General features: G+C 39.3%; 4 protein-coding genes across 4 annotated transcripts; 2 read left to right on the top strand and 2 right to left on the bottom strand.

Annotated features, from left to right (window-relative positions):
* Positions 1–37,065: 37,065 nt before the first annotated feature.
* Positions 37,066–38,335, bottom strand: LOC115970583. The gene is made up of 2 exons (XM_031090191.1): positions 38,136–38,335; positions 37,066–37,504 (listed from the first exon to the last, which is right to left on the bottom strand). Exons 1-2 carry the CDS (start codon positions 38,333–38,335, stop codon positions 37,066–37,068), a joined length of 639 nt encoding a protein of 212 aa, XP_030946051.1.
* Positions 38,336–40,575: 2,240 nt separating this feature from the next.
* LOC115970582 (protein NIM1-INTERACTING 1-like) lies at positions 40,576–40,920 on the top strand. Its single transcript, XM_031090190.1, has one exon. It carries the CDS (start codon positions 40,576–40,578, stop codon positions 40,918–40,920), a length of 345 nt encoding a protein of 114 aa, XP_030946050.1.
* A 13,940-nt stretch (positions 40,921–54,860) lies between these two features.
* LOC115970581 lies at positions 54,861–55,265 on the top strand. The gene has a single exon (XM_031090189.1). It carries the CDS (start codon positions 54,861–54,863, stop codon positions 55,263–55,265), a length of 405 nt encoding a protein of 134 aa, XP_030946049.1.
* Positions 55,266–65,080: 9,815 nt separating this feature from the next.
* On the bottom strand, positions 65,081–70,916 carry LOC115971956 (ABC transporter B family member 11-like). The gene is made up of 12 exons (XM_031092081.1): positions 70,653–70,916; positions 70,334–70,388; positions 70,050–70,225; positions 69,706–69,927; positions 69,341–69,579; positions 68,601–69,126; positions 68,226–68,499; positions 67,062–67,897; positions 66,442–66,708; positions 66,046–66,309; positions 65,636–65,929; positions 65,081–65,437 (listed from the first exon to the last, which is right to left on the bottom strand). The coding sequence occupies exons 1-12, from the start codon at positions 70,878–70,880 to the stop codon at positions 65,081–65,083; spliced, it is 3,738 nt and encodes a 1,245-aa protein (XP_030947941.1). The 5' UTR covers positions 70,881–70,916.
* Positions 70,917–72,089: the final 1,173 nt, after the last annotated feature.

The raw sequence follows: 72,089 nt of genomic DNA, 5'->3' as shown, positions 1-72,089 counted from the left end.
GGATGTTTAGGTGAGAGGGCGGTGCTGCATTTATGATCTTGGAACTTGATTCCATCTGGACCGATAATGCTCGGCAGCACCGTCTCCCGTGCATACCACATTTTCCCGGGAATGACTCATGTACATGACCGGGAACGTTTGACCGAGCCCACCTTGGAACTTAATACCCTACACCTGTTTGTTATTTATGAATCCCCGGGAATGGCGTAGGACGACTGGACCTTTCGGCTGGGCCTGTGGCCAAAGCCAGTACGAGACAAGGCCCAGGGCCTGTATGGGCCTGGGATCACCGCACTGTACAATTGGGGCAGGGCCCGGGGTCTGTTTGGGCCTAAGGTCTCGGTGCCGTACAATAGCCCCCCCTTGATTCATACTCGGTCATCGAGAAGAATCAAGGAGCAGCATGGGACCTTTTGACCTCGGGAGTCTTTTAGCCTGGGACTTCTGACCGTCATTTCTCATTTAATATTCATCTCAAAAGACGCGCCGTTTCGCGGCGCCAGGCGCAGTCGTCATTATTGCTTGACGGTTCGAGGACCGAAGCGACGTGCGGATTGGTTATGCTTGGCGTTCGTTGGACTGCTCGTAGACCGCGCCCATTTAATGCTTGATTCAGACGCTTCTTCTTCCTCCATTCACTTTTCTTTCCTCTATAAATAACCTCCCTCTGAACAGCATCCCATTTTTCCTCTGCCAATCTTTAGAGCTCTTTTTCTCTGTTCGTGTTTTGCTTGAACCACGCCAGTGCTATGGCGGCTTAATGTAATAGTACCCCCGAGAACCATTTACGCGGCGCTTAGTGTATTTTGAGAGCGCTTTTTGACTTAGTATTTGAAAAAGGGTCGGGTTAGGCTTTGGCTGAACCGGGAATCGAGCCGAGGGTCAGGTTTTCGTACTTAGAGAATTATTTGTAGGTTTCCACCTGCTCGGCGATAGTGATCGAGCCGAGGATCAGGTTTCTATCCTTAGATTATTATTTGTAGGTTTCCGCCTGCTCGGCGATAGTGATCGAACCGAGGGTCAGGCTTCTGTCCTTAGAGACTTATCTGTAGGTTTCCACCTGCTCGGCGATAGTGATCGAGCCGAGGATCAGGTTTCTGTCCTTAGATTATTATTTGTAGGTTTCCGCCTGCTCGGCGATAGTGATCGAACCGAGTCAGGCTTCTGTCCTTTGAGATTTATCTGTAGGTTTCCACCTGCTCAGCGATAGTGACCGAGCCGAGGATCAGGTTTCTGTCCTTAGATTATTATTTGTAGGTTTCCGCCTGCTCGGCGATAGTGATCGAACCGAGGGTCAGGCTTCTGTCCTTAGAGACTTATCTGTAGGTTTCCACCTGCTCGGCGATAGTGATCGAGCCGAGGATCAGGTTTCTGTCCTTAGATTATTATTTGTAGGTTTCCGCCTGCTCGGCGATAGTGATCGAACCGAGAGTCAGGCTTCTGTCCTTTGAGATTTATCTGTAGGTTTCCACCTGCTCAGCGATAGTGACCGAGCCGAGGATCAGGTTTCTGTCCTTAGATTATTATTTGTAGGTTTCCGCCTGCTCGGCGATAGTGATCGAACCGAGGGTCAGGCTTCTGTCCTTAGAGACTTATCTGTAGGTTTCCACCTGCTCGGCGATAGTGATCGAGCCGAGGATCAGGTTTCTGTCCTTAGATTATTATTTGTAGGTTTCCGCCTGCTCGGCGATAGTGATCGAACCGAGAGTCAGGCTTCTGTCCTTTGAGATTTATCTGTAGGTTTCCACCTGCTCAGCGATAGTGACCGAGCCGAGGATCAGGTTTCTGTCCTTAGATTATTATTTGTAGGTTTCCGCCTGCTCGGCGATAGTGATCGAACCGAGGGTCAGGCTTCTGTCCTTAGAGACTTATCTGTAGGTTTCCACCTGCTCGGCGATAGTGATCGAGCCGAGGTCAGGTTTCTGTCCTTAGATTATTATTTGTAGGTTTCCGCCTGCTCGGCGATAGTGATCGAACCGAGAGTCAGAGATTTATCTTAGGTTTCCACCTGCTCAGCGATAGTGACCGAGCCGAGGATCAGGTTTCTGTCCTTAGATTATTTGTAGGTTTCCGCCTGCTCGGCGATAGTGATCGAACCGAGGGTCAGGCTTCTGTCCTTAGAGACTTATCTGTAGGTTTCCACCTGCTCGGCGATAGTGATCGAGCCGAGGATCAGGTTTCTGTCCTTAGATTATTATTTGTAGGTTTCCGCCTGCTCGGCGATAGTGATCGAACCGAGAGTCAGGCTTCTGTCCTTTGAGATTTATCTGTAGGTTTCCACCTGCTCAGCGATAGTGACCGAGCCGAGGATCAGGTTTCTGTCCTTAGATTATTATTTGTAGGTTTCCGCCTGCTCGGCGATAGTGATCGAACCGAGGGTCAGGCTTCTGTCCTTAGAGACTTATCTGTAGGTTTCCACCTGCTCGGCGATAGTGATCGAGCCGAGGATCAGGTTTCTGTCCTTAGATTATTATTTGTAGGTTTCCGCCTGCTCGGCGATAGTGATCGAACCGAGAGTCAGGCTTCTGTCCTTTGAGATTTGATGGTGATTCTTCCGGCGTACGGCTAAGGAATGAAAAATAGCTTATACAAAAGGATTCATCATGCTCTTAATTTCAATGGGATACAAATAATGGCTTACACCGATGATTATGCGTAGAACTTCTTCAAGTTGTTGGCGTTCCATGGTCGAGGGAGTGGCCTCTCGTCAAGGTCTTCCAAGTAGTAGGCCCCTGCACCCGCAATAGCTGTGACTCTGTATGGTCCTTCCCAACTCTGAGCGAGCTTCCCTGCAGTCAAGTCCCGCATGTTTCCCACTACCCTTCTTAATACTAGTTCCCCGGCAATGAACTCCCTGCTCTTTACATTTCGGTTGTACCTTTGGGCCAGCTTCTGTTGATACTCGGCAAGACGTATGGTTGCAGCCTCCCTGCATTCTTCTAGCCAATCCAAACGCTCCATCATCAGGTCGGCGTTCTGTACGGGGTCAAACCCGGCGACCCGTGCACTGCATAAGCTCACCTCGGTTGGTATGACTGCTTCCGAGCCGTATGTCAGGGAGAACGGGGTTTCACCCGTGGATCTCCTAGGGGTCGTGCGGTACGCCCATAATACACTGGGTAGCTCTTCCGCCCATCTTCCCTTTGCTCCGTCCAACCTTCTTTTGAGCCCGTTCAAGATAGTCTTGTTTACCGCTTCAGCTTGGCCGTTGCTTTGTGGGTATGCCGGGGTTGAATACTTGTTTTTGATGCCAAGCTTACTACAAAAGCTCCGGAAAGCATTGCTGTCGAACTGCAGCCCATTGTCTGATACCAGCGAATTCGGCACCCCAAACCGTGTAACTATGTTTTTCCATACAAATTTTTTCACGTCGGAATCCCGGATATTAGCCAAGGCCTCTGCTTCAGCCCACTTTGTGAAGTAATCTACAGCCACCAATACAAAACGGCGGTTCCCCGTTGCCCGGGGGAAAGGCCCAAGGATGTCAAGCCCCCATTGTGCAAATGGCCACGGGCTGCTGACAGGATTTAGCTGTCCTGCAGGTTGATGGATCATTGGGGCGTGCTTTTGACATTGTTCGCAACTTCGTACGTATTCGGCGGCATCCTTCTGCATCTGTGGCCACCAAAACCCCTGTGTCATTGCTCGGTGTGCCAAAGATCGTCCCCCGGCATGCCCGCCGCACACTCCCTCATGCAGCTCGGTCAGGAGCTCTTTGACCCTGTCTGGATGTAGGCATAAGAGGTAAGGGCCTGCAAAGGATCTTCGGTACAATTTTCGGTCTGAAGACAGCCAGTATCTGGGAGCCATTCGCCGAATCTTGTTGGCCTCGGCCTCATTCTCCGGAACTTTATCCTCGGCAAGGAAGTCTATGATCGGGCTCATCCAACTTGGACCAGCTACTGCCACCTGCGCAATCTCTACTCCGGCTTGGTTGGGAACATTCTTCACCTGGATGCTTGGCTCCTTTACAAGTTCTACCGTGATGAGCCTTGGCGTATCCTCGGTAGCCGATGAGGCTAACGTGGCAAGAGAGTCAGCGTGCTTGTTTTGTGACCGGGCTACCTGGGATATCTTTACCGTTCCAAACTGACTGATAATCTGCTTTGCCGCGCCGAGATAAGCTTTCATTCTGGGGTCCCGAGCTTCGAAGTCCCCAGTGATCTGATAAACCACCAGTCGAGAATCAGAGTAGATCTCTATGTCCTTTGCGCCCAGATGTAATACTGCCCTCAATCCGGCCAACATGGCTTCGTATTCGGCTTCGTTGTTCGAGGCTTTGAACCCCAGTCTGAGGGAGTGTTCCAGTCGTATACCCTCCGGGGTGACAATGACAATACCGGCCCCGGCCCCCATAGCATTCGATGCACCGTCCACAAATAACCTCCATGGGCGAATCTCCGTACTACAGATTATTTTGCCTTCATCCTTGGGTGTAAACTCTGCGATGAAGTCGGCCAGAACCTGTCCCTTCACCGAGCTTCTAGGCCGGTATCTTATGTCAAACGATCCCAACCGAGTCCCCCACTTGGCAATCCGCCCTGTGAAGTCTGATCTCTTCAATAGTGACTGCAATGGATACTCGGTGAGGACGAACACTGTGTGTGCCTGGAAGTAATGTGGCAACTTTCTCGTGGCGTGCACCAGAGCCAAAACTAACTTCTCGAGAGGCAGGTACCTTGTCTCGGCATCGACCAAGGTTTTGCTCACGTAATACACCGGCATCTGCACTCCCCGGTCCCTTAGCAACACAGCACTTACCGCATGGTCGGTGACAGCGAGATACATAAACAGATCCTCTCCGGGATCCGGGGCCGTCAACCTCGGCGCCTTTGCCAAATATTCCTTTAGCTCTCGAAAGGCTTCATCGCAGCTCTCGTCCCATAGAAACCCCTTCCACTTTTTCAGAAGCTGATAAAAAGGCCGGCAACGGTCGGCAGACTTGGAGATGAATCTGTTCAGGGCCGCTAGCATTCCAGTGAGCACTTGCACCTCTTTGGGATTGCTTGGTGGTTTGAGGCGGTTCACGGCTTCTATCTGGTCGGGGTTGGCTTCTATACCCCGAGTAGAGATCAGATACCCCAGGAACTTACCAGCCCCCACTCCGAAAGTGCACTTTTCGGCATTCAAGCGCAATTTATACCGACGTAGTATCTCAAACACTCCCCGGAGATATTCGGTGTGCTGCGACTCAATTCTGCTTTTCACCACCATATCATCGATATAAACTTCAACCGTGCATCCAATTTTTTCTCGGAACATTCTCGTCATCATTCTCTGATACGTAGCCCCGGCGTTCTTTAGTCCGAACGGCATGACCTCGTAGTGATAATTCGCATTCGGGGAGATAAATGCAGTCTTTTCTCGGTCTTCGGGCGCCAAGGCAATTTGGTGGTAGCCCTGGAAGGCATCCAGGAAGCTCATCCTCGGATGCCCGTACGTTGCATCTACTAGCTGGTCAATCTTGGGCATCGGGAATGGGTCCTTGGGACATGCCTTGTTCAAGTCTGTGAAATCCACACAAACTCTCCATTTCCCGTTCTTCTTCTTTACCACGACAGTGTTTGCCAACCACTTCGGGAAGAATATCTCCTTTATGGCTCCGGCATCCTTCAGCCGCTGTACCTCCAGGTTTACTGCCTCGACGTGTTCCCTCGACGCTCTTCTCGGTTTCTGCTTCTTTGGGGGGAATAACGGATCCACATTGAGTCTGTGGACAATGAACTCGGGATCTACGCCGGGCACTTCATACGGGCTCCACGCAAAAACGTCCACGTTTTGCAATAAGAACAGCAACATATCTACCCTTTCCCGGTCGTTCATGCTTGTACCTATCTGGAAATACTTGTCAGCATCTGGGAGAATCCTTACCTTCAGCACCTCCTCGGCCACGTCCGCCCCAGCTTCCCCCTGGGGTTTCTGTAATTGCTATGAATTTTCTTTCTCGTTCTCCTCAGTTCGACCGAGCTGTTCGTTCTCCCACCGGACCGCGGCGACGAGGCACTGCCTCGCCACCTGCTGATTCCCCCTTACCACGGCAACTCCATTCTCGGTAGGAAATTTCACTTTTACGTGAAGGGTGGACGGGACAGCCCCCATTGCGTGAATCCACGGCCTTCCCAGGATTGCGGTGTATGGTGCGAATGATCGGACCACTATAAATGTAACTATAACTGTCTTGCCTTCCATGTTCACTGGGAGAGAGATCTGCCCCTCGGGAATTACAACCCTCCCATCAAACGAGACCAACGGCGTGTCATACTTCGCCAAATCCTGGGTCTTTAACCCTAGCCCTTCAAAGAGATCCGGGTACATGACGTCGGCTCCGCTTCCTTGATCAATCATCACCCTCTTTACCAGGAATCCGCCTATCCGGGCTGTCACCACCAAAGCATCGTCGTGGGGTTGGACCGTCCCCTCGAAATCATCTTCTCCGAACGAGATGGTCGGCCGTCCACCTTTTTTCTTCTTTTTGGATGATTCTCCTTCCGCGCAGGCTACTGTCAGTATCCTTTTAGCCGCTGCTGCCCTTCTTGGTGCGGCATGGATGACTTCGATTACCCCCAGGGGTGGTGGAAGGGGATTCCTTTTCTGTTGGGATCCCTGCCCGGTTTCTCGGTTAACGGAATCTGTTACAAACTCTTTTAAGTACCCGGCCCTTGCTAGCTGTCCGAGATGATCTTTTAATACCCGGCACTGTTCAGTCGTGTGCCCCTTGTCTCTGTGATAGGTGCAGTATAAGTTTTGGTTCCTCCGAGATGGGTCGCCCCCCATTTTGTTCGGCCACCTGAAGAATGGCTCGTCTTTGATCCGTTCCAGGATCTTGTGAACTGGCTCTTTAAACACCACATTGACCCCGTCGATCTGCCCCTCTGGTCCCTGCATTCTGAAGTCTCGTTTCGGTTTTGCCGGCAAAACGTTTTGCCGAGATCTCCCCACTAACGGAGCTTTCCCCCTGCTTTGCAACCGGTCATCTTCCAGGCGTTTGTACTCCTCTATGCGTCTCATCAGTTGCCTCATGTCCTCGGGGGGTCTTCTCGTCAGTGACTCCCGTAATTCAGAATCCTCAGGGAGCCCCATTCTGAAGGTGCTTGCCGCAATTTTCTCATTTCCTCCACCAATCTCGTTATAGAGTTCCCAGTATCGGCTGGCATAACTCCGAAGGGTTTCCCCAACCCTCATCTTCATGGAAAGTAGTGCGTCAACCGGCTGTTGCACCCGGCTACATGTCACGAACCTGCTGCCGAATTCCTGAATCAGCTCGGCAAAGCTGTGTATGGAGCCCTTCCGCAAACCATTGAACCATCTTAGTGCCGTGGAACCGAGACTAGAGGGAAAAACCTTACACATTAATGCATCGTTGTGCGCATGCAAAGACATCATGTGGATGTAATGGCTAACATGCTCCACAGGGTCTGTCCTTCCCTCATACGAATTGAATGGTGGTCGTGTGAATCTGCTCGGCATAGGGGCCCGTTCAATTTCATCGGAAAACGGTGACCGGGCAGCCATCCGTAGAGCCCGGCTCATTGCGTCCATGGAGGCATTGTGGTGTAGACGTTCTTCCGGTGATTCTGATCCTTGGTGATCATAACCGTGCGACCGTGAGCGGTTCCGTCGATTGCGTGGTTCCCGTGATTGCCGGTGCGACTCTTGGGAGCGCGACCGGTCTCGGGACCGATGCGTATTAGACCGGCTGGAGGCCTCACCCTGGTTTCTCCTTTGCTGGGAGTTGCGATTCCTTTCATCTCGCCGAACCCTTGCTTCCAGCTCTAGGTCCATTACCAGTCTGCGTAACCGTTCCAGCTCTCGGTCCCTTTCGTCATGCCGCCGATGCGCCGAGACGTCCGAAACCGTCCAGTGTGTCTGAGCCGATCCTTCTCCTTGTCCGGACCCTTCCTCCCTTCTTGAGTGCTCCCTATCTTCCCGCCTTTTTTGCCTTCTCTCCCTCCATGTTGACCCCCGAGAAGATCCCATGGAGCCGCTTGGTGCACGCTCCTCAGACATCCTCGTCGTTTGAGTCCCAGTCGAACTACAGCTTTGTAGGAGGGCCCCACGGTGGGCGCCAATTGTGAGAACCAAGTACGAGGCCTATGGGCCTTGGATTATTATGGGCTCACAATCTATTTGTAGTGGGCTTGAAGATTTCCTACTATGGGTCGTTCTCGGCAGAGACTCAAAGCAACGCCCAGTTTGATGTTCACTCTTTCACTCTTTTCTCTCCCCAAAAAAAAATCCCATTCTTCTCCCATCTTTCTTCTATTTATAGCCAAGGTTAGTGGGAAGATCATGATTACAGCCACCGTTTGTGCCATTGAAGGTCCAATATCATTTGATTTAAGTGGATGTTTAGGTGAGAGGGCGGTGCTGCATTTATGATCTTGGAACTTGATTCCATCTGGACCGATAATGCTCGGCAGCACCGTCTCCCGTGCATACCACATTTTCCCGGGAATGACTCATGTACATGACCGGAAACGTTTGACCGAGCCCACCTTGGAACTTAATACCCTACACCTGTTTGTTATTTATGAATCCCCGGGAATGGCGTAGGACGACTGGACCTTTCGGCTGGGCCTGTGGCCAAAACCAGTACGGGACAAGGCCCAGGGCCTGTATGGGCCTGGGATCACCGCACTGTACAATTGGGGCAGGGCCCGGGGTCTGTATGGGCCTAAGGTCTTGGTGCCGTACAATAAACTTTAGAGATAAGCAGAAACTATAAGTTATTTTTTGAATGTGTATTTGAAAGTGGTGTAGTGATATAGAGAAAAAGTTTGTGTAGGAAAAATAAGATGAAAGTGAAGGGAAAGAAGGATAAATTTTAGGAGTTTTTTTAGTTTTTTATTTTTTAAATAGGGCTTTTTACTTTTATTCGAATAAAAAATAATAAAAAATGCTAAATTTTAGAGAATAAAAAAATGAACGACTAAATTTTAGGAGTTCTCCTTTTGAAATCAAAATAAATTTTGTTATTTGAAATTTATGACTTGTTTCTAAGAGAAGTTATCATTTATTAATGGAGGTATTTTTGAACCACATAAAAGTCCAGTTTAAAGAGGAGAATTCTCTTATAAATAAAATAGATGTAATTCAATGGTTGGATTTTCAAAATTTCAATTTAATAACAAATAATCGAGAGATGTAATATTGCTTAGAATTTTTTTTTTTTATATATATAATTTTATTTATAAAAGGATTTAATTGTTTTTACTATGGTATAAAACTTTAAAATGAAATTTAAATCATCTCAATTTACATATGTAAGCCTTTGCGTCATTCATATGTTATTCCATGCTTAACATATATTAATTTCATCAGTAGCATGGAATCAATTTTTCAAGGGCTATTGACATTTTAACAAATGTTTATAGCCTTCTTTTTCACAAAAAGCACGCGTACTTAAAGTTATAATCTAAGAACGCGTAATAAGGGTCCCAATTAATTTATATGGTCGAAAAAGAAATGGCGCGGAGGTGGAAAGAAAGCTTCCCTTAATTTCCATGCCTAGGAATTAGATTTGGGTATCTTTTTATCCTTGATTCCAGTTTCTGGTAGCTTTCCTCCAAGACTTTTAATTAAATGTAATTTATCTTTTGGCAATTACCTCATTGAAGTTGAAGGAGTATCATGACCATCACAAGAATATAATTATCTTCCTCGTTGTTGAATATCTTGATCTACTAGAGTTTAAATTGATGCGCGCGGCTTAGAAAATATATCACCAAAGTCTTAGCGAGAATTTATTCACTTTCATTAGAGACGTTTTTCATTTTCTCTCATCTCACAGGAGATATGGCTCTCTGTGTGGGACCTCTGGTAGAGTCTACACCTCCTATAAGAGAAAAAAGACTCCTCCAAGACTTTTAATTAAATGTAATTTATCTTTTGGCAATTACCTCATTGAAGTTGAAGGTGGAGTATCATGACCATCACAAGAATATAATTATCTTCCTCGTTGTTGAATATCTTGATCTACTAGAGTTTAAATTGATGTGCGCGACTTAGAAAATATATCACGAAAGTCTTAGCGAGAATTTATTCACTTTCATTAGAGACGTTTTTCATTTTCCCTCATCTCACCGGAGATGTGGATCTCTGTGTGGGACTCCTGGTAGAGTCTACACCTCCTATAAGAGAAAAAAGATTCCTCTAATAAGAGTGAATAATTTCTCTGAGTATTTTACGGGCCAACTCAAAATTAAACCCTGAGTGAATAATCTTCTATCTTTGTTCATTGAAAATAAAAATGATTTGCGGTTCTAAATTGGGCTTTCTTAGAGAAGCCGCGTGAAAAGCAACATCAGAAAAAGGATGATTATAATAATTGAAAGAAAGTTTTCTTTTATTTATTATATAGAGTAGTTCATAAGCGTAAAATTTGCGGCTATGTTTGTGGTGGGATATGATGAAAAACACTAAAAGTAGTTTTTTAATTTGAAATAAGATGCGAAGGTCGGAGGTATTTGACTTTTGACCTTCTTTATAACTATTATTTACAATTACACCATAAAAAGACACTCAAGATTTGTTAAGAACAGTAATTGCTGTGTATAGTAACTAACTAACTTAACTAACTGTAGTTAGATACCTTCTAAACCAAAGTCCTTATGCATCTTATTTAATTTACAAAAAGCGCTCATCTCTTATCCAGTGTAATATGTTTCGTCGGCATTAAGAAATCTTAGGTGAATTGATTTTGATTCGGTTGCCTCAAGCCTTATAGCACCAGCATTGCAAAAAGACATAAGCATCAGCTTAGGCAAAAAGGCATAAGTGCTAAATTTTATCTTGCCGATCTAAAATATAACTCACATCAGCTTATGCATTCGGTTGCCCTAAGCTCCTTATGGCACTTGCATCAGCTTGTGCACAAATGCATAGGGGCTAAATTTTGTCTAAACAATCTAAAAAAAATTGCCCACATGACCACATCAACCGTTGCATCAATTGTATAAAATAAATTTTAAAGCACTCGAATTTGTCCTTGATTAAGAGAAAAATTAAGTTCCACATTTTAGCTAACTAGTAAGTTTAAAATTCACACACATTAAGTCATGTAAAGTTGTGTAAAAATACATGATTGCTATAGTAATTGTGTAAAGAAAAAGAAATAATTAATAAATTCAATAAAAATTAATATTTTAATAAAATGTAGTGTAAAATAGACAATCTGATGTAGACTGTTTGGAAAAGTGAATATGTAAGTAAGATAGAAAAAATAGGTTCTTATACTAAAATTGACAGGGATTTTTCGCATGAGTTGTGCATTTTAGTTTTTTATTCTTTCTTTATATTTCTCAAAGATGAAGGAAGAAAATAAACGATAGTTATAATGCTTGAAGAGAGAGAGAGAATTAAAAAAATAATAGTTTTTAATTTTTTTTTTTTGGGGATAAAATAGAGTTTAGAATAAACAGAAATTATTTTAGATCGGAAATTATTGCACGGGCTTAACGTGAACACTGTTAGCATAAACGACTGCCACAACAACTATCTCTAGAAAATTTATTATGTTATTAAGGAACTGGTGGGCGATATTATTTGTACCTAGCTACCTTTGGGCAAATTTATCAGTTTCACTCTTTAATCCATTATTTTGTCACTAATATTCGACGACCTTCTCTTTCATCAGAAATGCATGCAGAGGAGATATTTTAGGGGGCGTACGTTGAAGAAATTTCTCATGGATGACAGACAAAGTAATGGAAATGAAGTCTTTGTATGAAGCAACCAACAACCCCACAATCACAAGAAACATTAATTGGTATCATGGACGTCGTAATAGAGACGGCATAAATATTTGTACACTAGGTAATAAATGATATATATATATAGAGGCAAGACATAACCATAACCTCAGTACTAGGACATCTGATCTAGTTCAATGTAATGTTAGATCATAAGCAAAACTCCAAAAAGAATTTTGGGCATTTCCTTTAATTTGTGAGCAGTGCAGAAAACATGGTAGCGTATGATTAGTTACTTGCCAGACACTCCTGTGTTGCAGATTAATTACGAGGAAGGACACACCAGACTTCCTCTAACCCAGTCTCATAAATTCTATAAACTCGCGTAAATTATTGAAAATGTTATATTTTATTTTCTTTTTTCTTTTTAAACTTTAAAAAGATAACAGGTTATTTTAGTGGCCAAGGGACGCGTCAAGATGAGTTGTAAACTCAAACGTCTTAGTTTCGCAATGTAAAAGTGACTCATGTATTTGGGATTTTTGGTGAGATTCAATATCATTAAATAAAATTAAAAAAAAAATCTTTGTACATTCCTACATTATTAAAATAAAATAAAATAAAAAATTCTTTTTTGTCCATATTTTCGCCAACTTTTGGTAAAAAAATAATTTAGACACAAAAAACTAACTTTTTGGAGTTAAGGGTAAAAAAAATGAAATTTATGCAAACTTTAGGGACTTCAATAATATTTTAGCGTACATGTTGTAAGCATTTATCAATCTTATACAACTTCATATCTTTCTATTGGATGAAGTTTTGGACAAATCGATCATTGAATTATATTTTCTTCTTATATCCTTCATGTTTGGAAAATTTTTAAATGGTTAGTGATCAATTGCTATCTCTTCCATAAAGTATTCAAATGTAAAGTTTTTGTCTTTTAAAATCATGCTTAAAAAAATTATGGATCAAATAGTAACTCATGGAACATTATAGAATATTCTGGAAATATAATAAATGTGTATTCACTCATCTCACATGAACAGCGTGGATCTCATCATAAAGATACTTACTGGAATCCACTATTATGTGAAAGAATAGAGTAAAAAAAAAAAAAACTCATATCCCCTAAAATCTTTTTATATAGACATTCCCCACAAATGGACCTCATCCACACCAACTAGAACTTCAACACTCAAAGAAACTCCTAAAAGATTTGCAGTAACAGCAAACTCATGCTAGAAATGATATATGTGGTTTCAAACAAATCTCACACTCGTTCTTTGGGATCACAAGATGAGTAGTTGTGTTGTACACAAGTTATTTTAGTTAGGCATAAGAGTGGAAGGGATCAATGTGTGGATCTCTATATCTATGGTATGGCACCCTTCCTTTTTGCCAAACATTCGCACAACATTTGATTTATTTAGGTGCACAAAGTAAGGTAAAAGACAAGTAGGAATTTCTCTTCTATCAAAACTCATACTAATACGTATTGAGAAATGATATGTCCACAATATTTTCACAAAATTTTTACAACAAATCCTAAGTGATTGGTTGTTATTATTGGGGTAAAAAAAGTAATCTTAGTGCTATGTTCAAATTTAAATCATTAACAACTAACCGCTTGTGATTTGTTGTGAAAATATTGTAAAAATATTGTGGACATAACACCTCTCATAAGTATTTGCGTAACTTCTCTCAAGCGTCTTGCAAAGTCTTTGTCTACTTTAATGTTTCATTCAAACAAATTTTAAATTTCTCAAGTGAAATTTCTGAACTCAAAATCTTGAATCAGCAGCTAGACAAAATTCTATCCTAAACCAAATACAAAAAATTATGTATACTATAGTTTTGTCACATTAAATTAGCCAATATCTAAAATCAAACACTTGTGAACTAGAAAATTGAAATGCATTCTAATCAAACCGTTTTTTTTTTTTTTTTAATCTCCCTCATTGAGTGCCTTTACAAACTTAAGGTTATGTTAGGTAACAATTTTTGTTTCCTATTTTCAAAAACTTGCTTTTGGTAATGTAAGGACACGATTTGTAACGACCCATAACAGTGTTGGATTCGTACGTAAAAAGACCCAAACAATATCATTTGTAAAACGTGGGTTTGAAAGGCTAGGCCTCAATCACCAGACGGTGGGTTTTTCGTGGTATTCATACTTGATTAAGTCATTTTCGCCCTAGGAGTCTTTCTCCTGGAGGCGGGTTGGGAGGCTCTGGTTTTTGGCCATTTTTCCCAGCCCCTTTCTTTGGCACACTAACTTTTACATTATATAGTCCTTCTTGATTGATCTTAGCCCTCCACTTGTTGGTCTGGCAGGTGTTTACTTCTGTACCCATCCCATCAGTTGTCCCCTCTTACCTTCTGTTAGTTGCGATGATCGAAGTTACACTGCCCAAGCGTCTTTTCTCATTAACATGATTAGGGCACTGGCGGGTGCATTTAATGCGGGGGGGACGTATTTTCCTTGAACCAATTTTGCATCGTACTTTCACGTGGGCCCCATTCCACTCACATCCCCTTCAGGGGGCTATTTGGGGATAGCCTTCATCGAGACGTTGCTTTCCCCATTGAAGTCCTGAAGTGCCGAGGATAGGGTCGTCCTCAGCTGTTCCCCTTGACACCTCGGCCTTCAATCATTCGTCCTCGGCACACGACCTCCTCGGCATGGGCCCTGAGCCTGGATAGAGCGTGGGCCGGATCGTAAGCTCCCCGACCCCACAATAGCCCCTCAAAATCCTGCTATCCGACTCCTCGGACGGATAGGAGGGTTTTGATGACATCAGATATCTACCAATATCTGTCAATCCTTATCACCTATCGATTCTCGAGACTTTTCATCTGCCTGAGACACGTTCCTAGAGCCCTTGGAAGGCGAAACGTGGCCTCATTAAATACGGGCGGCTTTGTGTTTCCCACGTTCTACGACGTGATGAAGATCGAACGGTGGTGATCCCTTGGTCTTTATGGGCGGGAAAATGTGTGCAGTTACCCTAGAAAGTATAAAAGATTTTTTGGAACGGATCTGTCTCTTCAGTTTTGCACTTGAGAGTTCTAGCGCGTATATTCTAGGTTCATCTGAACTTTCGCCCAAACTCAAGTTTATCTCCAGCACAAAAAGCCTGTCCGAAGCGTCTTTCCTCTTTTATGTAAGTTCCCTCCCTCCATTAACTCGTGCTTTTTCTTTTCTAAGTTTATTTTTCTTTGATTCCCTTTCTTTTCTCGTCGTGGGTTGGGTTTGCTTAGTAAATCATAGAGATGGCTAAATTGAGACTGAGGAAGTTAGTCGATACTAAAGAGGCGATGAATAAGTTCATCGTCGATTACAGGATTCCTCCCAACGTAAGTCTGAGGCATTGTAAGATGGGGGAGTGGCACTATAAGAGGGAAACGGGCGCAGTAGTAATTCCCGTCCTCGCCTTTGTAGAGGGGGGGTATGAGAATCCCTATGGGGCCGGTAACGAGGGGTTACCTCAGGCACTTTCGATTAGCCCTCACCTAGTGCGCCGACAACGTTTTTAGGATTCTAGGTTGCGTGGACGCTTTAAACGAGAAAATGGGGTTAAGGCTGACCCACCATGATGTGAACTGGTGCTATAATTCCAAAATTTGAAGGGGAAAACCTACTACATGAAGAAGAAGGACGAAATAGTTCGATTAATCCAGTGTCTCCCTGACTCCAACAAGGGATTAAACAAGGATTTCCTCATCGTCTCTGGTGAATGGCACGATGGTGATCCGTGCCCTGTAGTAGAAGGAGAACCAGGTGGGGTACTGGGAATGGAAGGGTGATGAACCTTTACACCATTCTAATCTGATGTTGTTCGGTAACTAACCATGCATACGTGTTTTTCTTTTTGTAGATCCACACGCCTACCAACGGCATTTTCACTAAGTCAACCGGGCGGACTTGGAGACTGTCTTACAAGCGGCAGTTTTCGTAAATGACGGGGATGGTCAAGTTCGAACAGCTCACAAAATACTAGGGTACCCTCCTGTTCAGAAGTCATTTGCGGACGCAAGGCACGTGATCAGCGCCAGCCGTCCTTGGCTTCCGAAAATTACCGTGGTCGAGACAGGATTTTTAATCTCCCAGGAACCATCTGTCCTTGAGAACATCCCATTGGTAGGCCCCTCCTCGTCTCATCAAGTAGCAGAGGACGAAGGCGAGTTAGACTGGCCCGAGGAAGGTTTTGGGGTATTTGACCTAGCCCACCAATCCGAGGATCCTTCTGGTGATATAGGTGACCCGTCCTTGTCTGAGGCGGAATTGTCGTCAGTAGGCACCTCTTCTCAGGCCGAGATGGGACTCAAGAGAAAGCCCCCGACCTCCCTACTCGAACTCCTCGAAGGTCAACCTGGAAAGGATACGTAGGGAACGCCACAACCCAAGGCTCCTTCCCCCCCACCTCAGCCCCAGATTGTCCAGACCAGGTCATCTTCCACCAAGTCACAGCCACAATCCACCCGCTCCAAACTTCTTGCTTCCTCCCAACCATCTCTACCTCCTCGGCCGGAAGACACTGATTCAAAGAGAAAGAGGAGCCCCAAGGGCAAGGAAACTATGGACAGGGGAAAATCCCAACCTTCTAAGGAGAAGGAGGAGGCTCCGCGCACAAAACAACTGAAGATTGGGCACCAAAGCAAGGGCAAAGAGACTGAAGTCCAATCCTCTCAAGGCAAGGGAAAGGGGATTAAGGCCCAGTCCTTGCCAAGCACCTGGCTTCCTGCCCCAATGCTTCACGGGGGTCCACTGCTGGAAACTGCATTCATGAGGGACCTTGGAGATGGCGAGGGTGGCTACGTGGCAGACGCATTAGGGAGAACCATGCTACTCCCTATTGACATGGATGGTCTGAGGAAAATGAGGATGCAGGAGATCTTCCTCAGACTAAGAGGTACTTGGGCATGGTAAGATTTCTTGAAACCTAAAACTTTATTAATTCTCGCGCCTAGTTTGTCACTAACTATGCATTTATCTCCCTTGCCAGGCTCTCCAGGCCATTTATAGGATGGAGGAAGAGGTGAATAATAAGAGTAAGGCGGCCGAGAATGAACGCACCAAGCGCATAACGGCCGCGAAGACTCTCCAAGCCTCTGAGGATGAACTCACCAAGGCCAAGGCTGACCTAACGGTTGCTATCCGTGAAAGGGATAGCGCCTCGGCAGGCCTAGCTAGCGCCCAAAAACAGGCCGAGGACCAAACAAAACGCCTACTTGAAGTCGAGGATCAGTTGTAAATAGCTAAAGATCTGATCGAGGGTTTAAGTAAAAAGCTGGCTGTGGCCGAGCATGACAAAGGTGTGGCGGAGTATGCCCGTGACGAAGCCATAAGGGCCAAGCGGGAGGCCGAGTTTGCCAGAAATGAGGCTGAGGTTGCCAAGGAAACGGCCGAGGATGATGGTTATAATGCGGGGGTAGCTAAAACCCAAGCCATCCTTAGAGCCCAGATTCTCGGAGTATGCAGGCTTTACTGCTCCCAGGTTTGGGAAGAGGCATTGAAGCGAGCTGGGGTGAATGCTTCATCCGATTTGTGGAAGGCGGAGAACGTATTCTACCTTACAAACATCCGCGAGGCCACTTCCTCCAGCGCCGTGGCTATGGGTGACCAACCCGAGGAAGGGGTCACTCAGTCGGAAGACTTACATGTCGGCGGCTCTTCTGGCAAGACGCTCAAAGAGGGAGAACGTCAGGATGTGATAGAAATATCTCAACATACGGATCCTGAGGCACCTAAAGAGGTTATTGAGCCCGTGGTTGGCACTCAGATGCCTAATGCTGAGGAGCCAGCCATACTTGCCCAGCCCCCACAGGCAATTCCACTTGCTGTGGTCCCCCAGAGTATCGATACTGACCCTGTTCAGCCTTCCCCAGAAGGGACTATCCTCCAGGGCGTCAAAGCTGATTCCGTTCCGCCTTCCCAGGACGTGGCCGAGGCAAAACTAAAGAAATAGAAACCCTGACTAGGCTCCGTATTTGTTTTTAGTTTAACGATTTAACTTGTTTCTTTTTTATTTTGAAAACTTTGTAATCTATTAGTAGTTTGAACCTGTTGAACATGTATATATGAAATTTTTTTCTTCCTTTTTCCTTTTGGTTACTTGTTAGTTGCCCTTGTCGATACTTACTATTGTTTATGAATTCTGACCTAATTTATCTTTACACGTATGAATATTTGTGCATGCGATATATTTAACATCATGTTTCAAAACTCTAGCTTACCTGCACCCGTAGAGCCTGGGATTCATTTCTAACCCTCATTCAACGAAGATATAGGCATCATTTTAGATGTCACGTGTAGTCGCTAAGTCCTGCTTAGTGCCCAGGTTTCTTTAAAGTAGTTGGTTTCCCCATAGGTTTGAGTCCGAGGACCAAGCAATACCTTGGTTCTGTCCAAAACTCGATTTTGCTAAGTAGTTGGTTTCCCCATAGGTTTAAGTCCGAGGACCATGCAACACCTTGGTTCTGTCCAAAACTTGATTTTGATAAGTAGTTGGTTTCCCCATAGGTTTGAGTCCGAGGACCATGCAACACCTTGGTTCTGTCTAAAACTTGATTTTGATAAGTAGTTGGTTTCCCCATAGGTTTGAGTCCGAGGACCATGCAATACCTTAGTTCTGTCCAAAACTCAGTTTTTGATAAGTAGTTGGTTTCCCCATAGGTTTGAGTCCGAGGACCATGCAATACCTTGGTTCTGTCCAAAACTCAGTTTTTGATAAGTAGTTGGTTTCCCCATAGATTTGAGTCCAAGGACCATGCAATACCTTGGTTCTGTCCAAAACTCAGTTTTTCTTCCAAGTAATTGGTTTCCCCATAGGTTTGAGTCCGAGGACCATGCAATACCTTGGTTCTGTCCAAAACTCAGTTTTTCTTCCAAGTAGTTGGTTTCCCCATAGGTTTGAGTCCGAGGACCATACAATACCTTGGTTCTGTCCAAAACTTGATAAATATTGATAAGTAGTTGGGGGAAAATAACCCCTCGGCTATGGCATGAGACCTTGGTTTTGAGGGAATTATCTCCTCGGCCGAGCCCCTAGAACCATCTGTGTGGCTGACGCTACAAAGCGTAGCCCCTAGTAAAGAAACATAGCCCCTAGTGGAACTTTACGCTAGAACACAACAACCGGCCGCTAGAAATGACAAGGGAGCTGTCTCGACCTACCGCCTATGCCAACACACAAGCCTTCCCCACAGACGGCGCCAATTGTAAGGACACGATTTGTAACGACCCATAATAGTGTTGGATTCATACGTAAAAAGACTCAAACAATATCATTTGTAGAGCGTGGGTTTGAAAGGCTAGGCCTCAGTCACCAGACGGTGGGTTTTTCGTGGTATTCATACTTGATTAAGTCATTTTCGCCCTAGGAGTCTTTCTCCTGGAGGCGGGCTGGGAGGCTCTGGTTTTTCGCCATTTTTCCCAGCCCCTTTCTTTGGCGCACTAACCTTTACATTATATAGTCCTTCTTGGTTGATCTTAGCCCTCCACTTGTTGGTCTGGTAGGTGCTTACTTCTGTACCCATCCCATCAGCTGTCCCCTCTTACCTTCTGTTAGTTACGATGATCGAAGTTACACCGCCCAAGCGTCTTTTCTCATTAACATGATCAGGGCGCTGGCGGGTGCATTTAATACGGAGGGGATGTATTTTCCTTGAACCAATTTTGCATCGTACTTCCACGTGGGCCCCATTCCACTCACATCCCCTTCAGGGGGCTATTTGGGGATAACCTTCATCGAGACGTTGCTCTCCCCATTGAAGTCCTGGAGTGCCGAGGATAGGGTCGTCCTCAGCTGTTCCCCTTGACACATCGGCCTTCGATCATTCGTCCTCGGCACACGACTTCCTCGGCATGGGCCCTGAGCCTGGATAGAGCGTGGGCCGGATCGTAAGCTCCCCGACCCCACAGGTAATATAAAGAAAAAAACAATTTTCTTGTATTTTTGAAATAAAAAACATGTTTGGTTAGTCGAAATTTAAAAAAAAAAAAAATTGAAGGAAAAAATAGAAAATACTAAAATATGTTGTTACTAGGATTTAGACTCTAATGCTAACTCATTAAATGAGACAGATTTATTAAATCAAATGTGTGTTTTTATTGACTTTTGAAAACAAAAAACAAAAAAAACATTTTGCATGTTTTCAGTTTCTTTCACAAATTGAGTTTTGAGAACAATTTTTGTTTTTTATCTATTTTGGGTTAATAAACAAGTTTTTTAGTCTCAAAAATAGAAAATTGTTTTTGGAAATAGAAAATAAGGAGAAAAAATAGTTACCAAACATATCCTTAGTTTGAGAGGATGTTTTTTGTTTTTGCTATATAGTAGTTTTTTGAGAAAGTACTACTAAATAAGTTTTGCCTTAATTGGATAAGGTGCACTGTGCACGAGACTAAAGAGGATCTATATAATATATGGTATCAAACTCGACACTTTTTATTGGTTTTATTTATTTATTTATTTATATATCTTTTTTTAAAATCTTTTTCTTCTTGAAGTAAAATAAACCACTAAAAAAGAGTTATACCAAACATATACATGGTTTTGGCACACCGAATAAGTTAAGTAATCTTCTTCTTTTTTTTTTTTTTTTTTTTTTTAGGAGAAGGTTACGTAATCCTAACAGTTCAAACTCCAAATTATCCCGGTCTATTTTTCACTTCCTTACCTAATCTGATGTTATAATCCAATGTTGCTTTTCTAATCTTTTGCCAAACCAACAGTACGTTGATATAATAAATTACTTTAGACTTTAGAGAATTTTGATGGATAGCCTAATTCTAAAAGGGAAGAATAAGCCTAGCTAGAGGGTCCTATCTAAACTTCGGTTATAAGTTTACCTTAAAAAGTCCTAAGACGTTCTTTCATTTTTATGGGGGGGACTACAGTCCTGATGAGACGTTGAATCCATGCTAAACTTTTATTTTATTAATATTAAAAAAATGGAAAATTTTGTTTAACCATCCAATCAAAATCATTCAGCAAAGCTATTTACTCAATTATTCCGACATTTCATTAGGCAAGCGACTGTTTTTGTTTTGTTTTCTTCTCCTTCTGAATTGGCTTTTCATAACTTTTTTCTCTAATAGGTTCTCATTACCTTTAGGTAAGGTGTTCTTTCAAGTCACTCCCACTGCCGGCTCCACATAAAAACACAAAGGGTAAAACCCAAAAACTAATCAATCGGATAATGCTTGCCAAGTACAATTAGAATTTCTCAAAAAATATCCAATTGCTTCTCTAAAGAAAAAAGTAACTTCAAATGTTAACAGTGTTTGAAAGTTTTCTAGGTTTTTTTTTGGCTAGGTAATTATGGGGATAGAACCCCCGAACTCAAAAATACACATGGTACCGGGTATTACCAAGCTACAAGGCCCGGTGGTTTGAAAGTTTTCTAGTTCTACCTACTTGCTTTTCAATCTCTAATTGCTATTTATTTATATGTAATCATTGTAAGGTTTATACAGTCAATAAATTCAAGGCAAGGTGTTGGAAAGAAACAAATAACTTGGAGAAGCATAAAAACTTTCAAACCGTGTTATGGGTCATTTGTGCTTAGGAGCAGATTTATTATTATTATTTTTTTTTTAAGTTTTGATAGTATCTAGTATTAGCTCAGAGTTCCAGAGTTCAAGGTTTTTTTTTTTTTTTTTTTTTTTTTTTTTTTTTTTTTTTTTTTTTTTTAATTACCCCAAACTCAAAGATAGAGAGTTTGAAACACAACTCACAAGAACTTCCCAGTATACACAAGCGCAACTAGACAAATGATGGATATGTAATATCTTATGTTCCTCGATTAAATTCAATTATATGGTTGCAATAATGTGATTGTTTTTATGGAGGATAACACCTTAATTTTTTATTTCTTAAAAGCAATAGAAAGGTAATACATTTTGTGTTGCATTGATTAATTCAATTGCATGACTGAATTTAATTAGGCAACTTATGGTAAAGTACTTATGGAGGAATACCCAAATTTCATCTTACAATTTTTATTTACGAACAAAAATAAATTGAAAAAACTTTCGTGAGATGAAGTTTAACAAGATGGTATTTATTTGTTTTTGGGATTGTGTATTGCATTGTCTTTAATGTATTAATAAAAATATCTAGAAAATTATCACGTATCATTCAACTTCTTATAAAAATCTCTCTTAATGTTGGGATTACTATCAGTATTGTGGCGGAACTTTAGACAATTAGGTACCTAATGCGCCAACCAACATAGACCCTCTTGCTTGAACATATTTATCAAGAGGCCAATGCAATTGCTGATAAACTAGCTAATATAGAAAGCAACCAAACGTGGCAAGAGATTTTATATGACACATGAAGACCATTATTAAAACTTCATATAAAAATTATGAAGTTTTCTTGAGTATCCTCAGCTCATTGGCGTTCCCTTTACATATTATTCAATTAATGCACAGGTCTTTTTCATCTTGTATTTCATTCTTATATCTTTGAGCCATGCGTTTGTAAAATTTATTTGATTATTTATTTAATTATTTATAATTAAGACTTAAGATTACTTGCATTTAGAAGAATGAGGGGGTTGTAAAAAATAAAAATTTTAAAAATTAAAAAGAAAAAAGAAAAAAAGAAAAAAAAAGGGAAGAATGAGGGGGTACTAACTTCTAATAAGCCGTCATTCTCTACCATCTGAGCAGAAAACCCAAGCAGGGAGGTTGGAGATGGTTAGGCCCGTCCCAGTTATAAAAGGATGCCCAAAAAGCTATATTATGGGCCAAAAAATTCAGGATCCTAAAAATAAAACAAAAATCCCAGCAGGAGAGTGATCTTAAAAATTCAATTACAATAAAAAAAAAAAAAAAAAAAAAAAAAAAAAAAGGAAAGGAGAAAATTTGATTGCATTTTTATGCAACTTTAATTGTACCTTTTCCATGAAATAATTTTTGTGACTCTGCTGATGGGGTGATATTTGCACAGGAATGGATCGGGATTTTAAGCTAGCGGGGACCAGAGTTAAAAAAAAAAAAAAAAACCTCCTAATAGGTATCCATATAGTATTAAAAAATTATAAATACACAAAATTGTTGTTTTTAAATACATTAAGATGTAATCATTTACCAATAAAAACAAAAACAAAATAATGTTTTTTTTTCTTTAATACTAGGTTGGCTAGAATTTATTATTATTATTATTATTATTATTTTTTGGGTTGAAGTTAGAGCATTCACTGTGGTGATGCTAAAATTTTTAGTTTTTTTACACTTCAAAAAACAATTTTATTTATTTTACCACCTTACTTTACAATACACCAAATATCAAATGTTCTATTTTTTTTTTTATCACTTCATTTTAAATAATATAAATAACTCATTAAAATAATAAAGGAAGAGAGAGAATTTGTGTTTTTTAATTGAAGGAAGAGATGTAATTTAATAAAATATTGTATTTATTTTTAATAATTTGCTACAGTAATACCAGTTTACTATAGTTGCAAAAAGTTTAGTTTTAGTTTCTCCAATAACACATGATTTTTTGGGTACTTTGGTGGTAATATATATATATATATATATATATATATTTTTGCTAGAATACAATCACCATTGTGAATATTTTTATTGTTTTTGTGAAGTTATTGAGTTGGATAGTGGCTATTTGGATGAGACTAGCTAGACTTATTGAGGAGAAGGGGTCTAAGGTTTTGGAAGGGAGACCCAACTATAAAAATGAAATATATAATAACTAAAAATGAAAAAAAAAAAAAAAGGACCTGGGGAGCCTAGGCCCCCTTGGATCCTCACCTGGGTCCATCCCTGTATATGGGCATTGGTTGAGATTATGTAATTGGTGTGGGAGGTTGGAATGCTATGGAGATGAATGCATGTTGTGAATTCATTGGCTTGCATTTTTATTTTTACCACAGTTGTTGATATTATGTGTAGGGATGATAGGCCCAGAAGCCCATATCTATGTATATATTGGGCCAGAGGCCTAACTCGAAGACGTTAGGCAGTCCGAGGATGGATAAACACTTTCATGAGAATCCCTGTTAGTGAGTGAAGATGTGAAGTGTGGTCATGTTCATCCTAAGAGGTGGTCCGAGGATGAATGCCTCCTCGGCTAAGCAAAGCCGAGGTCGGAAGGTGTGGTATGACATCAAAAGCAACATTCCAGACATTTTCATTGATGAGGATAAGTATCAAGAAGGAACAGGATATAGGGAGACTATGAAATATCTGAAGGGAAAGCTGTTACTATCGCATTAAAGGCTCTGCAGTTAACTCTCTGGCCGCATTAATGAGGAAGTGATATATGAACAGTAACTTTCAGCCTTACAACTACTACCCAAAGATTTCAGGAATGTGCTAATGGGACAAGGATCAACACCAACAATCTGATCTGCACGTGAAAGGTGGAGATGGAAGGGGAAGATAGTATAAAATAGAAAGGAGACCCTGAGAGAAAGGGATTGAGAAATTAAGAAGGAAACACTGTAGCAATTAAGAATTGAAACTTGTAATCAAACTTGAGAGAAATACATAAGAACCGATCTCCTCGAACTATGCCGAGGATGATTTTCTTTAGATTATACCAGTCTAACTTCATTTTCTTGTCATCTAAATCATTTTTACTTGTTGTCAAATTCATTAAAGCCCAGTTTTTCAACCCACTCTCTACAAATTCATTGTATCGGGCCTTTTGGGCCTAAGTTCATTTATTCTTTGGACTAGAGTCTCAAATCTAGTCCTTACATTATGCTTTTGCTTCTTGTTTCATGTGAACCTAGTACCTTTTGTTATTCTCCAACAGTGATGTACGAATTATAATTACCATTTATTTGGCTTTTAGCTCATACAAGTAGACACACCCCATGTGAAACTTTTGAAATCAAATTATGAGTTCACACATAAACTAAACAATGTTTGAATTTAGGTGTAGATTGAGGTGTGTACCTAGCATTATTCAATTATTGGGGAGAAAATTGGTAAATGCCTCTTTCACACAAACTTTCCAGTATTTTGTCTCCTTTTCCAATCTAATTAGGAAATTACCCCTGTTTTGAAATTCATTTTTTTTTTTAAATCGAGTTTTAATTTAAAACTCGATTTTTGGATAATTGAGTTATAGCGAACTAAAAAAATTAAAAAAAAAATTTCTGGAACTCGAGTTCCATAAACTCGAATTCCATGTGAAGTACTCGAGTTCATGGAACTCAAGTTCCTTGAAAACATTTAAATGGAACTCGAGTTCCATTAACTCAAGTATTTCACATGGAACTCGAGTTTCAAAAAAAAAAAAAAAAAAAATCTCTAAGTTCACGTTCGTTATAACTCGATATTTCAAAAATTGAGTTTTACATTTGGAACTCGATTTTTAGAAAATCGAGTTTCAAAATAGGGACATTTCCTTAATTAGTTTGGAAAATGGAGTAAAATGCCAGAAAGTTTGTGTAAAATGGGCAATTGCCAATTTTGGCCCAATTATTGGCATACTTTGTCTTGTACAGTAAAATATTCAGGATCACACTTTTGTGTACTACATCTTTGCAATAATTTTGATATGACAAATCATGAATGATAAGGAAAGAGTAGTAGGTTTATGTAAAAATGACAAACAACTAGTCACAATCTACTACATAGGAATGTTATGAAAAATAGTATGATTCCTATAATTTCCCCTTGTACAATTGTATTATTGTTCTTAAGAATTACTTTATGATTGGGTAGCATGTTAGAATTATTCAAAGAGTAAAATGATACATCAAACTCACTATAATCGTATTCCTACACATTTTCACACCTATTTTGTTACAACTGTCTTATGTGACAATGTGATGGCGAAAGACAACATATGTTAAAGGAGCAATGATAGGAACACAACAAATCCCACAAGTTGTAAGTGGTATAATTGTGGACTCAGTATTTGCCTTACACCATTCATAATTTATCATATGATAAGTTGTAGCAAAAATTGTGGTATTTATTATGTCTTTAAAATTTTCCTATGTTAAAAAGGGATTGAGAATTGATGCAAGACTAATATTACACCATACAATACCTTCTCAATGGTTCAAATCAACTTTTGATACCAATTATTAAATCAAAGAAGTTAAAAAGGTAAAAAAAAATTGAGAGTTAAAAAGAAATAAAAAATTAAAAAAAAAAAAAAATGTTGTGAGAGATATTTATTCCACCGGATTCCAATAAAGTGTGCTGCTGGAAGTTTTAATGGTTCCTGTGTTACGATGTAGAGGAGGAGAAGCGGTCGCAACACGTGTCCAGTATATTTGATTTTTTGGGTATATGAGGTGGTGGGTGAATAGAAGCTGGCATCAGCAAGAGACGTAAGGGAGTCACTTTCACTACGCATTAATAGTAACGCCAGGCCCCGCACAACCCACCCCCCCTACCCCCCCCCTCCTACAACTGCTAATTTACATTTTTGTCCCTCACCTTTCTCACATCACATTTTTCCTTTTAAGAATTTTACATTTTTCAACGATTTTTTAGTTACAATATTTTTTTCAACGATTTTTATTAATGAAAAAAAATTTAACGAATATTTTTTTTTTAAGAAATATTAATCAATATCTTATTAATAAGTGTCAAAATTTACATAAACATTTTGATGAAAAAAAAGTAAGTAGTTTATTAACAAAAATAATGTCAAAATTTTTCAAAAATAGTTTATTTACAATTGTTCTAAAGGCATCAGTTAACATCACTCCTTATTAGTAAGTGTTTGGAAATTTTTTTATTATTTTATTACATTTAAATTTTTAAAATTGTGTTGTTTAGGCATAAATGAACTTTTCAACTGATTTTTTTTTAAAACTAAATAAATCAATAAAATAAGTTATACCAAGTTAACATATTATTACCTAATCTTCGTATTAAATTCGTTGTATCCATTTGTGATTTAAAAAATCTTTCTTTACCAATTTAATGATTGATTATGAGTACTTTTTTTTGTTACAATAATGAATAAATGATCCCCTAAAAAAAAAAAAAGAATAAATGATTAATTTTATGGGTTAAGCTTGTGTCTTGTGTATTAATGCATTCAACACACTGAGATTAAGACACGTGTCTAAAAGTGCATTAGTGCATTAACAGAAGTTGTGTCCTAAGTTTATTATCTTTTAATTGGTTAAGTTATTAGGACAGATATAATATTAGAGTAGACGGTAATGAGTATGAGTATGAATATTGTCTCAATAGTTTACTCTCCTATTTAACATTAAAGAGAAATTTACGGTCGCATGTGAGGAATATTGTTAGGATAAGCTTATTAGCTAAGTTTTTTTTTTTTTTTTTATAACTATTATGTATAATTTTTTAAAACCTCATTTTATCTTACTTCTTTTTTCCCACTTTTTAAAAATACAAGTATACTTTAATATACTTTCATCAAAATTTTTTTAGCGAAAAACTAAATAAGTTGTTTTGGTCACATGTGAGAACTAGTGTTAAATAAGCTTATAAGTCAACTTTTATTTTTTAACTTTTATGTATAAATTTTTAAAACCTCACTTTTTTCTTACTTTTTTTTTCTTCTACTTTTCAAAGTACAATTATACTTCAACATATTTTCATAAAAAAAATTCTAGCAAAAAATTAAATAAGTTGTTCCAATGAGAAGTGTTATTGTATTGTTATGACATAAATGAGAAATTAATACCATGTGATAAATGTTTCACATTCCTCAATGTGCAGTTTTAGAATAGTAGTGTGTGTGTGTATAGTCTATAAAAATTTTGGACTATATGACAAGTAATTTATCATGATATTAGACTAGGTAGTGATTTTCAGTTTGAATCGTATCTTCCTTTGATCTCTCATTTAAAGTTAAGAGGTGTGGGGGCACGTTTTGGAGCCCAAACCCAAAATGTAAAGGGATATTGGCCCAATGAGTCTAGTACAATAAATTTGTAGAGAGTGGGTTAGAGAATTAGGCCCTAATGAGTTAGACAATAGATAGAATGGGTTTGAAAGATAATCAAACAAAAGCAAGAAGGATTGATCCAAATAAATTTACTCTCGGCACGGTTTGAGGAGGTAGGTTCTAATATAAATCAATTGAACAGATTACTAATACAATTTTGATTGCTATAGTTCTTTTTCTCCTTCTTTTCTGATCCCTTTCCTTTGAGGTCTCTACTCTCCTTTATACAACGTCTCTTCTTTCATCTTTACCCTACACGTGGACAGCTGATGCTTATGCTGATCCTTATCCCATCAGCCTTCTCCAAAAGTCTTTGGGGGTGCTTGTAAGGCTGAAAAAGTACTGTTCAGAGATCACTTCCTCATTAACGCAGCCAGAGAGTTAGTTACAGAGCATTCAATGCGGTGGTAGCAGCTTTTCCTTAGATATTTTTGAGTTCTCATCCTTCTTGTACGTTTATGAGGCATGTCCCTATAATTGGAACTTCCTGAAAGGTCACCTTGATTATTAGGATACACATTTGAGCTATGCTTAGCTTATCCGAGGAGATATTCCTCCTCGAACCACCTTCCCATTCGTACTTCACTCATGAGATTCTAAGCTTGACCCAGCCACTACTATTTATTTGTCCTCGGATCACCATGCTTTCGGTTAGAGCCCAAGGCCCAATATATGAGTTGGGCCCTTAACCCTATAATAGCCCCCTCAAAACTCCGTTTTTTTCCCTCTCATCCGAGGAGAAAAGTGAGGTTTTGATTTTTTAAGAATTAACACTATTGTCTCCTTTGATTTACACACGTAGGAGTGCCGTTTTGCGTGCCCTATAATTGTCACTAAAGCTTCGAAGCTCGTGAGGCATCATTAATTGCTCCAAGCAGCGCTTTGTTCCCCACATCCAATGGTGAGACGTAGATCCAACGGTGGATATTTCTCCTTGGATTTTGAGCGGGATAACTCCCACTCAATTTTGCCCTCTATATAAGGCACCTGGGGAAATCACTTTCCTCATTTCACAAGTCCTCAAGCTTTTTCAAAGACTCCCAACTCTTGAATCTTCAACTCTTCTTAAACCTTCAAGATTTCTCACTCCTCTCCTTTTAAAGTTTAAATCTTTTGAGAAGCACCAAAGGCACCACAAGTGTAATGGCCCTGCCCCAATTGTGTAGATATTTTCCGCTTTGGGGCCTCATACCCCTCAAGATTTTGTTCTCTCCCAAAGCACACAACAGTGGGGGAAAAAGCCTCTATACATTGAAGGGGGGTCATTCTTTATAAACACATTCCCATGTACTTCCCTAGGCGATGTGAGATTCCATGGAATGTAAGACCCCCCCTTTTAGGTCACTACAATCCACCTCCCTTATAGGAACACGCGTCCTCACGTGTGGGGCCCACACTTTCGACTAGGGCATGACTCTGATACCATCTATAATGGCCCAAAGAAAAGGGTTAGCCACATCTGTGCTATACCTCAAAAGGACTAGTAGCAATTAAGGCTCCTTACAGTTGTTAATAAAACCCAGTTCAATCCAGTAAATACTCGATGTAGGACTCATCACACACCCTCACACATCACACAATCAATCAAATTGGGGCATCACAATCTCCCCCACTTAAATCCCTAACGTCCTCGTTAGGACCCACTTTGTGGGGTAGTGTCTCTGAGCCCACACGAGATTACCAAGCCGGCTCTGATACCATATATAACGACCCCGCCCCAATTGTGTAGATATTATCCGCTTTGGGGCCTCATACCCCTCACAGTTTTATTCTCCCCCAAAGCACACAGCAGTGAGGGAAAAGGCTTCTACACATTGAAGGGAGGTCATTCCTTATAAACACATTCCCATGTGCTTCCCTAGGCGATGTGGGATTCCATGGAATGCAAGACCCCTTTTTGGGTTACTACAACAAGTGTTAATTTCCGTAAGTTTCTTCTTTTCCTAGGTTCATTTCTTCTCGACCGGTCTCCTCAACCTTCCAATTTGTTTCCTTGTAGTTTGTCCAAATGGGTAGGTTTAAGCACCTTGTAGACTCCCCTGCAAAAATAGAGGCTTTTAAAGCCAAATATCACATACCACAGGAAGTTGCTCTATGGTACTATGCTCCAGACCAACTATTAACATATAGAGAAGAGGGGGAAGTCATCATTTCTATGATAGCTTTTATAGAAGGAGGAATGACGCTCCCTATGGGTAGAATAACCCGAAACTACCTCATTAACCATAGGTTGTGTCCTCATCAGTGCGCACCTAACCTTTTTAGGGTCTTAGGCAGCGTTGATGCTCTAAGTGAGCATCTGGGTTTGGGGCTTACTAGTCATGATGTGGTCCATATGTACGAGTGCCACTCACTCGCTGACGCGGGGTTTTACCTCAAGTCCATATCGCCTATCGTTAGGCTCATCTCATGCCTTCCCAAATCTAATAAGGGTATGAAAGACGACTACCTGATAGTTTTGGAAGTGTGGCATGATGGCCTTTACTGCCCTGTCTGAGAAGGAGAGCCAGGTGGGATACCTTAGAGTTAGGTTCCTTAGCAAGAGATTTAAATCTTTTGACCTTAACTATGTTATTATTTCTCTTTCGTTTTGCTCTCTTTGATGATGGATTTTAACTTTCTAACCATGTTTTGCTCCTCGGCTATTTTTGCAGACAAGAGGCACGTAGCGCCCACACTCAGTTTGACCAATGTTGCAACTTTCAAGTATTTGCTGAGGTCCGAGATCTTTGTAAGTGAAGATAGGCAGTTGCGAGCCGTCCACTTGATCTTGGACTTTGAGCCCATCTTGGAGATATATCAAGAAATAGGCCACGCCATAAGAGTAGGTGACTTGCGGCTGGCTCAGATTGACATGTCAATCCCAAATTTCCTAGCCTAAGAAGACCTTCCACTGATCGTACTGCCACTTCAACGGGTTCTGCCTGAGGCAGCAGCAGCACCAAGGGAGGGGATTGCCTCTTCACACTTATCCCTTGAGGAGGAGAGAGAAAAATTTCACTTTGAAGAAGAGGAGACTCAAGGAGCTCAAGTAGTTCACATCTCGGACACTGAGGATGAACCTGATAGGCACTTAGGTGTTCACACCCCGATTCTGGTGATTGCTCATCCAGACAGCACCTCCGAAGGAGAGGAAGACGAGATGGCATTGAACCGGGGGAACAAGAGCCTAAAAAAGCTCATGGCCATAAGGAACAAGGGGTCAACTTCAAAAGAAGTCCCCAAGTCCCAAGTTCCTCCCACTCTTCCCCCTCCTCCCCCTCTAACCCTTACTGACCTCGAACTGCACGCTATTCCAAATCTAAAGAAGAAGAGACCAGTGTAGGAGCTTGAGGAAGGGGAGGTGGCCCCTCAGAAGGGTACTAAACAACAAAAAAGGCCAAAGACCCTAGGGACAAGAGGGCCACTTTTGTGGACAGTCGGGAGGAGCAAATTAGGGCCGAGGTGCACCTTTAGCATCGCACCTGGTCTCCTTAACTGGAGGTGGATGGGGCTGCCATCCCTTGGAACGCCTCTGTCAGGGAGTTCCAAAGAGGTCATACTACCCATATAACTAAAGCCTTGAAACAGCCACTTCTTCTACCTAAAGACATGGACGTTGTGAGGAAGATGAGGCAGCTAGACCTCTTTATGTCCCTAAAAAGGGACCTTGCCATGGTAAGTTCACAGCCACACACTTTTTATTTATTTAAGTACTAATACGTTTTTTCTCTCTCTTTTGTTCACATGGGGTTGCTATATTATTTTTGTATAGACCACCCAGGAGGTCTTTGTGGCCGAAGAATGGGCCAAGGAGGCCCGAAACGATGTTAAGAACAAGATCTACCACTGCCTTGAGAATGAAAAGGCCTTGGGGGTTGTGAAGGAGGAAAACAAGGAGCTGCCCTCTAAACTGACTGCCGAGGAGAGGGAAAGAAGGAGTGCTGAGGTAGGATTAAAGAATGCCTAGACTCAAGCTGAGGACCAGCGCAAGTTACTTTATCAGATTGACATAGAGCTGGCCACTTCAAGGCAACTTGTGTTGGAGTTGAGGGCAGATCTGTAAAAGGCTAAAGAGGCAGCTCAATTAGTCAAGGAGGCAGCAGAGGCTGAAAAGCAAGCTTTCTACGCTCTCGACGTGGAAGAAACACAAGCCAGGCTCACTAAGGAGCTAGCCGAGGTATGGAGGGATTACTGCATGGTAATATGAGCAGAAGCCCTCAACCTTGTAGGAGTCCCTGTAAACTTGGAGTGGAGGCAACCGGGGAATGTATACTACCACCTCAAGATCCGTGAAATCTCGATTACCCTCCCATCTCCCTTTGCCACCGCTCTTGAGTCCTTAAAGCAGCCCTTGACTGCCCAAGCTACTCGCCCCCTCCCTAAGGCTTCGAAAGGACCCAGCCAAGTTGGTGATCAAGGCCAAGGGGCTGATGGGGCCAAAGACAAAGGTAAGGACAAGGAGACTAAGCCCTTCTCAGAGGCTAAGGATGTTGCTAAGGCCAAGGCAAAGGAGACAAAGGCCAAGACCAAAGAGATTGATCCTCAGGCCAAGAATGTTGCTAAGGCCAAAGCAAAGGCGACTGACCAAAGAGATTAATCCTTAGGCCAAGGATGTTCCTAACTCCCAGCCGAGCCAAAAAGAAGACCCCCCCAAGGCCAAGAAGTAGCACTTAGGACTTATCTTGTAGTTTCTTTTGTTGTTTTGTTTTTGTTGTTGTTGTTGTTGGTTTTTTTTTTTTTTTTTTTTTTTTTTTTTTTTTTTTGTAGTGGCATTTTGTCAATGTATATAATGTACTCCCTCTTCTGTTTAAGGAAATTTTTTTTCGTTTTATCTCTTGTACCTTTACTTTATGTGCTTTGAAGCTTATTACTATTACAAATAACATTGAATTGTTGCTACTCTATCTTTAATAAGAACTAACAATAATACACTGCTAACAATTTAAGTAATTTGATCAAGTACTAGCAATAAAGAGGTTTACCACATACTTGTATTGAGAATTGAACCTTCTGCAATGAAGGCTGAATCTAATGGAGATAAATATATACTTTGTAAAAATAAAAGGGGTGGACAACCCTCATCCTGCTCATCACTTAGATAAATAAATAAGGATTTCGACTTACTCAAGGCCATCAATCCAAGGAGTTAGGTATATTTCTAGATCTGTTTTGACACTTAGTAAAAGATCAATAGATATCATAGTGTTAATTTTCCCCAAGTATGTGATCCGGGGGACCAGATATGACTAGGGTTCTATTTAACACTTATAAAGATGTCATTGAGTGTTAATTTTCCCAAAGTATGTGGTCTGAGGAACCAGGCATGACTAAGTTTCTATTTAACACTTATAAAGATGTCATTGAGTATTAATTTTCACAAAATATGTGGTTCGAGAAACCAAGCATGACTAAGGTTCTGTTTAACACTTATAAAGATGTCATTGAATGTTAATTTTCCCAAAGTATGTGGTCCAAGGAACCAGGTATGAATAAGGTTTTGTTTAACACTTATAAAGATGTCATTGAGTGTTAATTTTCCCAAAGTATGTGATCCGAGGAATCAGGCATGGCTAAGGTTCTGTTTAACACTTATAAAGATGTCATTGAGTGTTAATTTTTCCAAAGTATGTGGTCCGAGGAACCAAGAATGACTAAGGTTTTGTTTAACACTTATAAAGATGTCATTAAGTGTTAATTTTCCCAAATTAGATGTTCCGACGAACCAAGCATGACTAAGGTTCTATTTAACACTTATAAAGATGTCATTGAGTGTTAATTTTCCCAAAGTATGTGGTTCGAGGAACCAAGCATGACTAAGGTTTTGTTTAATACTTATAAAGATGTCATTGAGTATTAATTTTTCCAAAGTATGTGGTCTGAGGAACCAGGTATGACTAAGGTTCTGTTTAACACTTATAAAAATGTCATTGAGTGTTAATTTTTCCAAAGTATGTGGTCCGAGGAACTAGGCATGACTAAGGTTCTATTTAACACTTATAAAGATGTTATTGAGTGTTAATTTTCCCAAAGTATGTGGTCTGAAGAACTAGGCATAACTAAGGTTCTGTTTAACACTTATAAAGATAATAATGGGAAGTACGATGTATTTACACAATAAATGAGCATATGACAAAGAAAACTTTCATTAATAATAATACATTTTCAGGTTGTTTAAATTCCAAGGGCGTGGTATTACATATTCATCTAGGTCTTTGAAGAAATATGCTCCTATACCAACCACCGAGGTGATGCGATATGACCCTTCCTAGTTGGGCCCCAGCTTTCCCCATGCTGGGTTCTTTGCAGTACCTAGAACCTTTCTCAACACCAAGTCATCAGGCGCTAATGGTCTCAATTTCACATTGGCATCATAACCTTGCTTGAGCTTGTGTTAGTAATATGCCAATTGGACCATTGCATTTTCTCTCCCTTCTTCAATAAAATCTAAACTCTTTTCTAGCAATCCATTGTTATTACTCAGATTGAAAGAACTTGTCCTCAACATTGGGAAGCCAGCCTCTAAAGGAATAACTACTTTGGCTCCATAAATCATTGAAAAGGGGGTCTCCCCTGTTGATCTGCGAGGTGTGGTTCGGTATGTCCAGAGGACATGCAACAGCTCTTCCACACATTTTCCCTTTACATCATCCAACCTCTTCTTAAGTCCATTCATTATGACCTTATTAATAGCCTCGGCTTGTCCATTCCCTTGGGGATAAGTTGGGGAAGAATATCTAGTCGTAATTCCCAGGTCACAACAATATCTCCTGAAAGATTTGCTATCAAATTAAAGGCCATTGTCCAAAATGAGGGTACGAGGGACCCCAAACAGTGTGACAATATTTTTCCAAAAAAATTTCTTGGCATCCACGGCCCTGATATTTTCCAAGGGCTCAGCTTCAACCCACTTAGTTAAGTAGTCCGTGCTGACCAGCAAATACCTCTTATTCCCTACTGCCTTGGGAAAAGGGCCAATAATGTCTAAGCCCCATTGAGAAAATGGCCAAGGGCTGGACAGGGGATTAAGGACTCTTCCTAGTTGGTGCACGTTTGGTGCAAATTTTTGGCTTTGATCACACTTCTTCACATATTCTTGTGTTTCCTTTTACATGTTTGGTCACCAATAGCCCTGTGTGATGACTCTGTGAGACAAAGATCTTCCTCCTGTGTGGCTTCCACAAATCCCTTCATGTAACTCCTCTAGGAGTAATTTTGATACCTCAGGATGTATGCAGAGTAGATATGGTCCAAAAAAGGAGCGCTTGTATAGTTTCTGGTCCTTGGATAGTTAGAACCGAGGAGTCTTTCTCCGTATCTTGTTAGCCTCTGATTTCTCCTCGAGTAGGATATCCTCCTTCAAGAATAGTACCACAGAATCCATCCAGCTAGGCCCTACTCTAACTTGGTGAACATGGACCAATTCTCTTCTTACCTCTGTGGGTTTGCACAAGTCCTTTACAAGGATGACCTGAGGTAAGCTCCGCGTCGAGGAGGTTGCAAGTGTGGCTAAGGAATCAGCATGTATGTTTCCACTTCTAGGGATGTGTAATAGGTTGAAAGATTCAAACCCTGATTACAAATGCCTGACTTGACTTAAGTATCCTTGCATTCTCTCATCTCTGACTTCTAAATCTCTCTTCACTTAGCCAACGACCAATCCTGAGTTCGAGAACATCTCCACTGCTTTTCTGCCTATTCTTTGAACCATGGCCATTTCCATCAGTAGAGCTTTATACTCAGCTTCGTTGTTTGTGGCCGAGTACCCCAATCTTAATGATTTCTCAATGGTGATCCTCTCAAGTGAGACCAGAACTAGCCCCACTCCGGATCCCCTTTGATTCGCTGTGCCATCAACATATACCTTCCAGAATAAAGGTTCTTGCAGGGTGATTGTGTCAACTGATTTTCCATCCATGTGTTTTGTTTCTACTTCTTTCTTAAATGGGGATTTAGTGAACTCGGCTACTAAATTTGCGAGGACCTGGCCCTTAACAAAGGTATGAGGCATGTATTTGATGTCAAAAACCCCTAGGATTGTACCCCACTTGGCAATCCTCCCTGTGTAATCAGCACTTCGGAGTAGAGCTCTAAACGGAAGCTGAGTTAGGACAACAACTGTGTGTGCTTGGAAGTAATGAGGGAGTTTACGTGTAGCATGTACCACCATTAAAATGGCCTTCTCCAGTGGTAGATAACGGACCTCGGCTTCATGTAGTGACTTACTCACATAATAAACTGGCCTTTGTATGATGCTATCAACTCGTACCAACACCAAGCTTACAGCATGAGGGGCCATAACAATATAAGTAAATAGAGCTTCATCCATCTCAGGACTGGACATGATAGGTGGCCGAGAGAGATATTCTTTAAACCTTTGGAAGGCCAAAGCAAACTCCTCAGTTCATTCAAATCTCTTCCACTTATTCATCAATAGGAAGAAGGGTCTGCATCTATTCGCTGACCAAGAGATAAACCGGTTTAAGGCAACAGTCATTCCGGTTAGCTTTTGGACTTCCTTGGGATTCCGAGGTGGTTGTAAGCTGTTAATTTCCTTGATCTGATCGGGGTTAACCTTAATTCCTCGGTGAGTCACCATGTAGCCCAGAAACTTGCCTGATCCCACACCAAAAGAGCATTTAGAAGCATTGAGGTGCAACTTGTGTTTCCTCAAAATTTCAAAAATGTTCCCAAGGTCTCCTACATGCTTGGACACCACCTTACTCTCCACCACCATATCGTCTATATAGACCTTAATACTCTTGCCCAACTATGGTTTAAACATCCTAGTCATCATCCTTTGATAGGTAGACCTTGCGTTTTTCAAACCAAAAGGCATCACTTTGTAGTGGTAGTTTCCAGTTGGAGTGATAAAAGCTATCTTTTCCTGATCACCCAAGGCTAGTGGTATCTGGTGGTATCCTTGAAAGGCATCTAAGAAGCTCATCTAAGGATGGCTTACAGTTGCATCCACCAGCTGGTCTATCCTAGGCATAGGGAATAGATCCTTTGGGAAAGCCTTATTTAGATCTGTGAAGTCAACACACACTTGCCACTTCCCATTCTTTTTCTTCACCACCACAGTATTGGCCAGCCACTTAGGGTAGAAAACCTCCTTGATAGGTCCTACCTGCTTAAGCTTCATCACCCCGTCCTTGACAGTATCAGAATGATCCTTGGATGAGTGCTGAGGTGGTTGCTTTTTTGGGGGTGACAGATGGATTAATGTTTAAATGATGGCAGATGAAGCTCGGATCCACCCTTGGGGCTTCGTAAGTGTTCCATGCAAACACATCAACATTTCTTCTAAGAAACTCTATCAGTTCTTCCTTTTCTGGAGGATGCAGCTGAGCTTCGATCTGAAAGAACTTTTCCGGGTCATCACTAATAACAACCGTTTCTAAATCTTCACATTTTGCCTCCTCGGCTGATCCATTGATAGGTAACTTCGGAGCTTTTAATTGCTATAAGCCCCTTTCAGCAGAGGCTGAGGACTCAGCTTCGAGCTGATGTAGGATGGCAGCCACTAGGCACTGCCTAGCCGTGGATTGACTCCCAACAATCTCGTTAATTTGGCCATTTGCCAAATATTTCACCTTTTGGTGCAGAGTAGAAGAGACGGCTCTTAGAGCATAAAGCCAAGGCCTGGCCATAATGGCCGTGTAAGGGGAATAAGCGTCCACCACGATGAAGTCCACCTCCACCACTTCTGAACCAACCTGCATGGGTAGTCTAATCTGACCCCTCGGAATGAAATCCTTCCCATCAAAACTCACCAAAGGAGAATCGTAGGCTGTTAAGTCTTTGGGTCTCAAGTTCAGTCCCTTGTACAAGTCGAGGTACATAATCTCAGCACCACTGCCTTGGCCCACCATCACCTTCTTCACGTCATACCCCCTAATCCTAAACGTGATCATCAAACCATCATCATGGGGTTGTATGGTCTTCATCCGAAAAGCTTAACATCGGTAGGATACTCACTTTAGCCCTCTTTGGCTCAGAATTTGAGTCCTCTGTGGACAGTTGAGCGATAGACATTACTCTAGAAGGACAAGACTCGGTCCTCCCTAGAGTGGCGAAGATGACATTTATCATGCCTAAAAAAGGTCTTAAAGAAGTATCTTTCCAAGGTTCCGAACCTGTCTGGCTCCCTTGGCCACTAGAATGATACAAAAGATGCTTCAATTTTCCTTCTTAAACTAGCTAGTCCAAATGGTCCCACAAATTTCTACAGTCTTCTGTAGTATGTCCTTGTTCTTGGTGATTTTTGCAATAAAGGTTCTGATTACGCCTCATGGGGTTTCTTGTCATCTTATTTGGCCATTTGAAGAATGGATCATTTTTAATCTTCTCCAGAACTTGATGCACCAGTTTTCAGAACACTGCGTTAACCTCTTGAGTATTGGCAGACCCTACCTACCCAACAAAGTCCTTCTGAGGTCGGTTGTTGTTGTATCGGTCCGACCTGAAATTCCTCATCTCTTGAGGGATAACCTTAGCCTTTCCTTTCCCCTACCGCTAGTCTTCCTTAAACCTCTTATACTTATCAATCCAGTTCATGAGTTGGCGCACATTGGTGATAGGTTTGTTGATCAGAGATTTCCTTAAACTGTGCTCGGTTGGGAGGCCGACCTTGAAAGTATTGATGGCCACATCATCAAAGTCACCATCTATTTCATTGAACATCTCCCAGTATCTGTCCGAGTATGTCTTCAGAGTCTCCCCTTCTCGCATGGATAAGGATAGTAGGGAATCTAAGGGCCGAGGAACCCTGCTACATGTAATAAAACGAGAGCCAAATGCCTAGGTGAGCTCCTTGAAGGAATTTATGGAATCTGCCTTTAGGCTGTTGAACCATCTCATCGCTACAGGTCCTAGACTAGATGGGAACACCTTACACATCAAGGCTTCATCTTTGGAATGGACAACCATTCTTTGATTGAAGTGGCTCACATGCTCCACAGGGTCCATTCGACCATTGTAGATGGTGAACATTGGCTGATGTAACCGTCAAGGAAGTATTGCCCTTTCAATCTTGCGCGTGAAGGGCAACTTGAAAATCTGGTTCAATGCTTTGCTCATAACGTCATTTCCCAGGCCTTTGTGAGGCGAGCTCTTGTATCTATGTTTGTGATGGTGTTCTTTATCGTAGGAAAAAGACTCGTTGGGTGGAGTTCTTGACCTTTGCCTATAACTAGCATCCTCTTCACCTTTAGAGGAAACATCAGAGTTGGAGGGGGTTCGTTCTCGCCGTGCATGATGCAACTTCTTCTTTAACTGGTCAATCTCCAGTTGCATGGCTTTGTTATGGTGCTCTTGAGAGACGTGACTTCCAACTCAAGAGTGGCCTCTGCTTGTATGCGTAGTATGCATGCTACCCTCTTGATCTCTCTTACGTTCAAGATTAAGGAAATCATCCTATCGTTAGGACCCCGTGGACTTTTGCTGATGGGGACCTGATCCTACCATAGTTAATCGTTGCACTCACTATCACACAAGTTTTTCCCACATACGACGCCAATTGTGGGGACACATTTTGGAGCCCAAACCCAAAATGTAAAGGGATATTGGCCCAGTGAGCCCAATACAATAAATTTGTAGAGAGTGGGTTAGAGAACTAGGCCCTAATGAGTTGGACAATAGATAAAATGAGTTTGAAAGATAATCAAACAAAAGCAAGAAGGATTGATCCAAATAAATTTACTCTCAGCATGGTTCAAGTAGGTAGGATCTAATATAAATCAATTGAACATATTTTTTATACAATTTTGATTGCTACAGTCCTTTTTCTCATTCTTTTCCAATCCCTTTCCTTTGGGGTCTTCACTCTTCTTTATACTACGTCTCTTCTTTCATCTTTACCCTACACATGGACAGCTGATGGCTTATGCTAATCCTTGTCCCATTAGCCTCCTCCAAAAGTCTTTAGGGTGGTTGTAAAGCTGAAAAAGTATTGTTCAGAGATCACTTCCTCATTAATGTGGCTAGAGAGTTAGCTATAGAGCATTCAATGCGGTGGTAGCAACTTTTTCTTAGATATTTTTGAGTTCCTATCCTTCTTGTACGTTTATGAGGCACGTCCCTATCACTGGAACTTCCTAAAAGGTCACCTTGATTATTAGGATACACATTTGAGCTGTGCTTAGCTTATTCGAGGAGATATTCCTTCTCAGACCACCTTCCCATTCGTACCTCACTTATATATGAGATTCTAAGCTTGACCCAGCCAATACTATTTATTTGTCCTCGGATCACCACGCTCTTAGCCAGAGCCTAAGGCCCAATATATGAGTTAGGCCCTTAACTCTACAAGAGGAATTTTGGACCCATTTGAGAATGAATGTATTAAAATAATGGTATAAATTGTGGGGTATGATTATTAAGAATGATAAATTTAATTATTTAATAATTATTTTAATATTATAAAAAATTCTTATTCCAACACTTTTCACTTAGTTTTTTTAGAATGTAGTAACTAGAAAGATTACTATTTTATTTTTTAAAATTATCTTCTAAAAAATATTCTTCTAAAGAATATGATTTAAACATGCGATTTGTTTAATAATATTGAGCTTATTTTAAGCCAAGAAGCTAAATATCAAGCAGATAAAATGTAACATTCTAAACTACAAAATAATAAATCAAATTCAGTACAAATAATCACAAATAGTTTTCTTTTTTCTTTTTTAGAAGAAGAAAAATCAAATCAATAAATAGTTGAAGTGTAATAAAATCATAAGTTGGTCCCATTAAAAAAAAAAAAAAAAAATCATAAATTGGTCGCCAACGCCCAAGGGCCCCTTGAGTCCTGACACTCGAATAATGTTGGCCAGCTTACCGGCAAGGCAGTTTTGTCTTTTGGCTTACCCAGAAAACCTCTATAAATTGAGCATTTGGAAAATTCGTATAGACATCGATCAAGCATAGAAAAAGCTGTACACTACAACATTATTTTTGTTTGTTTGTGATCATCCATGGAAAATGACAAGAGTTTCAGAAATGGGGAAGATGAGCAAGAAGAAGAAGAAGAGGAGGCTAAGATGGAGAAGTTTTTCGCGTTGATTCGAAGCTTTCGAGAGGCTCGTAATTATAGAAGAAAGGAATTAATGAACGATTCTCAGGTGATGAATAACAAGAAGAAGATGAAGAGGGTAGGTGGAGATCACTCAAGTTGGGTTCCTAAATTTGAGTGGGAGGATTTTACTAAAGAAGTTGAGTTCGTAAGGCCTCCTCTAATCTTTCCTAGTCCATGCAACAACAAAGAGAAAGACAAGGAAGAACGAGAAGACACTGGCTTAGACCTCAAACTCACCCTCTAGCTATAGATTCAAATCAATTTAAATGTGATCTTCTCTTATATTTAAATATTAGTCTAATGATATTTATATTTTGATTTTTTTTTCATTTACTTTTTTATTTTTCTTTATTTTTTGAGATAAAAATTCCTCCTCATTCTGTCTTTGTGTCCAAGTTCTGTAATATAGATAATTTACTTAATTTTTGTTGTGATATATTTGATCCGATTTTAATTTTGAGTAAAACAATAGTAAAAAAAATGTATTAAAGGACATAACGTTGTCCATCAGAAACTATTAAGTTAGAGACACACGAAAGTGTCTTTTCTACCAGGGATACAATATCTTCATATCTACTCTCTGTTACCCTTGCTTGTAACTACTGAAATCTCATGTAGCAGTTATATAATTTATATAATTTAGTATGATGGTAATTAGTGGAGTATTTCATTTAAGTAAAACTTCTTTTAAAACTTTTAATTCTAAAAATAAATATTAACCATGAGCATTGAAATAAGGATTTTTTTGCTATTTAGCACGTTTTTGCTAATAATTTCGTTAGTTGTTAGGTTTTTAAAACTAGTTTATGAAATTATTTTGTAAACTAACATCTCAAGTCTAAATTAACATCTCGAGTCTCTAAGACTCGAGTTCAGTGAAAAATTTGGAGCCTTTAAAACTCGAGTTCCAAGTGTTGACGGAGGCTTATTCACATGGAAATCGAGTCTTTAATACTTGAGTTCCATAAAGCATAAAGCACAAAGAAAAAAGGCTAGATCTAGAGGAGAGGAACAAAGACGAAAGCAAGTTACAGATCTGATGAAGAGAGAAACAAACATGGGAAGCGAGATTAGATCAAAGGGCAAAGCAAAGCAGCACATATACAAATCTGGAGAAGAGAAAAGATCGTTCCAAAAAGAGAGGTTTAGAGAGAAGGAGGATTAGGACAGAAGAAGAAGGATTCGCTTGGTTTTCTTTTAAGGTAAAGACTCGAGTTCCACGCGAGGTTTTTTTTTTTTTTTTTTTTTTTTCACATAAGATTTTGCCACCTTAGAACTCGAGTCTTAGAGGCTCAAAATGCTACTTAACAAACATGTTTGCAAAACTTGTCAATTCACAAAATTGTTAGCAAAATTAGGCTAAATGAGAAAAAAAAAAAATCCATTAGAATAAATATCAAGTTTAAGATAGTTCTCTATCTTGCCAATGTTAGACTTTAGGTACTGAACATTGGAGTTCAATAATGAGTTTTTCTAGAAAAATATTAATCATGGTTTTAATTTTGACATTGAAAAAAAGTATTCACAATCCATGTGTTTGGGAGATAGAAAATTTTAAAATGTATTAACATAGTGCACATCATTTAAAAAGAGGGTAATTTTTCAAAAATAATTTTAATCATTATTAAAAATTTTGTGTCTTAATTAAGATTCTTAACTTTAGGAGAGATAGACAAAGCAATTTGATTAATACTTTTTTGCTAGGCGAAGGGCTTTACTTTTATTATTATTATTTTGCTATACTATGAGATAGATAGATAGATATAATATATTCTATTGTATTAGGGCCTTAGGCCTAAATGGACAAAGGGTTAAGCTGCCCTGTTTAGAAATAATTTATTTTTTTATTTTTTTATTTTTTAAAAGTGTTGTAGTTGTTTATTCTAATTAGGGACTTTTGTTTTTGGGGATGGTTTTTACAAATATCACATTACATCTTGATGTGAGTGTTTATGACAAATCAAATATTTTATTAGTGTTTTTTAATGCAAAAAAAAAAAAGAAAAAAAAGAAAAAAAAGAAAAAAGAAGAAAAAACCTCCTAGGGTTTAAGTTAGTTGCAAACTAACTCCCTAAGTTATTAATTTTGTAATATTGACCCTTGAGGTTTAACAATTATCCAAATTGACCACTCCATATCAACTTTCGTTAATAATAACTGACAGCATGTAATCATATTATTATATTAAAAAATTATTTTAAAAGTAATACATACATAACTCATGACCATTATCTATCAATTATTTTTTTTATGTGATTTTTTCTATCAATTATAGTTAAAGGAATTGCGTTGAAGCAACTAATTTGGACAAATTTTAAATCTCAGGGTTCAATAATATAAAATTGATAGTATAAGAGTCTATTGGCAACAAACCCAAATCCTAGTGGGTCTTTTTGCATTTTACCTTTAATTATTTTTTGAAAGCTAATAATTTAAAATGATTTAATAATGTCGTTTGTACATGATTTCTATTGTATTATCAATAATTTTGAAATTTCATTATTATCATATGCACATCATCATGACTCAATTTGTTAAAAATTAAAACATTGGTTAAAGTACAAATCTATCTGGTCCTCCATGCTCCAATTATTGGACAAAATTCAATATGGTCCTTAACTACTAATTGTGTTCTCCATTTTAAAAAACAAGTCATTGTTATCCTTGGTTCTTTTTTTTTTTTTTTTTGTTTAAATTTTAATGAAATTAATGGTTGAAATTGATTTAATTTTGAAAATTTTCACTTTTCATAATAACATTTTTTTTATAAGCATCATAATAACATTTTAATATGTGCTCTATTATCCACATTGATTAATTTTATTAAAATATAAATGAAGATGAAATTTGATAGTATAGGAGTCAATTGGCAACAAACCCAAATCCCAGTGGGTCTTTTTGCATTTCACCTTTAATTATTTTTTGAAAGCTAATAATTTAAAATGATTTAATAATGTCGTTCGTACATGATTTCTATTGTATTATCAATAATTTTGAAATTTCATTATTATCATATGCACATCATCATGATTCAATTTGTTAAACATTAATTAAATTAAAATACAAATAAAATATTGCTTAAAGTACAAATCTGGTCCTCATGCTTCAATCATTGGACAAAATTCAATACGGTCCTTAACTACTAGTTGTGTCCTTGATTTTAAAAAACAAGTCATTGTTATTGTAAGGTTGAATTTATTCAACTATCTAATTGGCTTTATTCCGTACCAAATTTGCTTGTAATTCAGCATTTAGTAATCCTGTATTTAGGTGGGTTTGTTGTAAGGGTAGTGAGTGAGATAGAGTGAAGTTTGCTCAAGAGTGTGCAAGAAAACAGAGACTCGCGGGTGACTCGCGGCTGCAAGCCGCCAAACGCAGCACACGTGCCAAGCATGCCAGAAGGTGAATAGTCATACTAGCTGGAGCACTACAGGACAAAATAGGACAACTGGCCATACGGTTATCTCGCGACTGGATCTCGCGACTTAGTCAAGCCGCGAGGTCAAGCCGTAAGCCACCCTTGTTTTGTAAATCCTGACGTTTCACATTCCTTTCCCACTCCAGTATAAATACCCCTTTTACCCACAAATGTAAGAGAGCTTCCAGAGAGAATTTTGAGAGAGAAATCCTAAAGAAAAACAAGATTGATTCACCAACAATCTATACATTAGAGTCTCTTCAAATTTCTCAACTCTCTTCCTCTCCATTGTCAAATCCTTGAGAGGCATTTTACCAAACCTTGTTCTCACCATAATCATCACTGTGAGAAAGCTGTTTGGATTTCTGGGAAGCAGTTAGGAAGGAACCAATCTTTATTGGTTGATGCTACGGTCTAGTAGCGGAATCCGAGAAGTTAGAAAAGAAAAAGGTTCGGCGCAACCTCGTTGGAGCAAGAAGCTTGAAGGGCTTAGATGCACTGGGTAGATTAGGCTTGGAGGGTCTATTGCTGTCCTTGTATCCCAACTATATTTTCTAGTGGATTGTTTACCGCTTGGAGGGTGGCGGAGAGGTTTTACGCTGAGGGTTTCGGTTTCCTCTTCGATAACACATCGCGTGTTGTCTTTGTGTTTGCATCTTCCTTCCTCTTTATCTTTGCCTTTTATTATCTGCTGTGGATTGAGATTTTTAATTTGGCTTAGTTAGTTTTTCCAATTCCATATTATAGCTTATGTTAAGTTTCCGCACACTAGTTGTTTGACATAATGCTTGAATTGGTGAAGTTGTAATTTGGGGGTCTAAATGTTCAAGGGTGTTTATACACATATTTGAACTTTCAGTTATCCTTAGTTCTTCTTTTTATTTAAATTTGAATGAAATTAATGGTTGAAATCGATTTAATTTTGAAAGTTTTCACTTTACATAATAACATTTTTTTATAAGCATCATAATAACATCTTAACATGTGCTCCATTATCCACATTGATTAATTTTATTAAAATTTAAATGAAGATGAAATTTAAAGATGAATTGACTTATTTTGAAATATGGTAGACTAAATTAACACAATTAGTAGTTCATAATCAGAGGTGAAAATTAATTGATAATTGAACTTTTAAATTATTTGATTTGTCCCAAATGTAAAGTATTATGGATTAATTATTCAAATTAAAAATCCAAGATTGATACTCACCTTCTAGTCCAAGTTAATATTTGTAAAAGTCGTTTGTTTTCATTAGTTAATTAATGGAATGTAGCATGAAACAACCCCAACGTGAAATGGTGCTTGCTGTGAACGTTACAATTTGGTTTTAGCTAAGCAACAACGCTAAGTATGTGTTTGGATAACCCTGAAACGTGCGTTGCGTTTTTGTTTTTTTTTTTCCAGCTGCAGTAGGGGATAGTGGTTACTGTTCATAGGGGACAGTGGTTACTGTTTATAAACAGTAGCCACATTTTTTTTACTTTTTTCACCCTTTACCACATTAGTGGATCTTATTCATTGTTTACGGAATTCACAAATATCACTTTTTAGCAATTTTTTTTATTAAAAATAAGTCTTATGATACTATTCACATATTTGAAAATTATTTTATTACTGTATTTTAATTTTTAATTTCATAAAAAATAAACCCAATCCAAACATAAACGTGTTAAAATTTATTTTCTGATGAAAGCAAAAGAGTAGTAGATATGAACAAAGTAATTATACTTTATTTTATTTTATTATTATTATTTTTTCCTTTGATAGAAGTCATTAATTATGGGGAAACTCAGAGTCCCAGATGGCTAGTTAGCTTGGTACTTTAGAAAACAGGAAAAGTGGTTTGGTTTGGTGGTTACGGAATCGATAGGCCCCAAATTTATTTATTTATTTATTTCCTATGATAGAAGTCGTTTATTATGGGGAAACTCACAGTACCAGATGGCTAGTTAGCTAGGTACTTTAGAGAACAGGAAAAGTGGTTTGGTTTGGTGGTTACGGAATCGATAGGCCCCAAAATGAAAGATATTATTATTATGAATGGTGTAGCATCATATTCCAGTTTTCATGATTTATATCATTCCAAAAACATTCCAGTCAGTCACATAGGCCCTCCAAACTTAAAAATTAGCAAACATGGCCACTTTTCTCTTTTTCTTATTAATCTGTTTGACGAATTATGCAGAAAGTCTATGTTTATTGTTATGGTTTTTCAAGATGCTGTACCATGGGGCCATGGATTTGAACTTTGAAATAATTTTTCCATTTCATCCGTTTACCTTATGGACCAAGATTTGGTTCGAGAATAAAAGGAAAAAATGAAAAAACGGGAAAAGAGAAAATAGTGAAACTGATTGTTATTTTCTTTTGTTTGATAGAGAAGAAAACTTAGTAGAAAAAAAGAGATGTAGAGGAGTATTTTCTCCTTGCTAGGTTTACAAGTTTTTTTTTTTCCTCTCCAAGAATGTAAACACACACAATCAACCAAATAAAGTTAGATTCATTTTCTATTGTTCCAATTTTCTATTTTCAGTACTAAACATCAAGGTTTTAAGACCTAAACCATTGATTTAATCATAAAAGGGAGATGTTCAAGGTTTTTGAGGTTGAATCGAGGTCGATCGGAGTCGAACTAAGGTCGAACTGGTGTCAAACCATGATGACGTCATAATTAATTTAATAATTAATTGAAGCCTAAATATAGATATTAAATTTATAAAACTAGAAAAATTGACAATATATCTATATATGTGAGGGAAATTTAATGATTTTCAAGCATATATTTAATAATTAAATAAGAAATTTAATAAAATAAAATAATAACCATGAAAACATTAAAATTTATGATTAATTTTTGAAGTAAAGTTGAATATCTTTAAAGGATTTTAATTATAATTTTTTTTTATTCCTTGTAAGAGATGGATAATTTAATTAAGTAGAATAAAATTGTGTTAAGTTGTTTTTATTAAAAAAAAAAAAAAATGCTAAGGGGTTCACGGTTCTTGCCACCGGTTCATACAGTCCAACCCTGGTTTTAGGGGTTCATGGAATTAACAAAAAATCCGGTTCTTTATGATTAAAAAACCGATTTTCATCCCGATTCCTGGTTTTTATGGTCTGACCTCCTGGTCCTGTTCGGGTCTGAAAACCTTGCTAAACATATCCTTATGAATGGAAGATTTCACAATGCTTGTGTGTTGAATTTTTGGATTTGAAATCAAGGGATTAAAGAACATATACTAGTGTAAATTATGAGGGTTATTTTAATGTTGGCTAATTCCGTGTCAAAGTCTTGGTTGTAATTGTAATGATCTCCATATATATATATTTTATTTGAGTTGTAACAAATTGAGTAATCAAGAAAGAAGAGCTTAAAGAAAAGTTCAAGTTGTTGCTATAAAAACCTTGATCAAGCGAGACTTACAGTGTTAAGTAAGAAGTAGTGTGAGGGCCTTAAAATGGACTTACATAGAAACGCACTCGACACACTCCAGACACCTTGGTTGAGTGAGATTCTATGTAAATGAGGTGATACGTAAGGGAAAAAGGAGGATGAGAGAGAGCACAGAAACGCACTCGACACACTCCAGACACCTTGGTCAAGTGAGATTCTATGTAAGTGAGGTGATACGTAAGGGAAAAAGGAGGATGAGAGAGAGAGAGAGAAGGGAAGAGAATGTAATTTTTCTTCTTTCACAAGTGGTCAAATTTTTTTTTGAGAAGAAGGTGATACATATAATCTTTTGAAAGGTAGGTGTGTAAAAGATTAGAAATATGAAAGCCAAAGTTGAAATAGAAATTTTCTTCTTCGACAATTGGACTTAACTTTCTTGAATTTGTATAAAATATTACACATTAATCTCTAACGACAATCTCATAGTCCACTTTGTAAGATTTGATAAAGTGCAAATAAAACTCACCATCAATAAACTTCGCAGTAATTAGTGGAACCCCTCTAATGTCTTTTTTTTTTTTTTTTTTGACAAATCTCATTGAGGAGGTGGTATCATGAGCCTCATAACTTCGTGCATTGGGTCAAATATTGGCCCATATAAGCCTAGTAGTCTAGTTAGAATTGGCTAGAGTTCCAATTGGGTAGGGTTCATATTTGATCCAATTAGGTTTGGCTCATTGTTATCATGATTCAAATTGCTCATTATTTTAACACATATGGTGGAACAGCTCAGGTTTGGCCCACCCCGCAGGCCTTCTCTTGTTTTCTCCTCATCTTTAAAAATAGATTAATTATTAATATATAAATTAATTAAAGGTAAAAATATCATTTTAGTCCTTATATTTTGGAGTCACAATCAATTTAATTTTTGCTATTTTCAACTTGAAATCAATTTGGTCTATATTGTCAACTCACTAACGGAAAATGATTACGTAACAAATGATGTGCACATGTGTTATACTTGAAGATGACATCATTATAAAAATAATAATTAATTCAAGTTAAAAATTCCACCTCAGTATTAATGTTTTTTCCCTGTAAAAAAAGAATTGTTTTTTTTTTTTTTTAAATATTCAAAATCTTATTTTCTTCTTCTAAAAAAAAAACTTATTTTCTTCTCTTTTCCTGCCCTTTCTTCCTAACCAAACATATCTAAATTCATTTGCTCGCATGTTTTTGCAAATCCAATAATCACACAAATTCTTACAAAAATAATCACACAAATCAACATAGGAAGAATAGCTTTGGTTTGAAAACTCCGGTATTACTTGAGACTCCCATCCCAATCCCAAACCATAGAAAAACAGATTTATTTTATTAAATTTCTTCTTCTTCTTCTTCTCTTTTTTGTATTTTATATACACTTTAAAATTTCTCTTCCATGTCTTTCAGAGGAGTAAAATTTTTTGCTGCAAACAATTTCGCTTTTTTCCTTTTTAGTAGATTTCATCTAACTTGGGTTTAGCACTTTTTGAAGTGAAGATTCTTTGTTACGTTTAGGGTGCGTTTGTTTGGAGGTGAAATATGGTGGATGGAAAACTATGAATAGAAAATGGAAAGGAAAACTTTTTGGAGTGTGTTTGGTTTAGTGGGGAGGAAGAAAAATAAATGGTGGAACTCAGATGTTTTCTCCCTGCGCCCACCAAAAAGTTTTCTCCCCAAAATGGAGAGAAACTTGAAGAGAAAAATTGGAAATCATTTTTGGACAAAAATTTGGCTTGTCTACGTTGCTCTGCTTCATTTTTTTTTTTCTTTTTCTTTCCTCCTAGACGTTGACCTAGGTGTTTTCTCTCCAATCCTACCAAAAAATTTTCTCCCCAAAATGGAGAGAAAATTGAAGGAAAAAATTGGACATCATTTTTGGACAAAAATGCCAATGTGCAATTGCACATGGCCTTGTCTCCGTTGCTCTTCTTCATTTTTTTATCTTTTATCTTTTTCTTTTTCTTTCCTCCTGGAAGTTGCCTCTTTTCTTTTTTTTTTTTCTTTTTTTTTTTTTTTTTTTTTTTTTTTTTTTTTTTTTTTATGTGATTTTGTTTTTGTTTAGATGTAATTTTTTTTTCTAGACATGATTTTTATTTTTTTAATAAATTTAGGTGATTGATTTTTTTTTTTTTGGGGTTGTTTATCCCTTTTTTGGTTTTAATTGGGCATCATTTTTTAATAAGGATATATGCGTAAATTTATACAAACTCACTTTTTATATTCTTTCACTTTTCCACTCCCAACCAAACAAAAATGAGGGAAATTAAAATCTTTTCTATCCTTCCACCATTTTCTATCCTCTCACTTTTCCACCCTTCCAACTAGTTTGCATGTCATTCTATGACCAAATTTGAGATTGCAAATTGAAACCACAAACGAGTTCATGAAGGTCCATGAACTTAGTTTCTTGGCTAGTTCAGAAGAATTGGAGCAAATGAATTTAAAGATCTTTTTGGTACAATAAGAAAGGGTAGGAAAGATTAAAAGAAAAAAGGATTTTTATTTTTATTTATTTATTTCAATGACAAGGTGTAATTTTTTAATGTCAATTAATTTTTATTATTATTATTTTTTAGCTACATTAGCTTCAAGTGTGCCACTTATGCACACCATTTGCCACATAGGTAGGGACCAAATTGACTGCAAATTGATAATAATAAGAATCAAATTGACTAATGCCAAAATGCAGGGATCAAATTGAATGTGACCCTAAAATGTAAAGACTAAAATTATATTTTCACCTTAATTAAACATCAAATATTTTAATTATTAGGTTTTTTTTTTGGCTGTTGGAAGAAGGTGGTTTATATCATTCTAGTAAAATAAATTCAACAATTTACCACCATAATGAGAAAAAATATTCTAAATATTTCTAAAATATAATTGTGAAAAATACGAATCATTTTATGAATTGAATTTCTTATTTTTTGTGTCATGTATCATATTTTATGTCATATAATAAATTTTTTTCCATCCACTTAGCAATAAAGTTTAACAAATCTAGTTGATTATGTAAAATAAAATGCATTTATATTATCAAAAATAAATTGATAACACTTAAAAGTAATGTTTGAATATATAATGTTCTACGTATATTCAACGACGCTAACTACCAAGCACCAAAAAAAAAAAAAAAGTAGGTGGTCTATGACTATCACAAGATTAATACAATTTATTACTATAAAGTAGTAAGTTCCAGTTAGCTCAACTGATAAAATCTCTTATTTTTGAATAAGAGATTTGAGATTTGATTTCCCACTAACACCAAAAAACCAATTGGTGTCTTAATCTGATGATAAAGGACTATCATCAGAAAATTTACCATAATTCAGTATAAATTGCACGATTGTGCCCTATGATTTTAGGTTTTCTCAAGGTTTTCAATTTCTAAATGGAAATTGATACTTTTGCACCCTTCCCTTCAACACCCTTATTAAAAAGTAAAAAAAATGTATGTCAAATTAAAGTTTCATTAATTGAATGTGGACTCTCTCTCTCTCTCTCTCTCTTAAGCCGCAACAAGAGGAACTAAATCAACAGGTGGACAAGAGTAGGAAATGAAATCTAAAGATTGACAATTGCCTAAGTTAGCTAAACGATTAGCACACCTATTAGCTTCATGATAGATATGGTTGATGCTTAGGTGGGGAATCTGTACAGCTAGACGTCTACAATCAACAAATAGTGAGGATACTATGGTATTAGCATATGAAGGATTGTTGAGAGCATCAACTAGAGCTTTGGCATCAAGCTCAAACATAACAACATTCAAGTTTAGCTAGTTACACAAGAGGAGACCATCACATAGGGCCCAAGTTTCAACTAGGAAGCTGTTAGCTTTACCAATTTTCTAGTGAACCCATGATCCAATTGCCCCGATCATCTCTAATCAACCTTCCTCCTCCAACAGACCCTGAAGAAGCATCCGCAGACCCATCGGTATTGAGCTTAACCCAACCCGTGCTTGGATTTTCCCATCTAACTTGTCTGATTGCCATGCGGTTGCTGCACCTTGGCTAAGTAACACAGAGCACATACTCCATTGCTTGCATAATTATAAAATTGGTAAGGTATTGACTCCTTTGTTGTTGAAGACAACCTAATTCCTTTGCTTCCATAATGACCATATGGCAAAAGAAAATAGGGAGTACCAAGGGACACCTTTGACATGTGAGAAGACTTTGAACTAGCATTAGAAGTCAGCCAAACCTTAAAGTCTTGAGAAAAAAATTAGCATTGAAGTTATGAGTGCCCAGTTGATGCCACACCGGTTTAACTAGGCAATAGTCTCGAAGGACATGGGAAATAGACTCAGGTTGCTCAAGGCACAAGGGGCAAGAAGTGTCTAAAGGAATACCTCTTTTGGCTAAGCACTCCTTGACACCAATGTTGTTGTGCATGTACTTCTAGATGAACATTTGGATTCTAGGCAAGGTCTGAAGCTTCCAAATCCATGAACACGAGAAAGAATCAGCTTCCATCTGATTTATGGCTAATAGATAAGCACTCTTCATATCAAAACTTCCCTTAGCAGAAAACTTCCAAGCCAATTTATCACTACTTCTAGCCACTACTGGCAATGGAACTTTAAATGTCAGCTTTTATTTCTGAGGGAATTTCAAAGGGTATGGCAGCCCAGTTCCAACCATATGGTGCATATAGTGAGGCTAGCCGAACCTTGGGGAAGGGGGCCTTGAATACTTGATCTGATGGGACCACTATTTAACCAACATTCCGACCAAAAATTAAGATTACTCTCATGCCCTAGCACCCATTTAATCCTTTTTCTGAAGACAAATTCACCTTTTTTAAAACTTTTCCAAGTAGAAGAACTTGGAAGTTTTGACTCATTTCTAGCATTAATCCGCTGCCTCGAGCAGTACTTGAATCTGAGAACTTTGGCCCATTGAGATTCCTTTTCGGTGTGGAATCTCCAATTGAGTTTAGCTAGGAGAGCCGTGTTTCTACCTCTTGCAGATTGGAGACCCAAACCGCCTCAATCTTTGGGCTTGGTTACAATATCCCAGTTGACCTAGTGCATTTTTCTTGTATGATTAGAGGACCCCAAAAGAAAATTCCTATTGACTCTATCTATGCCGTTGAGAATTTTATTAGGTAAAAAATTACTCTGCATAACATAGGTAGGAATGGCTGAAGACGAAGCTTCAATAAGGATCATTCTACCTGCCATGGAGAGCAGATTGGCCTTCCAACCAGCAAGTTTCTTTTTAACCCTATCCAAAATGGAACCAATCTCATGCCTCTACCTCCCCAGGTGTTTTATAGGAAATCCCATGTACTTGCCAAGGTTGATGGTTGAGTTGAAACCCAAAATGATAGTCAAAGCTTCTCTTTCATCAAGGTCGACATTAGGAGAAAAGAAAACACGGGACTTTGCTTCACTAACTTTCTGCCCAGATTTAGTACAAAATTCTTGGAGGGCAGAATTGATGGCAACACAGTTTTTTGAATTTGCACTACCAAAAAGGACCAAATCATCCGCAAAAAAGAGGTGCGAAAAAACTAGGCCACTTTGAGATGCTTTAATAGGTTTCCATAACTTGGCAGCACATTTTCCCTTAATTAAATGGCCCAAGAACTCCATGCAAATGATGAAAAGGTAAGGGGAGAGGGGATCGCCTTGCCTAATACCTCTCGAGGGTAGGAAAGGGTCAAGGCTACCACCATTAAAGAGAAGGGAAGTGGACACTAAAGTAACACAACTCATGATGAGATTAATGAGGTTCTTTGGGAAATTAAAAAGAGTGAGCATCTCCCTAATAAAGCTCCACTTAATTCTGTCATAGGCTTTCTCTAAATCAATCCTGATGGCCATGAACCCTTTATTTCCTTTGGCTCTCCCAATGGTGTGAATTAATTCTTGGACAATGATTGCATTGTCAACACCTTTCCTACCTGGGTCGAAAGCAATTTGGTAAGGAGAGATAAGAGTGTCCAAGTGTGGTTTGATCCTGGCAATAATAATCTTAGTGATGATCTTGTAGACTAAGTTGCATAAGTTGATTGGTCTGTAATTCCCAATAGTTTCCGGACCTTGTATCTTAGGAATGAGGATAATATGAGCATTGTTGAGATACTCGGGAACTTTCCTTTCAATGAAGACTTTTTCAACTTCCTTCCTCATTGAATCCCCAAATATGAGCCAAAATCTTTGGAAGAAACCAGCATGCAACCCATCCGGCCTCGGGGCCTTGTAAGGTTTCATGGACCAGAGAGCCTCCTTAATTTCTTTAGTGGAAACCATGGCATCTAAAGACTGCTTCTCCTCCTCTGAAAGCTAAACATGTCACTGATCGAAGCAAGGGGGGTTCCAAGAGACCGCCTTTTGGGTAGTGGTGTACAAGGTACGAAATCCTTTCCTAAAATGCTCCATTACCTCCCTTTCCTTAGTGAGCCACAACTCCCTATCATCATTGACTGTTGCAATGTGATTTCTTTTCCTCCGGGCAAGGGTAGAAACATAGTAAAAGGAGGTGTTCCTATCCCCTTGGATCATCTAGTTCAACCTAGACTTCAACATCTAGAGATCACGCTCTTGGTCTAGAATAGTCTCCAGCTCTTTTTGGAGTTGATTCTCAAGATAATAAGAGAGGTGCTAGGATTGTTAGATAGAGCCTTCTAGGTACCATAAATTCTAGCCTTTTTTTTTTTTTTTCCTGATGGATGTTACCAAAATGGTTTCTATTCCACACTGTTGCATCCTTCGAAAAACAATTAAGAGACTCTATGCTAATTCCCTATTCCCATTCCAAGCTTTAGAAACAATGGTGGGAAAGGAGATGTCGGATAGCCAAAACTCTTGAAACCTAAAAGGTCTGGTGAGCTTGATTGAATTGACTAGTAAAGCTTCCATGAGAATAGGGCAGTGGTTAGAGTGACACCTAGGGAGATGGGTTACTCTGGAATTTGGGTAAATAACACACCAATCCAAGTTCATGAAAAATTTATCAATCCTTTCCATAATCAAATTACTGAAATATCTTTTGTTAGTCCAAGTATATCTAGGACTAGAAAATCCCATATCTACCATACTGCATCTATCAAGGCAATCCTTAAAAGCCAGAGATCGATTGATGTTTACACCTCTGCCTCCAAATTTATCCTCATCAATTAACGACCCATTAAAGTCTCCAACCATAACCCACGACAACTTATGTAATTCTGCAACTTTAGTTAGATTCTCCCACAAAATGCTTCTTTCCTCACTCCTAGGAATGCCTCTTCAAGGCCCCCTTTGGGCACCATTAACATCATCTTTGCTGCTCTTGGGAGGACCGGTTCGCAACCCTTCAGGATGATGTCTATGGCTCGACTACTTGCCGAGGACGTTAACCTTGCGCTGAAGAGGGTTAGAGTGGAGGTTCGACTGGCATTAAGTTTTTCAGATGAGGATAAGGTCGGAACCATACAACCACATGATGATGCTTTAGTGATCATGCTTAGGATAGGAGGATATGATGTGAAGAGAGTGATGGTAGACCAAGGCAGTGGCGCAGAGGTTATGTTCCCTGATCTATACAAGGGGCTAAACCTGAAACTTGAGGATTTGACAGCATACGATTCACCTCTAATAAGTTTCGATGGGAAAGTTGTCATCCCAAAGGGTCAGACCAGACTACCCATACAAGCAAGATCAGAGGTGGTGGAGGTGAACTTTATTGTGGTGGACGCCTATTCACCCTACACAGCCATTGTGGGAAGACCCTAGCTTCATGCCCTGGGGGCTGTTTCCTCCACTCTGCACCTGAAAGTGAAATACCTAGCCGGGGACCGGGTCGAAGAGGTCGTTGGGAGTCAATCCATGGCTAGGCAGTGCTTGGTGGCCACCATTTTGCATCAACCTAGGGTTGAGCCCTCGGTCTTCGCTGAGAGGAGCTCATAGCAATCAAAGATCCCGGTGTCACCTGTCAGTGAGCTGGTAGAAGGGGAAAAATGTGAGGATTTGGAGAAGATTATTGTGGGAGATGATTCAGAGAATTATTTTTAGGTCGGAGCTCAGCTGCCTCCCTAGGAGAAGGAAGAGCTGATAGATTTTCTCAGAAGGAACGTCGATGTGTTCGCATGGAGTGCTTACGAAGCTCTAGGGGTGGATCCGAGCTTCATCTACCATCATTTGAATGTCAACCCATCCGTCATCCCCAAAAAGCAACCTCTTCGGCACTTATCCAAGGATTATTCTGATGCTGTCAAAGACGAGGTAATGAAGCTCAAATAGGCGGGGGTTATTAAGGAGGTTTTTTACCCTAAGTAGTTGGCCAATACCGTAGTGGTGAAGAAAAAGAGTGGGAAGTGGCGAGTGTGTGTGGATTTCACAGACAGGGTCTGCTTAAAAGACCCTTTTCCCCATGCCTCAGATTGATTAGTTTGTGGATGCCACTGTCGACCATCCTTGGATGAGTTTTCTAGATGCATTTCAAGGCTACCACCAGATACCTTTAGCTTTGGATGATCAAGAGAAGACAACCTTTGTTACTCCTACTGGGAATTACCATTACAAGGTGATGCCTTTGGTTTAGAGAACGCGGGGGCAACCTACTAGAGGATGATGACTAGGATGTTTGAGCCCCAGTTAGGAAAAAACATCGAGATTTACATAGATGATATGGTGTTGAAGAGTAAGATAGAATCCGTGCATGTTAATGACCTTAGGGACATCTTTAGGATATTGAAGAGACACAAACTGCGCCTTAATGCTTCTAAGTGTTCTTTTGGTGTTGGGTCAGGAAAGTTCTTGGGGTACATGGTTACACACCGTGGGATTGAAGTTAACCCCGACCAAATTAAGGTGATCAATGACTTGCAACCACCTCGGAATCCCAAGGTGGTCCAAAAGCTAACAGGGATGATTGTTGCTTTAAACCAATTCATCTCTCGGTCAGTAGACATGTGTAGACATTTTTTTCAGTTATTGAACAAGTGGAAGGGGTTTGAATGGACTGAGAAGTGTGTTCTTGCTTTCCAGCAGTTGAAGAAATATCTATCTCGTCCCCCCATTATGTCCAAACTCGAGGTGGATGAGGTCTTATTTGCTTACATTGCGGTGGCTCCCTATGCGGTAAGCTTGGTTCTGATACGGGTCGACGGTGGCATGCAAAGGCCAGTCTATTATGTAAGCAAGTCATTACATAAGGACGAGGTCTGTTACCTGCCACCAGAGAAAGCCATTTTGGTAGTGGTGTGTGGCACTCGAAAGCTCCCCCATTACTTCCAATCACACACAGTTGTCATCCTCACCCAGCTCCCGCTTAGGTCGTTACTTCGGAGCTCTAATTACACTTGGAGAATTGCCAAATGGGGTACGATCCTAGGAGCTTTCAACATCAAGTACATGCCTCTCACCTTTATCAAGGGTCAAGTCCTCGCCGATCTGGTGGTTGAGTTTGTAGAAACTCTGTTAGAAGAGAGAATGGAAAAGTAGAACATGGATGAAAAATCGGTTGGTGCAATCTCCTTACAAGAACCTTTGTCCTGGAAGGTATATGTTGATGGTGCGGTGAACCATAGAGGATCTGGAGTGGTGCAATCTCCTGAGAGGATTACAATTGAGAAATCCTTGAAATTAGGGTTCTCAGCCACCAACAATGAGGCTGAGTATAAAGTTCTGTTAGTCGGGATGACCATGGTTTAGAAAATGGGAGGAAAAGCTGTGGAAATATTCTCGGATTCAAGACTAGTTATAGGCTAAGTTCGAGGAGAGTTAGAGGCTAGAGATATCAGAATACAGGAGTACTTGAGCCAAGTTAGACATTTACAGTCAAAGTTTGAATCCTTTAACCTATCACAAATCCCTAGAAGTAGGAATACCCATTCTGACTCCCTTGCCACATGGCAACTTCCTCGGCACAAAGTTTACCTCGGGTGATTCTTGTAGAAGACTTGTACAAGCCTATTGAGGTTGGGAGCAATGTCACTCATATTCATCAAATTAGGGTAGGACCTAGCTGGCTGGATTCCATAGTATTGTTCTTTATGGAGGATGTCCTACCCGAGGATAAGTCCGAGGCTGAAAAGGTACGGAGGAAGGCTCCTCGATTTTGGCTGTCCAAGGACCAAAAGTTGTACAAGAGATCTTTTTCTGGCCTATACCTGCTGTGCATATACCCTGAAGCAGTTGAGCTACTCCTAGAAGAGTTACATGAAGGGATTTATGGGAGCCACACAGGGGGCAAGTCTTTGTCTCACAAGGCCCTCACAGAAGGCTATTGGTGGCCAAATATGCAGAAGGAAGTATAAGAATATGTGAAGAAGTATGACCAGTGCCAAAAATTTGCACCAAACATTCATTAACCAGGAGGAGTCCTTAACCCATTGTCCAGCTCTTGGCCTTTTGCCCAATGGGGATTGCACATTGTAGGCCCTTTCCCTAAAGTGGCAGGGAATAAAAGATACTCATTGGTCGACACAGATTACTTTACTAAGTGGATTGAAGTCGAACCTTTGGAAAATATCATAGATGCGGATGCTAAGAAATTTATTTGGAAGAATATTGTCACTCGGTTTAGAATCCCTCATACGCTCATCTAGGACAACAGATTGCAATTTGATGGTAAAGCCTTCAGGAGGTATTGCTACGATCTGGACATAACCAACAGATATTCCATCCCGGCATATCCACAAGGGAATGGGGAGGCCGAAGCTGTCAACAAAGTCATAGTTAGTGGGCTTAAAAAGAGGTTAGATGATGCAAAGGGAAAGTGGGTGGAAGAACTGCCACACATCCTCTGGACATACGGAACTACGCCTTGTAGATCCATAGGCGAGACCCCCTTTTCAATGATATATGGGTTCGAGGCTGTTATTCCTCTAGAAATTGGATTCCCAACACTGAGACAAGTTCTTTCATGCCAGGCAGTAATGATGGGCTACTGGAGAAGAGCTTGGACTTAATTGAAGAACGAAGAGAAAATGCCATAGCCCAATTGGCCTACTATCAACACAAGCTCAAGCGGGGTACAATGCCAACGTAAAGCTAAGGCCTCTAACAGTTGGAGACTTGGTATTAAGAAAGGTCTTAGGAACTACAAAAAACCCAACATAGGGAAAATTGAGACCTAACTGAGAAGAGTCATACCGTATCACATCAGTGGCTGGAATAGGTGCATACTATCTTATGGACCTAAAGGAAAGGGTTATACCATGCCCTTGGAATGTAAATAACTTCAAAAGATACTATTATTAATAAAAGTCTCCTTTGTCACATTCTTGTGTATTACATTATTTATTGAGCTTCATGTGATTATTTTTCTTAGTGTTAAATAGAACCCTAGCTACGTCTGGTCCATCGGACCACCTATTTTGGGTAAATTAATACTTCCATTATTTTCCTAAGTGTTAAACAGAACCCTAGCTACATTTGGTCCCTCGGACCACCTGCTTTGGGTAAATTAACACTTCCATTATTTTTCTAAGTGTTAAATAGAACCCTAGCTACGTCTGGTCCCTCGGACTACCTGCTTTGGGTAAATTAACATTTCCAATTACTTTCCTAAGTGTTAAACAGAACTTGAGCTACGTCTGGTTCCTCGGACCACTTGCCCTGGGTAAATTAGTACTTAATGATATATGTTCATTTTTCCTGAGTGTCAGAGCCTACCCCAGGTTACACTCAGCTCCTCGGATCATTGGCCTTCGGTAATTTAATGTTTTTGGATGTTTACCTAAGTGTTGAACATAATGAAAGTTGTCTGTCTCTAATAGGGGTAAGTGAAAATTCTCTTCATTCCTGGTACTTATTCTGTTAGCAAGGTATTACTGTTAATTTTCAGTAAAAGGATAGCCGCTGTTAAATTGCTGTTTGCAATTGAAGTTAAAAGACACATAGAGTAAAAAGAAAAGTCTTTTCATTAAATAAAATATAAAAAGTACATTGCGTCCAAAGGCAGAATGCCACCAAAAAAAATAATACAAAGAGAAAACTACAAAAGAAAATCCTATGCCTATGCCTTGGCCTGAGGAGGGTTCTCTTTGGAGTCAGCAGCCTTGGACTTGGACTCCGCTTCTTTAGCCTTGGAGACCACCACGTCCTTGATCGTGAGCGTGTCCTCGGACTATTTGGCCTTGGCTGGTGGCTGAACCTCCTTACCCTTTTCAGCCCTTACTGGGACCTTATCTACATCAAGAGGATGGGCTTGGATGGTGGGTAGCTGCTCAGGAGCAGGGAGTGTTACTGGAACTTCCCGGATGTCCTCCAAGAAGAAAACATTTTCAGCCCTCCTGAGTTTGGAGTCCGTAGGGATTCCCGCCGGATTGAGCACCTCGGCCTATGTCTCGATGCAGTAATTCCTGCACACTTCAGCTACCTCTTCTGCCAGCTGGGTCTCTGTTTCTAGCACCACACATTGGTTTGACGCCGTCTCCGTGATCTCAGAAGCTTCGCTGGCCACCCAGGTTGCATCCTTAGCTTCCTCCAGCTCGGCCTTGAGATCTAGGACCAACTGTCTCGAGGTGGCCAGTTCTACCTCGATCATGTGGAGCTGTTTTCGTTGGTCCTCGGCCTACATCTCCGCACTCTTTAGACCTACCTCGGTACTCAGGCGAGCCTTGTCCGCTTCTTTCAGCTATTCGGACAGCTCCATTTGTTCTTGTTTGAGGGCCTCTAAGGACTTCTCAACATCAGCATAGGAGCTAGCCTCATTACGGGCGTTATGGACCCATTCCTCGGCCATAAAAACTTGTTGAGTAACCTGCACAAAAACAACGAAGGAATCCCATGAATAAAAATGTAAAGAAAGAATGGAAGTGTAGCTTGGCATTTAATTCAAAGAAACGTTAGATTGCTTACCATAGCGAGGTCTCTCTTTAGGGATAGGAAGAGATCAGGTTGCTTGAAGCGCCTGTAAGCCTCCATGTCTCTGGGGAGGAGAAGGGGCTGCTCTAGGTCTTTAGCAATGTAGTCCGAACCCCCCTATAGAATTCTCGAATTGAAGCATCCCAAGGGATGGCAGTGCCATCCAGCTCCAGCCTTGGAGCCCAAGTGCATTGTGACCGGCCCACGTCGACCCCGAGGGAATCCTCTTTGCTCTCCACAGATGAGCCCTTCTTTTCTCGGACAGTCTTTTGCTGCTTCATCCCTTTTGAAGGAGCCACCTCACCTTCCTCCAACTCCTGCACCTTCCTTTTCTTCATCAAGTCAGGATAAGGGAGCAGGCCAACTGAAGTCACTAGGAGAGGAGGAGGAGGCTGGAGGTTGGCAGGAACTTAGGATTTGGGGACATCCTTGGATGACCCCCATTTGTTCCTCGCAGCGATGAGACCCTTCAATCCCTTCCTTGGGTTGATGTCCATCTCTTCTTCCTCCTTGGAACTAGGGTCAACACGGGCAATGATGAGCTTGAGAGATTGGGCAACAGATTGCCTATCCAACTTGTCCTCGAAGTCCGGGAGTTGGATTATAGGATTTTCCCTTTCTTCCTTGTCTTCCTCGAGGTAAAACTAGTCAATCTCGACCTCGAGGGATAGACGTGAGGTAGCTGTTTCCTCCATCTGTGCGATTACTACTCGCGGAGAACGTTGAATGGGAAGTTCAACCAGTGGAAGGTCCTCTCGAGCCAAGAAACCGAGGCGCGAGACGTCTATCTGGTTGATTCTTGGATCGCCTGCCCTGATTGCATGACCTACATCCTGAAATGCGGTTGACAAGGGCTCGAAGTCCAGTATTAAGTGGATGGGTCGCAGTTGTTAGTCTTTGCTCATAAAGATCTCGGACTGCAGCACCTTGTTGAAAGCTGCTACGTTGACAAGACTGAGTTTGGGAGCAACGTGCACTTTATCTGCAAAAACATCCGAGAAGTAAACCATGATTAGATTGATGAAATCCATTGTCGAAGTAAAACGAAGTGTTAGAAAGAAAAGATGGTAAGGCTAAGGGAGCTAAATCCCATGCCGAGGGACCTAAACCTAGGGTACCCCACTTGGATCTCCTTCTTGAGTTGGGCAGTGAAGACCGTCATGCCATTCCTTGGAGGCGATCAGGTAGTCATCCTTCATGCCTTTATTGGATTTGGGAAGACACAATATTAGTCTAACAACATCGGACCGAGACTTTAGGTAATATTCGGTGTCGAAGAGCTTGTGGCACTCATACATATGAACTACACCATGCCACGTGAGTCTCAGGCTCATCTGCTTGTTGAGAGTGTCTACGCTACCCAAGACCCTAAATAGGTTAGGGGCGCATTGATGGGGGGTCAACCTATGGTTGATCAGATAATTCCGGGTCACCCTACCCACAGGAAGGGTCATTCCTCCATCTATGAAAGCCATCATTGGAATGACAACCTCCCCTTCCTTCCTATTTGTTACCATTTGGTCAGGAGAACAATACCGTAGTGCTACTCCCCACGGAATGTGGTACCTAGCTTTAAAGCCTTCCATACCAGCATCAGAATCTATGAGGTGCTTAAACCTACCCATTTGGTCAAACTAAAGGGAAGTGGGTGAAGTTTTTAAAGAAAGGAGGCAAAGAATGAAGGGCCGAGGTGAGAAAAACCTAAAAGAAAAATAAAAACTTACGGGAAAATGAGTGAGTGACACTGTAGGATGTTCTTGAAAGATTGAGAGTTCTTGAGAGTTTGAGAGTCCTTGAAAGTTTGTGAGTTCTTGAGAGTTTGAGAGTTTTTATAAAGTAAGAAAAAAGGAGCCCTTCAGGCGCCTTATATAGGAAGAGGAATTGAGTGGGAGTTATCCCGCTCAAAATTCGAAGAGAAATGTCCACCGTAGGATCTGTTCCTCATCGTTGGATGAGGGGAACAAAGTGCTGCCTAGAGAAATTAATGACGCATCGCGGGTTTCGAAGCGTCAGTAACAATTATAGGGCACGCAAAGCGGTACTCCCACATGTGTAAACCAAGGAAATTGGTAACCTTAACTCATAACTAATCAAAACCCCGCTTCTTCTCCTCGAATAAGAGGGAAAAACCGGAGTTTTGAGGGGCTATTGTAGGGATAAAGGCCCAAAATTGTAAATTGGGCCTCGGGCTTCGGCCGAGGAAGTTGATTGGTCTGAGGACTAATAAACAACAGTAAGGATGTCAAGATCGAAGTTCTATAAGTAACATGTAAGTGGAGAAGTCGGGAAAGGTGGTCCGCGGAGGATTATTTCCTCGAATGAACAAAGCACAGATCAAATGCCTATTCTACCGCCCAAAGTGACCCTACAGGAGACTCTGTTGAGAAGGGCATGCTTGTTAAAACGAGCTGGAAGAATAGGAGTTAGGAAATATCTAAGGAAAATCTGCTGCCACCGCATTAAATGCCTTGCAGCTAACTTTCTGACTGCATTTATGTGGAAAAGACCCTTGAACAATGTTGTCTTGGCTACCACAACTCACAGAAGGCCTAAAAGGGTGTCTGATGGGACAAGCACTCGAGTAGTAGCTTGAATGATCGACAAGTGTAGGATCAAGATCGTCCAAAGGGAACTATATAATGTAAGAGATCCTCCATGGATGGGGATGGAGAAAATCACAAGACAAACACCATAGCAATCAAGAACCAACTCTGTAATCAAACTTGAAAGGAATATATAGGAACTAATCTCCTCGGATTGTGCTGAGGATGACTTTCTCTAATTCAATTGAACCTGTTTCCCTGTTCCGGTCAACTGGGCCCACTTTTTTCACGATCCAACTCATTCTAACCCAGTTTTCTAACCCACTCTCTACAAATTCATTGTTTTGGGCTTTTTTGGCCTAGGTCCATCCATCATCCAGGCCAGTGTTCAAAGTTTGGCCCTTACATATATATACATATATATACACACACACATACACAGATTTCTATCTTTTCACTCAAAATTTTTTTTTTTTGGAGATTTGGAGGGGTTGTTGATGAGAATGGTTGTTTGACAGTTTTGGTAGATGAGAAGGTTGGATTTTTTTTTTTTTTTTTTTTTCTAGTTTTGTTTTGGAAGTATGGTTCTCTTGCTTGGGGTTTTTGGTTTTATTTTGGGAGTTTGTAGTGAGGTTTGGCTGGCAGCTGTTTTGTGTTGATGAAAATGGGAAAAATGAGGGATTTTTCCAATGGATTTTTGGGTTATGTTGGGAAGGGGTTTCATTGGTGGTTTTCGGTTGCTTGTTGCTGTTGGTTGTGGCTTTGGGTTGGTGAAGGAAAGGAGGGAAGTTTTTGTAATTTTTTTTCCTAGGAAAGGGTTCTGTTTATGGAGTTTTAGGTAGGTGAAAAGGCAGTGAGTGTATTTCCTAAAGTTAAAGGTAATGTCAAGGGAGTGAAATGAGGTAAGGTATAGAGAGTCCTCTCATGGCTCGAAAAAGAGTTATGCTTGTACCACATAAAGTGGCATAACTTGTGCCATAACTCACCCACATGGCAAGTTGTGAATGGTAGAGAGGTGATGGTGGGCAAATTATGAACGGTAGAGAGGTGATGGTAGGAACACCCCTCTACTATTCACAACCTACCATGTGGGTGAGTTGTGGCACAAGTTGTGCCACTTTATGTGGCACTAGCATAGCTTCTGAAAAAATGAGAAGGGGTATTTTTAGGGTTTTGTGCCTCCAAAGAAAGGGCTAATGATTCTTATTCTCCTTTCAATAGGAAATAAAAGGTATTTATATGGGGCATAGAAAGGGCATGGATAAGATGAGTGAGATGACTCATTGGAAAAGATTATAAGAATGAGTGAGACTAGAATATGACAAAGTTAATAACTTGATATGCCCATTAATTAAAAGAAATAAACTTGACTTCTAAATATATCACATGTATAACCTAATAAAAATAAAGAGACCAAATATGACAAAGTAAATGAACTCGAACAAAAAATAGGATACTTAATTTATGAAAATCTGTTAAATTCATTAATCAATTTGATAGTACTAATTTTCCATGGAAATCACACTTAATTTTAGTCTATGTCACATAGAAAATTACATACTTTTTTCACAATTAAAATACGACATGGTTAATTACATTCAATCAGTAATATCTAACCAAATTCATACCTAATCATCGTCTTGCATAACACCAAAATTAATCCAATCACATGGTTAGATTTCAAATGAAGCTCAATCATATTTAGTCAACCACGTAGAAATTGATTAAAAAAAAAAAAAAAAAAAAAAGGGTATAACTATTAAAACAATGAAATCCTTTAATTTTAGACTAAAACTTATAATGAAATTTTCTTCTGGACTAAAATGGTTTAGTCATTGACTTCATACACCAAACTTTTGTATTAGATGAAACCATATGTAACTCTATATATAGTTACTGCATTTGCTTTGAAATTCAAGGAAATTATATAAAATACAATGAGATATGTGGAAACACATACTTTGTCCACTAGCACTATCATAAGGCAATTTTTCATCCTCTACTCTTTCTTATTCATCCACAATAAATACATTATACTTCAAATTTCTAACATTTGATATTACAAATATGGATAAGTTATTTATGAAGAAAAGCATAAATAATTCAAACTACGAATTTAAAAGAAGAGAAAATAACATACATTTATGTATTTCATCTATTTAAGAGAGTAGTTAAAAAAAAAATACTTGAAGATCAAGCAGTTGAAGCACTTGTGTGCAGCGCAACCAAGGAGGTGTAAAAGCCATCCTTGATTCTAATCAAATTGTCGTGCTTTCCTTTCTCTGCAATAACTCCATTTTTAACCACTGCGATTACATCTGCATTTCTGATTGTGGATAATCGATGTGCCACAACAACTGTAGTTCGGTTAACCATGACACGATCCAATGCATCTTGGACCACCCTCTCAGACTCAGCATCTAGTGCACTAGTGGCTTCATCTAATAATAATATCTTTGGACTTCTAATCATGGCACGTGCAATGGCTACCCGTTGCTTCTGTCCGCCAGATAATTGAACTCCGCGTTCTCCTACTACTGTATCATAACCCTGCATTTTGCATTGTAAGAATGATAGGAAAAGAAATTACAGTCCATTATTTGCACATTAAAATTAACTACCAACAGTTGTAGAAGTCAAAGTGATGTTATCCTCTTCAATTATATAGTTTGTTAATTGACTTAATTACATGTAACTTTAGAAATGATAATGAAACAAATACCGGGAAATGCTTTTCTTTGTTCTAACCTGTTGTAAGCCACTAATAAACGTATGAGCATTGGCTAACTCCGCTGCAGCTATGATTTCTGACTCAGTTGCATTTCCTCCCCTTCCATATGCAATATTGGCACGAATAGTTTCATTAAATAAAATTGGTTCTTGAATCACAAGACCCATCTGCTGCCTCAACCATTTCACTTGAAATTCCTTAATTTCAATTCCATCTAGCGTAATATGACCAGAATCAGGATCATAAAACCTTTGCAATAATGCAATCACAGTGGATTTCCCACTCCCACTTTCTCCAACCAGAGCAATTGTCTAAAAAAAAGGAAAATAGATTGCATACTAATATAATTTTTGTATAATGGCAAGCAAGAACAAATTTTGTGATTATATCTTGTGCTAGTTGCTTGGAATTAATGATGTAACTTTACCTTCCCAGAATGAATTGTCAAGCTAAGATCTTGGAAAATTTGAATATCTGGCCTACATGGATATTTGAAGCTTACATGATGAAGCTCAATTTCTCCCTTCAGATTCTCCAATGTCATCCCAAACTCATTACTTGGGTCTATCTTTGACTGTCGGTCCACTATTGCAAATATGGAACCAGAAGCGTTCTTGGCTTTGCCAGTATCAGGACCTATGTTGTTTGAAAGAAAAATTCCTATAGATGTTATGGTCAAAGCAAAGAAAACCTGCAAGCCAAATATCCATCTTTAGATAAGGTAATTTGGTGTGAAACAGTCTTGTTTAAATATTATCTGTTAGTTAGTATACAACACTTTTTGAACGCTTATCAAATATAGTTATATAGAAGGAATGTTTACTTGAAAAACATCTAAGAATGTTGCTTTCCTAGCCTGAACGAGACGAGCACCTATATAGAAAGTTGTAGCATAGACAACAAACAACAAGCCAAAAGAAGTCCCAAATCCAATTCCAGTGATCAAGCCTTGCCTTATCCCTGCCTTCGTTGGGCCTTCACATTTGCTTCTGTACAGCTTCATCACCTTGTCTTCAGCACAGAAAGAAGCAACTGTTCTGATACTTCCAACTGCATCATTAGCAACTTGGCTTGCTTCCTCATACTTCAACTGCAACCACATAGATTTACATCAACTACAAGTAATGAATAGTTTTATGCAACCATATAAATTGTGAAATTAATTAGCTGTGTTTAAAGTGGCAGCTTAGAGTTTTTAAACTAAAAGGCCTCAAGTGAGTAGATTGTTCTCTGCGTGACACTCTTCTTCTTTTTTTTATTTCTAAACACAGAAAATTGTTGTTGTATTTTTAACCAAATAGGCTCCAAGTATTTTTAAATGGTTGAGTCCATTTTCTCCAATCAAAAATTAAATTTTACTTCATTTCCTTTGAAAGTCATAATGTATATAGCATGCCATAGCCACACAAAGAGGAAAATGGGGTTAGTAGTTTTAGAGCAGACCTTTGCACCTGCATTGAATCCTTTCAAGAACTTTACTTGAACGTATCCATTGACTCCGATGAGAGGAGTCAATGCAAGGATAATAAATGTCAACTGCCAACTTGCAAGAAATGAAATGACCAAACCTGCAGCTGCTGAAGTAATAGCATGAACCGTCAGACGAAGAGTATCTCCAACAAGGGCACGCATTGTTGCTGCATTTTCTGAGAGCCTAGCACCAACTGAGCCACTCGAGTGCACAGGCGCATCAAACCAACCAATCTCCATGTGAACCAGCTTCTCAAAACACATCAATCGAATTCGTGCTATTAACTTACACCCAGCTACAGCAAAGAGGTATTCTCTTGCTGAAATTGCCAGAAATGATACCATACCAAGGGCCACAAACATTAGTGACCAAAAGTTTGAATCCTTTTTCAATTTAGGAGGTGGTTCATAAAATGATTTGATTACCCTAGTAAGCAGTATACTAAATATGGGAAGTATTATGCCGTTGATAATTGCAGCTATAGTCCCAAGAAGAAGTACAGGAATCTCTGGCTTGTTGAGGTAGGCAATGCGGCTGATTGAGACCTTGTGATAGTTTTCTTCTGTTTCTGCCAGTCGTTCATTAGGGAGGGTAACTTCTGTTGGCACGACTGATGATGCACGACTAAAGCTTTGTACTAATGTCATTCTTTGACTATGTCTAAGACGTGACTGTCTAAAAGATTCAGCAGAAGTTTCTGATCTGTTTTGATCATCTGCATGTTGTTCTGACTCCTTGTCTACTTCTTGCAAGCGTATAAGCTGAGAGTATGCTCCATTAGGATCCTTAATTAGTTCTGAGTGTGATCCTGATAGAGTTACAGATAAATTTTCAGGTGATATGCATCTCCCATTTAGGTCTAATCCAAGGTTTGAGAGTTGATCAAAAATTCAATTAGAAGATTTCAAGACAAATTTGAGAGGCAATAAGTTCTGGAAGGCAATATCTTTTTCCTTTTGCAAATTGTAATTCTATTTAACATCCAAAATATAAACCAGTGAATCAAAAAGTTGCTGAAATTATGCACAATGATGTATATGCTTAATGAAAATTGTTGATTTAACTGTCCACATAACGTGGGACAATTTGCAAAGATAGCAGATTTAGGCTATGAAGAAAAGAGTCGAATAGCATACCTTTCTCAACCGTCTTTCCCATGTGAATGACTTCAATTGTATCAGCATTCCTCACAGTGATCAAACGGTGGGCAACAATGATGGTTGTCCGGTTGAGCATAATCCTGTCCAATGCCTCCTGCACTACCCTCTCAGACTTTGCATCAAGTGCACTTGTAGCTTCATCGAGGAGTAAGATTCTTGGGTCTTTCAAAATTGCTCTTGCAATGGCAACTCTTTGCTTCTGACCACCAGACAGTTGTGTTCCGTGCTCCCCAACCAGGGTATCTAGTCCCTGGAAATCAAATTCAAATTAGAAAGTAAATTAACAAATTTTATGGGAATAGAGGAGAAAATAACCTCTTATATTCCAATGAATGGAGGATAAGACAAAACCTGAGGCAAATTATCAATAAATTTAAAAGCATTTGCGAGTTCGGATGCAATTCTGATCTCGTCATACGTTGCTTCATCTTTTCCATATGCAATATTATCCTTAATGCTGGATGAAAACAAGACAGGTTCTTGGCTAACAAGACCAATTTTTTCCCTAATCCATTTAAGCTGGAAGTCTTTCAAGTTAATGCCATCTATGAGAACTTCACCAGCATGTGGGTCATAGAATCTCTCAATTAGACTAATCACGGTTGATTTTCCACTTCCACTTTGTCCAACCAAAGCTGTAGTTGTGCCACTAGGAATATAAAGAGAGAATCCACGTAATATTGGCTCATCTGGTCTAGTTGGATAACTGAAATAAACGTCTTTAAACTCTATATCTCCACGAATATCATCCAAAATTTTTCCCTTTGAGTTATAAGAATCTATCTCTGGCCTCCTCTTGATAGTCTCAAACATCTTATAAGCCGCAGCTTTACCAGCAAAAAAGGCACTCATGCAGGGAGATGCCTCGCCTAGGGACCTGAAACATCCACATGATAGCAAAATGAATGAAATAAATAATGAATAAGCCAAAAAAGTTACTGATACCTCTTTACATAAGTTTATGAGTGTGCATGTTTCCACCTTAATTAGGAAAGAAAATAGATGAAATTTTCCACATGAAGCATGAATTATGTCTTTAATAGCATGTTTACATACAATTGGAAGCTTAAAATTTTCAAATTGCAGCTTACATGGATCCAATTATTATAGCCATGACCACGTTCAGCACATCACCCCCATTGTACTTTTTCCTCAGTATCAATTTTGATCCATACCATATAGCCAAACCATAGCTGGTGTACATGACTGACGTAACAATGGCCAAACTTAACCCTGATACCAAACCTTCGTAAACATCAGATTTGTAAGCAGTTATAACGTACTTTTTGTAATTATTTATAGCTTGCTTCTCCCCAGTAAATGATGCAACCTAGAAAAGAACCAAATGGTGGATATCATACATTTGCTAGAAAAACCAACAATGCAAAACGCATTGTATTGAGAGCTAAATTAGAAGTTTTCTCTGGCATGTAGATAGTTTGATGACGTGACATACCATTCTTATTGAGCCAATTGTTTGTTCAACTACATTTGCTGCATTTGCATAAGCACTTTGTCCACGGGATGCTGTCTTGGATATGATGATGGACATAAGACCACCAGATGCCACAAGAAGAGGAATTGAGGATAGCAAGACAAGGGTAAGGAGCCACCCTTTGAAAATTGCTACAGAAAATCCCCCAATGAATGTTGATACCAGTTGCAGAAATCTTCCAACCTGTACAAGCAAACATACTCTTTTATCACCAGGAACACATTTAGATGCATAATATGAATATAACTCAGGCTGACTTTTGGCCAGTTGTGAGTTTTAATGTTGTTGGTGCAACAATATAGTACCTTCTCACCCATGGCATCTTGTATGAGAACAGTATCACCTGACATTCTCCCAACAACCTCTCCAGTGTTTGTTTCCATATCAAAGAAAGCAACATCTTGTCTCAAAATTGTCTTCAAATACAAACCCCTTATTCGTGCAGCCTGTCGCTCCCCTGTGACCATCCAGCAAGCCACCTCTAACAAGAACAAAGACAAGTTTACCATTTCTCAATGCCTGATAGATGAAAGGTTTTCTTTTATGCATAAAAATTCTGCAGTAATTTTTGATCATGGAATGTACTTACGGAGGAATCCTGCAACACCTATCCCTGCTGCCACGTAGAGAATTTTTACACAAACCTAAAACAGTACCAGGGTACTAAATGTCACCTTCTATCAATAATAGCATATCAGAAAGGAAAAGGAAGGGTTCACATACATCTTTAAAATCAAGATAAGTTTTCAATTGAAGAACTAAATGATAACATTAATAGAATTTAGATGGGACTTTTTAATTGTTACGTCAAAAATAAGTTAAGAATAAAACGAAATGTTCAACTACACTTTCTAGTGATAAAGATTGAAATTGACATCATAAATTAAGCTTTTGGAGCATATTTTTACCTTCGAAACTTCACGAACCATGTCTTTGTTATTCTGATTATTTCCCGCAGCATTAATCATTTCCCCAAAGAGTATTGTCAATATAGGCGTACCTAGCCCATTCCCAATGGCACCTATTGTGCCAATGATCATCAAGAGAACATCAGTGGAATCCGCAAATGAGAACAGCTTGAGAAATGAAACAGTGTTGGTATTCTTCTCTCCTATATTATCTTGATCATTAATCATGGAAGGGCTTTTCTCTGCTTCTTCATTGTTTTTTATTGCAGCGTCCTCATTTGTATTTCCATTCGAGCCTGTCCTTACCTCCATTTTACCAACTCCAATATGCTGGTCCAATTGTGGGCTACCTTACTTGGAATATTTAGAACAAAACAGCACCTGCTCAACAAAATGAAGGTGAAGTTAGCAGCTTACAAGCCAAGCAGTCAAAGTTGAACTAGTGGTCAGTTTCAAAAGATACTAGATAAAATCAGGGACTAACAAGATGATTATTAATTATAAATTGCCTCTCACGGTATCATGAAATATAATTCTAAAAGCAGCTAAAAGATGAACATGCAAAAGATGATTGATAAGGAAAATTCTTACTATAATAGACTAGAGAATTGACAAATTTTATATTTATATAACTTAGAAAGTCAAGAACCTTGCTTGCATTCCATTTTCTGTTTTCATCTTCATCTAGAACTTAATGCACTTCCCAACGAAGGAGCTGGTAAAAGAAATTAAGTATTAATATATATGGATTTCCTTTTCTTTGCTTTTTGAAAGTCAATTATAAGAAAAAAACATACCAGAAAAAAGTAAATGAATAGATGTCGAATACGGTGATGTCTATCAAGGCCCTTGTTAAGTAAAAAATTTTCACGTCTAGATCAATATACAACAAAACAATCTAGCAGAATTAATTACGAAAGGTGCCAATTTTGAGTGTTTTTATATGTAAAATCCATCCTTTGTTAAAATCAATTAAGAAAATTGATTATCAAAATTTTCCCATCAACCTTAACAAATAACAATTAAGCATGTTATCCCAAATTAGTACTGCACCACGAGCTCCATGCTGAGTATTTCGCAGCAAAGATTGCGAAAGAGACCCTAATACAAAATATAAATGTTTGATATTTTCTCAAAATTGCAAAATAGAAGCCGACATGAAATTTGACGATTGATGAATAAAATTTGATATTGGAGATTTTCCAAATAGTTAGGCTTTATGGGTTCTAGTTAGCTCAATTGATAAAGTTTCTAAATTAATGATAATCAATTGGTAAAGTTTCCAAATTGAAGATAACAGGCATCAAATTGCTTCCAAGTTGATAATAACAGTGAGCAATTTGACTGCTATCAAAATGTAAGGATTAAATTAACTACAAGTTAAAAATAAGAAGCACCAAATTGATAGTGACTCCAAAAATGTAGGGACTAAAATGG

This window comes from Quercus lobata, chromosome 12, assembly GCF_001633185.2.
Source record: "Quercus lobata isolate SW786 chromosome 12, ValleyOak3.0 Primary Assembly, whole genome shotgun sequence".
Classification (NCBI taxonomy): domain Eukaryota; kingdom Viridiplantae; phylum Streptophyta; class Magnoliopsida; order Fagales; family Fagaceae; genus Quercus; species Quercus lobata.
Note: the sequence above shows the minus strand (reverse complement) of the source record. Positions and strands in the feature narration are given on the sequence as shown.

Excerpts from the sequence above, each read along its gene's own strand:
- LOC115970583 (XM_031090191.1), bottom strand. The coding sequence starts at position 38,335 with ATGCGAGAAGGGGAGACTCTGAAGACATACTCGGACAGATACTGGGAG. Across the intron at positions 37,505-38,135 it reads TGGATTGATAAGTATAAGAG|GATTAGGGGGTATGACGTGA; the intron begins GTTTAAGGAAGA and ends GATCACGTTTAG.
- LOC115970582 (XM_031090190.1), top strand. The coding sequence starts at position 40,576 with ATGGAAAATGACAAGAGTTTCAGAAATGGGGAAGATGAGCAAGAAGAA.
- LOC115970581 (XM_031090189.1), top strand. The coding sequence starts at position 54,861 with ATGGCTCGACTACTTGCCGAGGACGTTAACCTTGCGCTGAAGAGGGTT.
- LOC115971956 (XM_031092081.1), bottom strand. The coding sequence starts at position 70,880 with ATGATTAATGATCAAGATAATATAGGAGAGAAGAATACCAACACTGTT. Across the intron at positions 69,928-70,049 it reads AAGATGCCATGGGTGAGAAG|GTTGGAAGATTTCTGCAACT; the intron begins GTACTATATTGT and ends TTGCTTGTACAG. Across the intron at positions 67,898-68,225 it reads GGGAAAGACGGTTGAGAAAG|GATCACACTCAGAACTAATT; the intron begins GTATGCTATTCG and ends TAACTCTATCAG.